Source organism: Eleutherodactylus coqui, chromosome 7 (genome assembly GCF_035609145.1).
Source record: "Eleutherodactylus coqui strain aEleCoq1 chromosome 7, aEleCoq1.hap1, whole genome shotgun sequence".
Lineage (NCBI taxonomy): Eukaryota > Metazoa > Chordata > Amphibia > Anura > Eleutherodactylidae > Eleutherodactylus > Eleutherodactylus coqui.
In genome coordinates this window covers 68,104,212-68,176,300 of record NC_089843.1, presented here as the reverse complement: position 1 = coordinate 68,176,300, position 72,089 = coordinate 68,104,212, and the positions used below count along the sequence as shown (strand labels likewise).

Sequence of the window (72,089 nt, the reverse complement as noted above, 5' to 3'; positions counted from 1 at the left end):
CCGCTGTCAGCCTATCTGACAGATAGGCTGAACGCAGAGAAACGCGGTAATTCGCAGCATGCGATTCAGATGGCGTGATTCGCCGGGATTTACCGCCAGCGGAATCACGCCCATGGACAGGAAGCCTCTAAATATACTGTATACAGAGACAACAACAACAAAAATATTACAGAATATCATAGTAGTTCCCAAACAGTTGAAATCAGAAGATCAAATAAGTCATCAATAGTTGATCAGCTGGAGTCTGCAGCTCTGAACCCCCAGCAAATCAGCTGATCGGGTGTCCACTGTCAGCACTGCAGTACATAGGGGGTGGAGCAGAAACTATTGTAGTGGCTGGCACTATAACTTCAGGCTGGGGTCTCTTTAAAATCAATGGGAACTGTGCCAGCACTTACAAGTGCTGGCCACTACACTGGGGTTATAGCAGCAGCTTCCACTTTGACCCCTTCCATATTGCAATGCTAAAAGCGCATACCCAATCAACTCATTGGCTGGGGTCCCGAGCAGCAGATCCTTGCGTTCAACTATTGATGAAAAATATTGTCCTGAAAAATCCCTTTTAGATTATTCTAATTAGCTCACCTTTACCTCCTCCCAGATGCATGCATAAATCTCTGCTTTTATTCTTCTTCTCTTTCTAGGCCAAGATCGCCATGAAGACTACATTCAGTGACAACTCATCTCTGTACACTCTTTCTATCATGCTGCTTCCTCTCAGTGTTCTTGCAAAGTATTAACACCCCTTCTGTGGGCCTGTAGCAAGAGTTAGGGACTCTCTAGTTCTATACTTGTCCACGACAAATGGATTTGTCCTTGTGCATTCGTGTGTTTGTGTCTACGTGGTTGTTGGTTTTTATGTCATTGGAGGTGACCTTTTGGGGTGTTAGTGTCATTAATTTTGATGGTATCCACGTGACTGTCTCCCTAACCTGCTGTGTGTGATGTCATTAGTAGAGCGGTTGGGGGCGGAGCTTAGTTGGTGAGATGAGAAGGAGAGATGTAGTAAGAGAAGGAGGATGTGTGAGCAGAAGGCTGAGGCTCTGATGCTTCCATCTGGGTTATGCCTGGACTCGCCTCATTTAGCTTTGAGATGCATCCCCTCAGGGGACCATAAGTGAGCATCAGTGGGACGGTACCGGCTCCGCTACTGCAAGTTGGAGGACAGGTCTGGCATGAGTGTTTTGCCCCATGAATGTCACTAGGTCAGTGAGGAAAGGGCGTGAAGAGTGAGAAAGTTTGAGTCTCCATGTCAGGAGCTCTCTCCCCAGAACCATCCATCAAATAACTGAGACTGATGACACTGGTATCTTAGGAAAAGAGTGTTTTTTCTAATGCAAGTGTGTCGGAAGATGGTGAAAGGAAAAAGTGCCAGTAATATTGTACTTAAGATGCTGCAGTAATGTACTTGGAAAATCAAACTTGGAAATATCCAGCAAAAACCATGTGCCTCCAGTTTAAAAACTACACTTTGATTCTTTATTTGGTTTCATCAACTGGTTACTGGAAAGAGGCACTGGCATCACGTGAACAGTTAAGCTATTATTTTTCTGCCAGGACAGACTGCGTTTTTGGGATGTGACGAGAGGAGACGGTAGAGCCATCATGACCCACCATTTTGTTCCCTGCCGTCTCCCCCACCAAAGGTTTGACCCTGGCCGCTGCAGGCCCACAATGCAATAGTGCCCTTTTTTTTTTTTACAAACAATGCCTCCTCTGTGGCTCAACTTACTAAAATTGGTTCCACTAATATTGCTCCCCTTTTTCACTGCTGGACTCCTGCTCTAGTGACTCTGTCCAGCAGCAGCAAAATTAAATCCATCTTTATCAGGAAGAAAGGGATTAATTGTTGTATGGGTGTTATTCACCAGTCTGAAGAAGTTGGACTTCTGTGAGATGTTTAAGGCATGTTTGAGAGGTGGGTCCTTCACTCTCTGGCCAATTGTTGAGTTTTTTTGCACGCTCCCTCCCTGTCCAGGATGCATTTTTTCTCATTCTTGTGTTTTTTGTGAGTCACAGTAATGAGGAGGATCTGGGCTGAAGTGCAACTGGTGGAGCCTGTGGATTTATTGGGTCCTGGGTTTTCAAAGGGAAGGGGGACTGTCAGCTGACTACAGCTGAGGTTCTTGAACTGGTGTTAATTGGTGTTTTGTATGGTGGCCGTGATGTGGTGTTAAAGCCCCGGGTTCCTCAGAGTTACCATGTCTGGAAATGTTATAACGTTATAATTCAATAAAGTGGCTGCTGTGGCCAATCAACCCAATAGCATGTAGTGTGTCTGTCTCTTATTTATTTCACTGTGGTCTCTGATAGTGTTCTTTTTTATCTGCAGTCCCTGGTCATGTGCAATGACTATACACTTCCTGCTGAAAAAAATATGGCAAGTGCTCCATATATTATTCTATTATGAAAGAAATATTGTGTAATGCACAGAACGAAGGGCCGCAGGTACCAGCACATGGCATGATCTGTCAAGCTCTCGAAGACTTTTTACATAGTGAGCTGAACTAGAGGAGAACTATGACACAGAAATGCAAATACCTTGCTTCCAAAGTAAATTTGCATTCACCCACAGGTATTCCAAGAAACAGCTGCAAATAATTCTCCAACATGCAGAGACTTGTAAAAAAGATTCATTGGTGGCAAAGAGAAGAAACCAAAATACAAGATCAGAACGGATAGGAAACAAGCATCATGTGAATTAAAGGTTAATGATCAGATACTTCCTAAACAAACAGATAAAAGGTCTGTGTCATGTTTGGGGGATAAGGATAATTATAAGCAGATGGCTTTGAGTGTTTTGCAGAAGGAGAATCATATCAACACCTCCCCACGGAGTCAATATGTAATTATAAAATAATGAAAATTACTTCATAGAGACTCGAGTTTGGGGATTTTGTACTTAAATATGTTGAAGAACAGCCACAAATCATTTTCTAAATTGCTGTTTTATGGATATATGTAATACCAGCAAATTACGATTTTACATACATTTGCTTTAAAGGGCATGTGCACCTTCAAACATCTCCTAACGTGTCACCAAGATCTTCATCAGTCATTGGAACAAAGGGTTAGGATTCTTCACAATGTGACACTCTTAGGCTGAGATCTTCATATTTCAATGACAGGATGGAATATATTTAAAGGTACACATACACCTCTAGCTGTGTGTTTACTAGCATGCAGAAGTTGTATTCTCCCATCCACCCTAAGGCTGCTTTCAGACAAGCATATTGTAACACATCCGTAATACAGATCTGTAATGCAGATGTGCAATGGATGACATTACAACTGTATGTCATCAGTATTTCTGCCTCTGTATATTTTATTCTCTACTGGAAAATACTGATGTGTATGTACCCAACAGAAAATAATAGCAATATGGAGGCAAAAGTAGAAAAAATAGGTCATGCTGTTTTTTTAAAAAAAAAAAAACAGACATGAAAAGTACAGCCATGTGAATAGATATATAGATTTACACTAGCTCCGTATTATGGTCCACAAAACACAGACCAAATGCGGAGCTAAAATGTGATAGTTTGAAACTAGCACATGAGCCAAAATGATATGTAACGTGGTGTCTATAGGGTATGCTTACCAGCTATTTATTTCCCCTACAGCTTGTTGTTTCACTGCTTTATAGCTCAGCTCCAATAGGACAGAACTCTGATTTGTGACTACAGTTTATCTACAGTGCCTACAAGGGTCTGATGTAGTCTGAGACACACCTCCTGTCTCATCATTGGTACAGGGAGACACACCCTTTGTTTCATCATTGGTTCAGGCTGCTGCTCTCTCTTCTCCCCACAGCTCTGTCTACTCAGATTGGCTACTGTGTAATAAGTCTATCACAGGCTCACCATGAAGTTAGTGCACAGAAAACTGATTTCTACTACAGCAGATTACTAAACTATGAGTGAGAAGAAAAATTATTAGGCAATTGGCACAGTGATCAGCCACAATAGAACCCACTTGCATGATATTGTATAGGTCTCCCGTAAGCCAACACAACAACAGCTCTGAACCACTTCCCAAGATCTCTATAGGTACCTTGTGATACCTTGCTTCAGAGTCTTTGTTGGGGCCTTCATGGATTGGGCTGGTTTTTCTAGTACATCCCACAGATGCTCCATTAGATGAGATCTGGGAATTTGTAGGCCCAGTTTTGATTTCTTTATCGTGTTCTTCCAACCATTCCTGAACAACTTTTGCAGTGTGGCAGAGCACATTATCCTGTGGAAAATGGGCACTAACATTGGGTAATACTACTGCCATGCCGGAGTGTACTGTTCTGTAATGTTTAGGTAGGTGGTGTGTGTCAAAGTAACATCCATATGAATGCCAAGTCACAAGGTTTCCTAGCCAAAACATTGCCCAGAACATCACACTGACTCCGCCAGCTTGTCTTCCTCCCATAGTTCTGGTTTTGCCTAACCCCCCGGCTAAGCGATGCATATGCCATGAGCCATCCACATGATGTAAAAGAAAACGGATTCATCAGAACAGGCCACTTTCTTCTATTGCTCCATGCTCCATTTCAGTTGCTTAGTGCCCATTGTTAGTGACTTTGGCGATGGGCAAGGGTCGGCATGGGCACTTTCACTGACCTCGGGGTTAGTTGATAATATACAGAAAAGATAATATATTCTACTAGACAAGCAGAGCCAGGAATATGAAGTAAGCGCTGATATATTCCAAAAAAAAATGTATACAACGGTGTGAAGAAGCATTGTACTATGCACTATGTTCTTTACTGGAGCGTACACGTGTTCAGAAATGTGTAATATGCTGCTAAATAATGTCAGATTATACCTGGCACAGTCTGACACCACTTTTTACTATGAACGAGTGATAGACAAATTGAATGAATCAATCACACTCTGTGGGAGGCCATGTCTCCTTTATCTGATGTAAGTAACACATTTGATAAAAGTGCTAGAAAAGTGTATGTACGGGGAAGCCTTTTATACTTGGCATTGAGGTTTTCAGTGCAATCATGCCAGAAAGCTGGCTTAAATACTGTGATCAATCTCCTGTGAAATACATATTTTGAATGCAGAGTATTTAAAATAAAAATAAAATGTATAACAGCATCGGCATTGATGACTAATAGTACAGTATTTTAAAGTGCTTCATCAAGACCCAAAATAGAGCAGCCAATAAAGGGTTTAAAACTTCATAAAAAAATGTATTTTTCTAAGCCTCATGTCCACGGCTGTCGCGGGATAGGCCTGCGGATTTACGCTGCAGGAGTACCGCGGTGGTAAACAAAAGATGCCTGCGTTTTTCCGCGGTCTCCATTAACCCTTTGCAATCCAATTTTGGATTCAGGGTTTCCTATGGGGCTTTCTCTTTCTGCCGTTATACAATGGCGCCATCTGCTGGCTAGAGCCAGTACCGCGGTATGGGACATGCCGGAGAGGCCCCCGACAACAGAGTGGTCAGTAATATACAGTAAGAATACCCTGCCGGACGTCTTCTGACATCGGAGCTGTACAGCCTTCAATCAGAATGTCTTCAGACGTCAGACAGTGGATTGGAAAAGGTTAATACTATATTAATGGAGACCTTCCTCAGTGTAAATCCGCAGGAAATAGAACATGCCACGATTTATTTTCCACAGCGGAAAACTGGTAAAAGTCCACAAGTTAGCATTGGCAGGCAGAAAAGCTATTAGGTTCAATAGAACCTAATAGCTGCAGAATTCTGCTGTGGATTTATGCCGCAGGAACTGTGGTACAAATCTGTTTGTGGGCATTTGGCCTTTGTGGGGTTTGTACTGCTGTTTTTAGTGACGTTTTTGAAGTATGTATATACTGATGTTTTTTAAGGCCATATTTTTTTTTAAAAAATGTACTTATTTAGGTACTGTATGCCAATCATACAAGGTTTTGAAAAAATAAAAAATGCCATAACCAAATGAAAATGGTAAGCACAATGTAATGTGTGTAGAAATATCATATGTTCCTATTAAATAGGAGGATATATTTGCCTGCAGTCCTTTTGACTGAAAAAAGTGGCTGAAAAAATGCTGCTAAAAATGCTAGGAAGAATGCACCTACTCTGTTTCCCCTACAATAAGACCTACCCTGAAAAACAGCCCTAGCGTGATTTTTCTAAGATTTTTGGGGTGGCTTAAAATATAAGCCCTACTCTGAAAATAAGCCCTAGTTACAGTTCATAAAAAAGTCAATGCTTTAGGTCAGTGAAAAGGGCCGAAAAAAGACAATTGCTGCTTTTTACAGCACTTTTTATGCAGATCAGACGAGTCATTTACTCAGCAGACTCGGTCCAGGTCTTTCCCGCTAATCTCCTGAGCCCCAGTGCGCGGCTCAGCCGTCCGCGGCTCAGCCAATCAATGCAGCTCTCAAAGAATCAATCACACCCATCGCTTTGTGGAGGTGGGATTTATGACTCCCGTAACCAGAAAGTGAGCCTGTGTTGGCGGCCAACAGCTTTGTCTGCGTTTTTACTGATCAGAATACGCAGTAAAAACGTTGATAACAACAAAGGTCTGAGCACTCATGTGAACGACTATAAGGGTTGGGAGGCCGGGCTTTCACACACAGATCGGGCAGTCTCGCTGTTGTCAAAATAAGACATCCCCTGAAAATAAGCCATAGGGCATCTTTTGGAGCAAAAATTAATATAAGACCCTGTCTTATTTTCAGGGAAACCGAGTAAATGTGATGTAATTTTGTAGTTCTCTTACGATTGTTTTTTTTTTGTTGCAAGAACCAGGAGAGAAATCTATCTGAAAGGCTAAAAGCTGGCCATGAACATTTGCTTGCTCAATCATTAGGCCATTCTGTTTGCTTATACTAAAAAAAAATTATCATTGTTGGCAGCCCATTTTCCTGTAGGAGTATTGGGGATGAATGATCGTATTAATGATCATTTGTCTCCCATATAGTGGTCATTTGCCAGTATAAAGGCTAGTTAAACAAGTTGCTGTCGGTCTCAGTAAAAGATTAGAAACAAATGTCCAGTTTCAGTTGCAATTCTTTGAGCCAGCACAATTATGGAATTAAAGAAGAGGAAAGCTATTGTCAGACACAGCGGACCTGGAACCATCAAACCACAGACTGGTTTGAATTTGGGCCAAATCCCGAGGGGACACCTGAAGTACCCTAGTCTTCACCCTTTAGGCCCACCAGTCAGGATTTTGCTGGTTCCCCACAAGTAGTCTTAGTACTGCAGTTGATGCTACCAGAGACCTAGGTGTGGTTCCTTATGGTATGAACAGGAGCGTAGTCAGACAGTCCTGGTTGAGGCAAGTGATAAACGTCAATGTGAGGAACAAGCCAGAGGTTAGGTCATGGAGAACAGGTTCAGCACAGTTAATAAGGTCAGAGGACAGGGCAAGCAACAATCAGAAGTGCGGTCAGTATAGCTAAGTAGGGTCAGGAGCGAAGACAGGAACATAGTCAAGATAAGCCAAAGATTGAGAACTTGAGAATTAGAACCAACTTGTAAGATCACCTAGAGAAGACCCTATAGACCACAATACTGAAGCACCCTCCATAGGAAGAAGTTGCCTGCTATAGTTGGATTGTCAAGGCAAAAAGATGTAAGGTGCGCACTAGGAATAGCCATTTGTGCCTTTCAAACTGCTGACAGAAGCATGCGAGCCACGGCCACTAGAAGGCATAAGTCAGCGGCCACTGGCCACAAACTGCATGTACATGTCTTTCCTGTATGCATTTTCCTTGGCATTGGATCTGCTACTAAGTTTGGCTCAAAAGACATTAAAAACTGTGTGTGTGACTCCATTCTTATACTTTTTTCATCCAATCTTTGTTCTGCATTGAATTCACACTTGGTTCTGGCTAAAAATAATGCACCATTTCAACACTGCACTCTATGCATAAGGATGGTCATACAAATTAGATAGCTGTCTGTCAAATGCCATTTGGCTTTGGCCAACAGCTATTTTGTCTGGCATCTCCAAACACATGCAAGCTCACATAGGACTCTGTTAATCATTTCTTATGATATGCTAGAGAAATTGATACATCAGTAATTGCATCACCTTTTTGACAAATCAGTAGGGCTCCATATTTTCCAATAGCTTAGCATATAGCGCATACCATATATGACCGCATCACATTCATCAAAAGTTATGCTTTTGTAGTGCCATAACTCTAAAGAGTCCCATGCATTTATGTAAGAGCAATTGTATCGTGATTAGAAGCTTAAAGGGGTTGTCCCGAGGCAGCAAGTGGGTCTGTACACTTCTGTATGGCCATAATAATGCACTTTGTAATATACATTGTGCATTAATTATGAGCCATACAGAAGTTATAAAAAGTTTTATACTTACCTGCTCCGTTGCTAGCGTCCTCGTCTCCATGGTGCCGACTAATTTTCGGCCTCCGATGGCCAAATTAGCCGCGCTTGCGCAGTCCGGGTCTTCTGTAGTCTTCTATGGAGCCGCTCGTGCCAGAGAGCGGCTCCGTGTAGCTCCGCCCCGTCACGTGCCGATTCCAGCCAATCAGGAGGCTGGAATCGGCAGTGGACCGCACAGAAGAGCTGCGGTCCACGAAGACAGAGGATCCCGGCGGCCATCTTCAGCGGTAAGTATTGAAGTCACCGGAGCGCGGGGATTAAGGTAAGCGCTCCGGTAAGCTTCCTTTACTTCCCTGCATCGGGGTTGTCTCGCGCCGAACGGGGGGGGGGGTTGAAAAAAAAAAAAACCCGTTTCGGCGCGGGACATCTCCTTTAACTTGAAGCTTGATTTCTCCTGATTCACGTCTAGCCTATTAACATAGAGTACAACTTTAAAAATGTATAGTAATAGAAAACTGTGCTATGTTAATTAGGGTCATCAGATGTCCCGATTTAAGCTAGACAGTGCTGCGGCTCCCCGCCGGTAATCACTGTGCAGCGCCGCGGGCCAGATGCACACACTGCAGGCAGTGTGTACATCCAGCATCTTCGTCCCCCAAACTCTGGGGCTACTTTGGGTGGCACTATTATTGTTGTAGCTGGTATAGGGGGCACTAATACTATGGGGCTACTTTGGGGGGCACTATTATTGTTGAGTTTGTATAGTGGGGCACTAATACTATGAGGCTACCGTGGGGGCAATATTATTGCTGGGGCTGGTAGAGGGGAGCACTAATACTACTGGGGCTATTGTGGAGGAGGTGCTATTATTGTTGGGCTGGTAGAGGGGAGCACTAATACTATGGGGCTACTGTGGGGGTAACTATTATTGCTGGGGCCAATATATGGGACACTATTACTACTAAGGCCACTCTGCACGTGGCAGCATACCTCAAACAGACTTAGGAGATGTTTACACATGGTGGAAATGCTGCGAAATGTCCACAGCAAATTCCACATCTAAAAAAATGTCAAAATCTGTGCAGATGCTGACTGGAAATCAACCACACTTTCACAACTGATTTCATACTATGCGGCGCTCCCCCTAACCTCCTCTATAGGCTTCCTTCTGTCAGCGCTCCCCGGCTTCCGGTTGCCAGCGGACGGATCATGTGGACGGAGGCAAAATCACATGTCGTGATAATCCCCGTCCCTGACCACACCCCTTTCTCCCGCTTTAACTGTGGAGAAATCTGGTCACCTTATGTTAATACCATAGCCATATGCTAGCTACATATGTACTTATGCTGCAGCTGTAATGATAACAATTGTGACAGCTGAACAATTGTCAGTACAACTATATGCAAAAAATAGGAGTCAGTGGCATATATATGTATTTATATGGTAGAACATGTCTGGGGCACACCTGTACGTTCGTCTGAGCCTTTCAATCTTCCAAGGTGAATGTACAGTAATGCTCAAACACAATGTGAACTTATCCTTACCGAGAGACATAGTATTCTTTCATGCTGAGCCAGCTTCTATTTTGCTAGAGTTGTTTGGGTCACAAGTTCCGCTTCTGCTAATAGCACTGAGTTTACTGTACTAGTAGAAATAATGTCTCTATGCATACCTGGTAACTGGAATGTATCTAGTAATAAACACCCTATAGTTAATGCTTTTGGCATAACATTACTATCATGCTATTACTGGGCACTGGGAAGAGTGCATGTAAACTAATATTTACTATTCAAAGTTAAAGGAGATGTCCCGAGGCAGCAAGTGGGGTTATACACTTCTGTATGGCCATAATAATGCACTTTGTAATATACATTGTGCATTAATTATGAGCCATACAGAAGTTATAAAAAGTTTTATACTTACCTGCTCCGTTGCTGGCGTCCTCGTCTCCATGGTGCCGACTAATTTTCGCCGTCCGATGGCCAAATTAGCCGCGCTTGCGCAGTCCGGGTCTTCTGTAGTCTTCTATGGAGCCGCTCGTGCCAGAGAGCGGCTCCGTGTAGCTCCGCCCCGTCACGTGCCGATTCCAGCCAATCAGGAGGCTGGAATCGGCAGTGGACCGCACAGAAGAGCTGCGGTCCACGAAGGCAGAGGATCCCGGCGGCCATCTTCAGCAGGTGAGTATGAAGACGCCGGACCGCCGGGATTCAGGTAAGCGCTGTGCGGGTGGTTTTTTTAACCCCTGCATCGGGGTTGTCTCGCGCCGAACGGGGGGGGGGGTTTAAAAAAAAAAAAAACCCGTTTCGGCGCGGGACATCTCCTTTAATTGTTTGCATTTGTTAACACAAGAACAGCTACTTAGAAAGTTGTGAACCTCTCCTGAGTGACCTTTGTTTTATGTAAGGATTTAAAGTGGCCTTTCACATTAGTGAAGAGCAAATAATGGAATAATCGGTTTGTGTCAGTATGGGGTCGATTTCATGAAAATCACAGTGAATCGGGACAGTCAATTCTGTATCCCATTAAAGTCAATGGGAGTAAAAATCAAGTTTACTAATTTGACCTCCAGAAGGTAAAATTAGTGAAGCCAAGGTCCCCTTGATTGCATGGGAATACAGCTACATATCTGGGAAACACAGTGCTTCTCCCAAAAATTGGTCAAAATAGTGTACAGTGGTGTAGGGGTCAATCGTAGCACAGCGGTGTCACTGAAAATAGAAGGCCCACATAGGGTCTCCTAGATCACAAAATGGCACCAACGAGGACAGTAGGGGGACTGCTTGTTTTTAAAGCAAATGTCATAAAGTTTACAAGGAGAAATTCTGCTAGGTGAAGACAACACTCAAGCATGGGCCTACTCCAAGGAACAACTATAGAGCTACCAAAGACTTTGCTGCACAAGACATTAAGTGCGCTGCTTGTTTTAAAAGCAATGTCATAAAGTTTGCATAGGACACATTCTATCAGGTGAACAGAACAGCCAAGCACAGACTTTCTCCAAAGAAAAGCTGTAGAGGTATAGATTTTTCTTGTGCTTTAGAAAAATTTCATTTTAGAAGGAGGAGAAAGAAACATGTAAGCAGGAGAAGGAGGGTAGCAGCAGCTCCACCACCATGCATCGGCCTGTCCTCAGACTATATGGATCGCTAAATGTTTTTAAAAAAGAACCATGCATGAATTTCACCTGACTTCTGCACCCCATAGCCGATTCCATTGATTAGGTAGCATGCTGGCAAATTTTATTCACATATGACTAAGCCTCGATTTATATCAAAGACCACAATGTGCCATCAAGGTAATGTCGCTGCTGGTGGAAGTACTGCTGCTCTCCTTCTCCTGCTTCCATAATGCTTCTTTCTCCTACTCCCACCCAAATGAAAAATATGTCATGTTTATATGAGGAGCACACTCTGCCCTTAAAACAGATTTTGCAAGCTCTGGCTACTTGTTCAGCTTCGATACCCAGAAGTCAAAGTGGCCAACACCATGTCTGCGTACATCCACACATGAGCTGATTTAGGCCTCCTGCACACGGGCGGAAATTCCGCGGCGGGATTTCCCACAGAATTTCCGCTTGTGGCCGCTGACATAGGATTGCATTAGAAAACGCAATCCTAGGCAGACAGCCATGATTTGTCTGCGTGAAATCACACGGCATGTTCTAATTCTGTGTGGGTCTCGCAGAGGCCCGCACAGAAATGTCAGTGGTGACGGGCCGGCTCCTCTCTGCGCATGCGCCAGCTGGCCAGGAGCGGGTAAGTTGCAGGCCTCTGCAGCTGCACGGATCCGCATCTTGCTGTGAGAATTCTCGCAGCGGGATCCAACCCGGCTGTCTGCAGGCAGCCTTAGAATCATAGAATGGTAGAGTTGGAAGGGACCTCCAGGGTCATCTGGTCCAACCCCCTGCTCAGTGGACCATCGTGAATAATGACTTTCTGTGACTGGGACTGTCAATTCTACCCTGTGCATTTGCGGCAGACTGAGAAAAGCTGAAAAAAACTATGCCACACGTATACGGTGCAGGGAAGCATACGGCATCAAAATTACTGCAACAGATGCTACGAACTGCCCCATAGAAAACTATGGGATCAGCTCTGGCATCAGTTTCTCTTCGATATTTCACTACAATGCCACAGGGAAAAAAGCCAGATGGCCAGATATATGGGAAACTGGCCAAAGTACAGTAAATGCTGAACGTAAACTCACATCCTTAATTGCCATATAGAAGAATTTAAACTGTCGGCCTAAGATTACAGGAAGCTAGGCACTTCTAGTAATACAACACGAAGATATCTCTATGTCTAATGTCAACAGCATTTATGTATTACATATCTATCTGCTTTAACAAATGATTGGGTCTCGGGATATAACATTTCAAATGTTCTGTTTATTCTAGAATAAGTATAGGCTGAAGCTTTGGACCAATTCACAGTGAATCCATATTAATCTGATGAATGTGGTGCTTACAGTGATGAGGATGATTCAAGCTAAAATACAGAAGTAACAAAGTTTTAACTTGCCTGTGATCATTTTCTGATTATCTTTAGCAATTCAAAAACTACTGTTATCTTACTGAATGTGAGGGAATTGGCTGGGGATCGCCCGGGATACAAACTGCAGGTCACACCTTCAATACAAACAGCCGGGACTCGGACTTTCCCAACTGAAGATGGCAATTATTTTCCTTAACTTGCAGCACAGCTATACAGACAACCGACTCTTCAGGTAATGATACAAGATAAACATCTGCCTGTCTGGTCCTAACTTTACAAAAACAGTTCTAACTGATAACTGGAGGGCTACTCCCTCCCAGCCTAACCACTTCAGCAAGTTTTTACAGTATAACAGCTGAACTCTGGGTATGGACTTGTGGAGCAGGCATGGTCCCTGAGCTGCACTGGGGAACCAAAAAAAAATAAATAAAAATGTAAGAAAAAAAATTAGGTAGTAATTATTGTATGTCGGTTAGCATTTGGTTGTTTATTTATGTTGATATTTATGTTATTGATTAAATTGGTTTGTGTGGTCTCAGGGAGAAGCGGCGTGACCTGAAGTTTTAGGTTCTATAGCTTTATGTTTTCCTTTATATATATATATATATATTAGGGTGGATTCAGATGACCGTATATCGACTCGGTTTTCACGCCGATATACGGTGTCCTCATCTGCAGGGGGGGAGGATGAAAGAGGCAGGAGCAGGAACTGAGCTCCCGCCCCCTCTCTGCCTCTTCTCCACCCCCTCTCCACCCCTCTGCACTATTTGCAATGGAAGGAGGCAGGACGGGGCGGGAATAAGTTTCAATAATTAGCTCCGCCCCTGTCCCACCTCTCCTCATTGCAAATAGTGCAGAGGGGCGGAGAGGAGGCAGAGAGGGGGCGGGAGCTCAGAGCACTGCTCCTGGCTCTTCCAGCCTCCCCCCCTGCAGAGAGAGACGACGTATATCGGCTGGGCGTGAAAACCCAGCCGATATATGTTCGTCTGAATCCAGCCTTAGTCATATGTTGTGTGTGTGTGTGTGTGTGTGAATGTACGGTGATGGGAGGAGGTCCTGATATGGACATGAACTTATTTTATAAAAATTGCTTTTTTGATGGATTATTGGGTGAAGGGCTTTTATGAGTTTGTTACCGTAATTGTTACAGTTTTGCTGATTTTATTATGTTTTCTAATTTTATAATAAAAGATCTACAGCACAACAACTCCCACAACTTGTGTGTGCATCCCCAACACAGAGCCACTGCACAATTCCTCTGGCTTTTTAACATGCACCCACTGGAGCTGGCCATTAATTAACTAGCAGGTGAGCTTGTTCCTTGCCTCATCACAGAATGATAGGAGTCTGGGAGAAATATACCTCCCATCCACTATAAGTTGTATAATCCTGTCGCGCACAACATAACCCATTGGAAAGTAATTAAAAGGGTAAGCAAACTTTGGCACTGAGAGTTATTTTAACACATTAAAAAGTCCTATTAAACTTTGCAGCATCTATATCCAGTGACACGTATTGTAGTTTTTTCACATTAATGGGGGTTTCCCCATGATGTGAAAAAAAATTGTCTTATATTTGGGCATTCTACTTCTGGCACCCCCATCTTTCAAAGAGATGATACGTCGCATATGCTTCCAGTATTGGACTCAGTTTCCGTGGGCCCACCAGTAAAATTAATTCAGGGGACCCACTGTACACTACAGGCTTCATTCACATGAGCATATATCGGGTGCGCTTTCACGTCCGGCCAATAAAAGCTGCCCATCTGATGCATTGGTTTACAATGCATCAGTTCAGATTGGCATATTTCCGCGGCATAAAAGTGCCCGGCCAGCCACGTTAGTGCATACACTCAGGCGTTTTTCCGCCGGCCAGAAAAAATATTTCAGGAACTATCTTCTGGCCAGAATACGGCGGCGGCTCCCATAGACTCTTATGGAAGCTGTTCTGCTAAACTCTCACCCCCTTTCCTCCTCACCACCACCCCTTGCTGGCTCTTTGTAATGTCAGGGGGCAGGATGCTAGTTGCTAAGCTCCCACCCCCTCCCATTGCTGGCAGCTGACAAGGGGCGGAAGCTTAGCACACTAGCTTCCGCCCCATCCCACCCCCTCCCATTGCCAAGAGCCGGCGAGGGGGCGGAGTGGGGGGGGGGCGGAAGCTTAGCTGAGCTAAACTGTCTTCACCCCCGCCCAACGGCATTCCGGTCTCGGCGTATACTTGTCGGACCTGTGCCATCTGAACAGGCACACAAACGGAACATTGGTGCACCCTTTCACCTGGTTTTCGGTCACGCTGTCGCCGCGACATGGCCAATCAAAAATCACCTACGATGACTCTCTAATGTGTATGGGGGTCTCAAATTTTCCATGGCAGATCATGTCAGGGAAAAGTAAGGTGCAGGCACAACGAATTTCAACACTCAGTTCCTCCTGGAGGTAAGCTGCTGCCAGAGCTATCTGGCTACGGCTTATCTCCTCTCTTCCCATGTAAAACACATAAACATTCGGCCAATCTGAGCATTCATGAAGTCAAGTGATATACCTGTCGGCCAAACAAGTGTGTATTTATATGGGGCAGCCAGAAAAAATATATGTTGAATGAATGAGTGTTTGATTGGCGGTGTTGATGATGTATGACCACCTAAAGTCCATGTTGTTCTAGTAAATATATTTTATATCCTCAAATCAAACAGAGACAAGAACGGGCAGCTGAGTGTTTACAGCAGAGAATCACATTAATAAGTACCTCAAACAAAGCCCATGTCATTGATTGAAGTGATTTACTTTAGTAGTGGTCAATCCACTTCCTTATCTGTAATCTCTGTGTACTGTGCTGCCTCCAGAACACTCCTTGCAGTGGCTATAGTAACTTGCTGCCTTTAGTGACTCGATGACTGGGAGCTGGGATAAAGCTGGTTTAGGTCACTTTAACAGGTAGCAGAGCAGAGAGAAGAAACACTATTTAATTTTCACTGCAACTTGATTATAACCAACCAAGAACGGAATAATAGAATTTCACAGTAAGGATGGAAATGCCATTAAGTGATAGAACAAATGCTGAGCATGATGATCTGACTCTGATTCTGACATGGATTAAACAATACAATGATAATGTCAAGGATGTACTGGAGGAATCGCATCCCAAAAATAATCAGGAGATAAAAGAACTCATATGTCCATTAGTTCCCTTAATCCGTGACCTTAGCAAAACTCTATGTGCGAAACTGAGCGGAACAACAGAGACATTGCGGACCACGCTTCATATGTTAAAGGAAGTACAGGAGAAATTTAGGGATCTCAATGCAACAAATGGTAAGATATTAAATAGACTATACATGTATGTATATACTTTATCTATCTATCTATCTATCTATCTATCTATCTATCTATCTATCTATCTATCTATCTGTCACATATCTATCTATCTCTCTAATATCTATCTATCTCTCTAATATCTATCTATCTCTCTAATATCTATCTATCTATCTCTCTAATATCTCTCTCTATCTATCTATCTATCCATCCATCCATCCATCCATCCATCCATCTATCTATCTATCTATCTATCTATCTATCTATCTATCTATCTATCTATCTATCTATCTATCTATCTATCTATCTATCTATCTATCTATTCCATACATATCTGTCACATATCTATCTCTCTCTCATATCTATCTCTCTCATATCTATCTCATATCTATCTCAAATCTATCTATTTCTCTCATATCTATCTATCTATCTATCTATCTATCTATCTATCTATCTATCTATCTATCTATCTATCTATCTATCCGGAATACAGACGGATAGATAGATAGACCTTAGCAAAACTCTCTGTGCGAAACTGAGTGGAACAACAGAGACATTGCGGACCACGCTTCATATGTTAAAGGAAGTACAGGAGAAATTTAGGGATCTCAATGCAACAAATGGTAAGATACTAAATAGACTATACATGTATGTATATACTTTATCTATCTATCTATCTATCTATCTATCTATCTATCTATCTATCTATCTATCTATCTATCTATCTATCTATCTATCTATCTCATATCTATCTATTTCTCTCATATCTATCAATCTATCTATCATCTATCTCATATCTATCTATCTATCTATCTTTATCTATCTCATATCTAACTATGTGTCCATCATATATTTCTTAGATCCTGTTCATTAAAAGATTAGAGGGACTGCTTTGCTCTGTTCATAAAATTCATCAAACTGTTGTGAAATCTCAATGTTTCCCTATGGGGGAAACAAGCAACCAATGTGATTATGCAGGTGGTATTAAAAAGAGCTCAGTGCCAGATAATAGTTCCCACCAAATATGATAGAAAATTATAAAACTGCATACCAGGCAATCAAATTTTTAATGGATCTGTTAGTAATCCAGTAACTGGATACCCTGTAAGAACTCCTGAGTGATTGGTTTATAACAAAAACTTTTTTAAAATCCTTTTATACTATGGTTGCAGCTATGACAAATATTGCTAAGTGTTGACACTGTAAGATACCACAGTTCAATTAAGATATGCAGCGGTTAATCAAATAATCAAATGGGAATGAAAAAACTAAAACGCCAAAATTGGCTCCAACAGCAAAAGATTAAGAAGCATAAGGGTCCCTGCTAGAAATGAGTGAGCACGCTCGGATAAGTCAGTTACTCGAGCGAGCCTCGCTCTCTTCGAGTAACTGCATTCTTTTCCGAGCGTGCTCGGGGGGGGGGGGGGGCGGCGTAGGTGAGCGGGGGGTGGCGAGGGGTAGCCAGGGGAGAGAGAGATCTCTCTCACTCTCTCCCCTGCTACTCCCCGCTATCCCCCGCCGACCCCCCCCCCCCCCGAGCACGCTCGGAAAAGAATGCAGTTACTCGAAGAGAGCGAGGCTCACTCGAGTAACTGACTTATCCAAGTGTGCTCGCTCATCTCTAGTCCCTGCTGATGATCACAGATATACTGCATTATCAGAATCGTGTGATACATAGTTTAGTGGCCATGAACATATGACTAGCTAGCTACTACTCCCATACTAGGGTGGCTGAAAGATATCCCCAACCAAAGCAATGGGTCAGGGTTTAAGGGAGCTCAATGAGAGCTGGTAATAGTACAGATTGCACAAAGAATGAACACTTGGCATGTTCTTTTCACGCCCTTTGGCTGATAGAAGTTTGGTTTGAGTCTAAGCATAGAAAAGTTTAGCATTGATGAGTAAAGTACCACATCATTTTGTTTATCTCATAATTTTTTGTAGATTACATCAATTACCTGATTGTGGTCAACCAAATACTTGGGGATACAGAAAGGAACCTGAAGCAAAGTGAGGAACATTTGAAAAACATTCATGTGCAATCGAAATACCTTGTCGATGAAAATCACAAGAGTGGTGCTGGTGTAAAAATTGCTTATGAAGGTATTGACAGAATTGGTAACAATGAAGAAATCACAGGTACAATAGAATCTGCTGAAACAAGAGGAAATACGAGTCACGAAGAAGAATTAGCAACAAATGAGCAAGGAGACAAACCTGACAATTCTATAATAAGCAATAGCAATAACAATGAGGATGAAACAAATGAGCCAGAAATGGACAAAGACTCAATGACTGAGGAACACGGTCATCTTAAAAACAGAAATACGTCCTGTGAGCAAGAAATAAATCCACAACCAGAACAAAAGGAGAATGTACTGGAGCTGTCTGGCTCAGTGGACACAATTAATGGGACCAGCCATTCAGATGAGCGTTTATTGGATTTGGAAGCCTGGACCTATAAAGAGTGAGGATCATGTTATAGTTTCTCAATATTGTAATGTAGATGCATTCATTTTCTAAACTTAAGTAGTATAACTAATTATTAAGTATTTTAGTTACAGACAGAAATTTGAAAGAGGACAAGTAGAGCAAGGCTACTATAATTCTGTATGTCACTTGTAAAATGGGACTGTCGGGTGAGAAACTCTTAGTTGTTGAAAATTAGAAAATTTGGAACCCCTTCTTCCCAGAAAATATACCACTCTTAGGGCTCTTTCACATAAGCGCAGGCTTTTTTACGTGAGTGCGCCGGCGCTGAAAAATGCGTAAATGAGTGCACTAAGCTAAAGTTTGCGTGCCCGTTCAGATGGCACGGCACATGCACGGCGAGCCCGCAATGCCGTCGGACGGGGGCAGACAGTTTAGCTCTGCTAAGTTGTCTCCCCCTTCCCTTTCCCTCTCTCAGCAATGGGAGGATTCGGGACGGGGCAGGAGTTAGTGTGCTAAGCTCCCGTCTCCTCTCAGTCCCTTTTCAGCAGCCAGCAATGGGAGGGAGCCGTATGGGGCTGTAGCTTAGCAGCTAGCTCTGCCCCCACCCCGGCCCTCCCATTGCAAACTGCCGGCAAGGGGCAGAGAGTAGGAGAAAAGGGGGTGGGAGTTTAGCAGTCATGCTGCTAAACTCCCTCCCACCTCCCTTCTCCAGCAGCTGTAGGAGTCTATACAGCGGCCAACATATTCTGTCCAGAGAGATAGTTCCAGGACAGATAGTCCTGGCCACTGTAAAAGAGCCCGGAGCTATATTGGCCGGCCGGACACTTTTACGCCGCGGGAATACGGCCCTGTGATCTGATGCAATGGAATCCAATGCATCGGATGATAGCATATATCGGCCGACCGTGAAAACGGCGGCTGATATACGCTCGTGTGAATAAGCCCTTATACAAGGGCAGAGATGTAACTTGAAGCTCTGAGATCCCAGTACAAGATTAAAATCTGTGGAGGCCCCTAGTCAGTCAAAATCGCAGGGCTCCCCTCGAAAACTATCTCCTAATACATTTTTAATTTTACCAACCAACAATTATAATAAACCAATTTTATTACACAAAACAAACATTAACAATTATTACTGTTATTATACAAATTAGTATTTTACATTATTAAGCAAAAAATATTAAATATTATAAACAATATTACACAATATTATGAACATTGAAACATAATACTTCTACCCACGAATATTCTATTAGGATATGTAGTTGGTGGGAATGCATGACACACTAAGGGCGCCCACCCACTGGCGTTTGCGATTTTCGTGCGTTTTTTGCCGCGTTTTCGCGGCGTTTTTGCGGCTTTTCCATTAATTTCCATTGACTTTCATGGGTGCATTAGGAGAAAAATAAGGACACATATGCAACTGACAGTTCCTATGTTAAAAAACGCAACGCAACGCAACGCAAAACACCAGTGGACAGGAGTACATTCAATTCTAATTGCTCTGCAGAAAAAACGCAAAACGCAAAGAAAAAAAAATCGCCAGTGGGTGGGCGCCCTAAAGGTACCTATAAACGGTGCAACTGTCAGGAGCATTAGTGCTCTACACAGGAGCGATAGTTGTTGAAGTGAATGGAGACAGAGCGCACTGGAGATCTTGTCTGTCTGCCTGCCCACCCGCTTCCACTGACAGTAAACAGGCAGTCAAGCAAAAATAGAACTCCTGTTTACACGGCCCAACAGTCCATTCACTCTAATAAGTGAGCAATTTGTTGCTCAGCGCACTGTCGATGGCTTATATACATGGGATGACTATCACCCTAATTTGCTGCTTCCAGCAATAATTCGGGCAGTAATCGCCCCATGTAAAGATACCTTAACTCACAGAAAGCTTTGTTTCTCAAGCTTTCTCGTGCATGTGCTCTAGTGGGATAACATTGAACTACCGTGTTTCCCCAATAATACGCTCTACCCCGATTTTCGGGAGGCTTAAAATAATAAGCCCTCCCAGGAAAATAAGCCCTAGCTAGGCAACATGTAAAAAGAACAAAACAATACTCACCTCACAGCTGGCGTTCGGGTCCCTTGCGATGGCCTGTGGCACTGCTGCAGGCTGCAGTGTCCTCCTTCACGCCAAAAGAGCAGTTCTTCCTCGTAGCAGGGCTTGAATACCCTGCTTCCAGCAAGATACTGCTCTAATTGGTTAACCAAGCTGTGCATCAGCCAATGAAAGCTGGCGCTGGATTAACCAATCGCAGCCATTCAATGATATCGTTTAATGAATAGCTGTGATTGGTTAATCGAGCACCAGCTCTCATTGGCTGATGTGGCACTCGATTAACCAATCAGAGCATTAGCTTGCTGGGGGCGGGAGATTAAAGTCCCGCTCTTAGGAAGAACTGCTCTGTCGGCGTGAAGAAGAACGCGGCAGCCTGCAGCAGTGCCGCAGGCCATTGCGAGGGACGTAAATGCCGTTTGCTAGGTAAGTATTATTAGACACCCCACCTCCCCGAAAATAAGACACTATGTCTCTCTTGAGGTCAAAATTAATATAAGACAGTGTCTTATTTTTGGAGAAACACGGTAATTAGTGTAGTGTGCACGTGGGCCTCTAGATGGAGATGACAATCACTACTGTACAAACTGTAATGTGAACAAGATGTTTATGTACTTCGAGCTGCTCATAGGTACATTTCATTAGTACAGTATTTTCTCTATAAAGTCTTTAATGTAAACATTTCATTTCCTTTTTTTTAGTTGATTCATTTTTTTCTATGTTTTGAAAACAAATTAAGAAAATGTGTAATTTTCTTACATGATCAAATCAATATTATTTTGACCCATTGTCACGAGGCCCCTAAAAAGCGTGGGTCACATAGGCCGATGCCCAGTCTGGCTATTTGTGAATATAGCATTGGAGACCCCAATGCAAAACTGTATCAAAAAACTCCACCTACATGTACCATTTATAATACTGCTGTCTTTGTATGTGACAGAGAGGCCTTTGGGCCACTTAAGACAGCGGGCCCAGGTGTGACTGCCACTTTTGCACCCCCTATAGTGAAGCCCCTATCCACAGATTGTGTACAGTATTGTAGATCATTACTATTTATTCGAATGATCTTTAGATACAATACCAGCCAGACACAACAAATGGACACGTGTGGCATTTCTGAAAATAAGTGGAAAAATTGCAGACAACCTCTTTAACGGTGAAACTTGTTATCATTGCTATCCCATATATGTATTTTAGTAGATCATTACCCTAAGGTTGTTGATATCAGTGGCTCAGTCTCTTGATGAAGTTATCTAGCAGCTATTGTTACATTTCTGTTTTGGTGTTTATTAGAGATGAGCGAGCGTACTCGTCCGAGATTGATGCTCGTTCGAGTATTAGGGTATTCGAGATGCTCGTTACTCAAGACGAGCACCACGCGATGTTCGAGTTACTTTCACTTTCATCTCTGAGACGTTAGCGCGCTTTTCTGGCCAATAGAAAGACAGGGAAGGCATTACAACTTCCCCCTGCGACGTTCAAGCCCTATACCACCCCCCTGCAGTGAGTGGCTGGGGAGATCAGATGACACCCGAGTATTAAAATCTGCCCCTCCCGCAGCTCGCCACAGATGCATTCTGACAGAGATCAGGGAAAGTGCTGTCTTGCTGTAGCTGCTATAGGGAGAATGTTAGGTGTTATATTCGTCTTCAAGAACCCCAACGGTCCTTCTTAGAGCCACATCTGACCGTGTGCAGTACTGTTGAGGCTGCTTTTAGCAGTGTTGCACAATTTTTTTTTTTTTGTATATCGGGCGTGCAGACCATTGCGTCCTCAGTCAGCAGTCATTTTACAGAGTATAGGGGCAGTACTGGTGAGGCAGGGACAGTGGGAAAGGTGAAAGAGATATACTATCTATATAGGCAGTGGGCTTTTTCAAAAAAAATTTGGGAAAAATACTATATTTGGGCTGCCTGTGACCGTCTTCAGTGTACTGCGTGTCTGCTGGGGGTAGTAGTTGCTTATAATTACCAAGCTAAGCGTTACAGCAGGCTTGCGCATAATTGTTTCCTGGCTCTGCTGTGCCCGTTACATCACCGCCGTCATACCGCTAGAGGGAAACAGTATACATTATATACGCTGCATACAGGGTCTGTCTGGTGTTTCAGCTCACCATTTAAAAAAATAGAAGCAAAATACTTAAGGCCTACCACTGCCCTTTGGCCACTTGACTGCTTCTGCGCTGTGAATTCCAGTAGCTCAGTCATACGCACCTGCGTCTCACTACAGGCTTGCGCATAATTGGTTCCTGGCTCTGCTGTGCCCGTTACATCACCGCCGCCATACCGCCAGAGGGAAACAGTATACATAATATACGCTGCATACAGGCTCTGTCTGGTGTTTCAGCTCACCATTTAAAAAAATAGAAGCAAAATACTTAAGGCCTACCACTGGAATTTGGCCACTTGACTGCTTCTGCGCTGTGAATTCCAGTAGCTCAGTCATACGCACCTACGTCTCACTACAGGCTTGCGCATAATTGTTTCCTGGCTCTGCTATGCGTTCCGTAAGGGAAGTCAGCCTCCAACCACAGGCCAATAAGCGGCACATTTAATTACAGCGTTCTGCTTCTGCTCTACTCGTAATACACCATGCTGAGGAGTAGGGGTAGGCCTAGAGGACGTAGACGCAGGCGAGGATGCGGAGGCCCAAGTCAGGGTGTGGGCACAGGCCGAGCTCCTGGTCCAGGTGTATCGCAGCCGACTGCTGCGGGATTAGGAGAGAGGCAAGTTTCAGGGGTCCCCAGCTTCATCTCACAATTAATGGGTCCACGCGGTAGACCTTTATTAGAAAATGAGCAGTGTGAGCAGGTCCTGTCGTGGATAAGAGAAAGTGCATCCAGCAATCAATCGACCACCCAGTCTTCCACGCCGTCCACAGCTGCAACTCTGAATCCTCTGGCTGCTGCTCCTCCTTCCTCCCAGCCTCCTCACTCCATGAAAATGACACATTCTGAGGAGCAGGCAGACTCCCAGGAACTGTTCTCAGGCCCCTGCCCAGATTGGGCAGCAATGGTTCCTCTCCCACCACAGGAGTTTATCGTGACCGATGCCCAACCTTTGGAAAGTTCCCGGGGTCTGGGGGATGAGGCTGGGGACCTCCGGCAACTGTCTCAAGAGCTTTCAGTGGGTGAGGAGGACGATGACGATGAGACACAGTTGTCTATCAGTGAGGTAGTAGTAAGGGCAGTAAGTCCGAGGGAGGAGTGCACAGAGGATTCGGAGGAAGAGCAGCTGGAGGATGAGGTGACTGACCCACCTGGTTTGCTACGTCTACTGAGGACAGGTCTTCAGAGGGGGAGGCAAGTGCAGCAGCAGGGCAGGTTGGAAGAGGCAGTCTGGTGGCCAGGGGTAGAGGCAGGGCCAGACCGAATAATCCACCAACTGTTTCCCAAAGCGCCCCCTCGCGCCATGCCACCCTGCAGAGGCCGAGGTGCTCAAAGGTCTGGCAGTTTTTCACTGAGAGTGCAGACGACCGACGAACTGTGGTCTGCAAAGTTTGTCGCGCCAAGATCAGCCGGGGAGCCACCACCAGCCTCACCACCACCAGCATGCGCAGACATATGATTGCCAAGCACCCCACAAGGTGGGACGAAGGCCGTTCACCGCCTCCGGTTTGCACCACTGCCTCTCCCCCTGTGCCCCAACCTGCCACTGAGATCCAACCCCCCTCTCAGGACACAGACATGACCGTTTCCCGGCCTGCACCCACACCCTCACCTCCGCTGTCCTCGGCCCCATCCACCAATGTCTCTCAGCGCAGCATCCAGCCGTCGCTAGCGCAACTGTTTGAGCGCAAGCGCAAGTACACCGCTACGCACCCGCACGCTCAAGCGTTAAACATGCACATAGCCAAACTGATCAGCCTGGAGATGCTGCCATATAGGCTTGTGGAAACGGAGGCTTTCAAAAACATGATGGCGGCGGCGGCGGCCCCGCGCTACTCGGTTCCCAGTCGCCACTACTTTTCCCGATGTGACATCCCAGCCCTGCACGACCACGTCTCCCGCAACATTGTACGCGCCCTCACCAACGCGGTTACTGCCAAGGTCCACTTAACAACGGACACGTGGACAAGCACAGACGGGCAGGGCCACTATATCTCCCTGACGGCACATTGGGTGAATTTAGTGGAGGCTGGGACCGAGTCAGAGCCTGGGACCGCTCACGTCCTACCCACCCCCAGAATTGCGGGCCCCAGCTCGGTGCTGGTATCTGCGGCGGTGTATGCTTCCTCCACTAAACCACCCTCCTCCTCCTACGCAACCTCTGTCTCACAATCAAGATGTGTCAGCAGCAGCACGTCGCCGGCAGTCGGTGTCGTGCGGCGTGGCAGCACAGCGGTGGGTAAGCGTCAGCAGGCCGTGCTGAAACTACTTAGCTTAGGAGAGAAGAGGCACACGGCCCACGAACTGCTGCAGGGTCTGACAGAGCAGACCGACCGCTGCCTTGCGCCGCTGAGCCTCCAACCGGGCATGGTCGTGTGTGACAACGGCCGTAACCTGGTGGCGGCTCTGCAGCTCGGCAGCCTAACGCACGTGCCATGCCTGGCCCACGTTTTTAATTTTGTGGTTCAGCGCTTTCTGAAAAGCTACCCACGCTTGTCAGACCTGCGCGGAAAGGTGCGCCGGCTCAGTGCACATTTCCGCAAGTCCAAGACGGACGCTGCCACCCTGCGGACCCTGCAACATCGGTTTAATCTGCCAGTGCACCGACTGCTGTGCAACGTGCCCACACGGTGGAACTCTACGCTCCACATGTTGGCCAGGCTCTATGAGCAGCGTAGAGCTATAGTGGAATACCAACTCCAACATGGGCGGTGTAGTGGGAGTCAGCCTCCTCAATTCTTTACAGAAGAGTGGGCCTGGTTGGCAGCCATCTGCCAGGTCCTTGGAAACTTTGAGGAGTCTACCCAGATGGTGAGCGGTGATGCTGCAATCATTAGCGTCACCATTCCTCTGCTATGCCTCTTGAGAAGTTCCCTGCAAAGCATAAAGGCAGACGCTTTGCGCTCGGAAACGGAGACGGGGGAAGACAGTATGTCACTGGATAGTCAGAGCACCCTCATGTCTGTATCTCAACGCATTGAGGAGGAGGGGGAGGAGCATGAGGAGGAGGTGGAAGAGACAGCTTGGCCCTCTGCTGAGGGTACCCATGCTGCTTGCCTGTCATCCTTTCAGCATGTATGGCCTAAGGAGGAGGGGGAGGAGGAGGAGGAGGATCCTGAAAGTGATCTTCCTAGTGAGGACAGCCATGTGTTGCGTACAGGTACCCTGGCACACATGGCTGACTTCATGCTAGGATGCCTTTCTCGTGACCCTCGCGTTACACGCATTCTGGCCACTACGGATTACTGGGTGTACACACTTCTCGACCCACGGTATAAGGAGAACCTTTCCACTCTCATACCCGAAGAGGAAAGGGGTTCGAGAGTGATGCTATACCACAGGACCCTGGCGGACAAACTGATGGTAAAATTCCCATCCGACAGCGCTAGTGGCAGAAGGCGCAGTTCCGAGGGTCAGGTAGCAGGTGAGGCGCGGAGATCAGGCAGCATGTACAGCGCAGGCAGGGGAACACTCTCCAAGGCCTTTGCCAGCTTTATGGCTCCCCAGCAAGACTGTGTCACCGCTCCCCAGTCAAGGCTGAGTCGGCGGGAGCTCTGTAAAAGGATGGTGAGGGAGTACGTAGCCGATCGCACGACCGTCCTCCGTGATGCCTCTGGCTCCCTACAACTACTGGGTGGCGAAGCTGGACACGTGGCCTGAACTCGTGCTGTATGCTCTGGAGGTGCTTGCTTGTCCTGCGGCTAGCGTCTTGTCAGAGAGGGTGTTTAGTGCGGCTGGGGGAATCATCACGGATAAGCGTACCCGCCTGTCAACCGACAGTGCGGACAGGCTTACACTCATAAAGATGAACAAAGCCTGGATTTCCCCAGACTTCTCTTCTCCACCAGCGGAAAGCAGCGGTACCAAAACAATACGTAGGCTGCACCCGCGGATGGAAGCATCGTTCTCTATCACCATAAAACACGGGGACCTTTTAGCTTCATCAATCTGTGTATTATATTCATCCTCCTCCTCCTGCTCCTCCTCCTGAAACCTCACGTAATCACGCCGAACGGGCTATTTTTGTTAGGCCCACAAGGCTCAGTCATATGACTTTTGTAAACAATGTTTATACGTTTCAATTCTCATTAAAGTGTTGAAACTTGCACCTGAACCAATTTTTATTTTAACTGGGCTGCCTCCAGGCCTAGTTACAAATTAAGCCACAGTAACCAAAGCGATTAATGGGTTTCACCTGCCCTCTTGGTTGGGCATGGGCAATTTTTCTGAGGTACATTTGTACTGTTGGTACACCAATTTTTTTGGGCCCTCACCTACAGTGTAATCCTTGTAATTTTTATGGGCTTCGCCTGCACTCATGGTACAGCAAGGTGTGTGGGGTTGGCCTACACTTTTGCTACATAAATGTAACTGGGGCCTTGTCTATACTGCAACTACTGAAATGTGAAAGAGACTGTTATCTCCCTAAACTGCTGCAACGGGAATGTTACTGGGGCCTGTCTTGAGTGCTACTATTACTGAAATGGAACTAAGACTGCGCTCCCCCTATACTGCTGCTTCGGAATTGTTACTGGGGTCTGTCTTGAGTGCTACTATTACTAAAATGGAACTAAGACTGCGCTCCCCCTATACTGCTGCTTTGGAATTGTTACTGGGGCCTGTCTTGAGTGCTACTATTACTGAAATGGAACTAAGACTGCGCTCCCCCTATACTGCTGCTTCGGAATTGTTACTGGGGCCTGTCTTGAGTGCTACTATTACTGAAATGGAACTAAGACTGTGCTCTCCCTATACTGCTGCTTCGGAATTGTTACTGGGGCCTGTCTGGACTGCTACTACTACTGAAATGGAACTAATACTGTGCTCCCCCTATAATGCTGCTAGTGATATGTTACTGGTGCCTGTCCCTAACGCTACCGCTGAAATGTTACTAATTATGGGCTCTGCCTATACCGCTGCTAATGCTATGTCACTGGGGTGTGGAAACGGAGGCTTCCCAAAGACATGATGGCGGCGAGGCCATTTCCCACCAACGCGGTTACTGTTAAGGTGCATATAACCACGGACACGTGGACAGGACACGTAGTGCCTCAAAAACATCCCCCTCCTCCTCCAACAATGAAAACATTCTTGGCAAATACCTTTGCATTGGTCTGTCTGGTGGCAGTCCAAGAATTTCACCTTTAACGATACAACAAGAGAGCCCCCCCACCACGGCCCACTTAATCCTGGCCACATTCTGAAAACCAACTAAATAAAACCGCGCTACTAGGTCCGCAGTCGCCACCACATTCCCACCAACGCGGTTACTGTTAAGGTACATATTACCAGTCTGACTGAGGCATGCACTGTGGGCCGAAGCCCACCTGTATTGTATGTGACGTTAGCTCTGCTGAGCAGGGCACTGCAATGGGATACATTTATATACCGCTGATGGGTTCCAGGGAGCCACCCATGCTGTCGCTCCACAGGGACTTCACATTAGGGATTTGTACCTGCCAGTGTCTATGTATTAAAAACCCCGGTTAGACTGGGGCATGCAGTGTGGGCCGAAGCCCACCTGCATTTAATTGGACGTTACCTCAGCTGTGCTGGGCAATGCAATGGGATTTATTTATGTACCGCCGGTGGCTTCCTGGGACCCAACTATGCTGTCGGTCCACACGGAGTTGTAACTGCATGTGTCTACTTATAAAGAACCCCAATCTGACTGGGGCATGCAGTGTAGGCCGAAGCCCACCTGCATTAAATCTGACGTTACCTCAGCTGTGCTGGGCACTGCGATGGGATATATTTATGTACCGCCGGTGGGTTCCAGGGAGCCACCCATGCTGTGGGTCCACAGGGACTTCACATAGGGGATTTGTACCTGCCTGTGTCTATGAATTAAAAACCCCGGTCAGGTTGGGGCATGCAGTGTGGGCCGAAGCCCACCTGCATTTAATCTGACGTTAGCTCTACTATCCGGGGCACTGCATTGGGACAAACTACAGGAGCAATACAGCGCTAATGAGACGTGCACAGCTACGCTAGCATTGGAGTCCGCTGTAGGCCCGCGATTGCTGAGGGTCTGTGCAGAGGCCTATGTCCTGGGTGCAGTGAAAATCCGCTTCCTGTCTAGGATTGCTGAAGCTGTGGGCCGAGGCCTATGTCGTGGCCGCGGTGCAAGTCTGCCATGTTTGGCCGGTCAGATCAATTTTTGGTTCATGTCTTGGGTTTCCTAGGACCCACCTATGCTGTTGGTGCAAACTTAGCTCCCATCGTGGTGTTTGACCTGTCTGGCACAAAGACACTGACTGACTTGGGTAGGGGGCAGAGCGCAGACGGCTTTCCCCTTGCAGTGTTGATTGAGCTATGCGACACCTTGACAGAATGAATAGTGTGTGGCACATGGGTTCCCCATTGCTATGCCCACGTGTGCAGCTCCTGATGGAGGTGGCACAGGATTGGATTTCTCATTGCTTCTGTACAGCATTGTGGGCTATCGCCCCGCCCCTTTTAAAGATGGTCGCTGCCTGGCCCTGCCAACCCTCTGCAGTGTGTGCCTGCGGTTCCTCCTCATGGCAGACGCACTTATAAATAGACATGAGGGTGGTGTGGCTATGAGGCCAGCGTGTGGCATGAGGGCAGCTGAAGGCTGCGCAGGGACACATTGGTGTGCGCTGTGGACACTGGGTCATGCGGGGGGATTGGGCAGCATGTAACCCAGGAGAAGTGGCAGCGGAGTTTCATGCAGGCAGTGATTGTGCTTTGTTGGAGGTAGTGTGGTGCTTAGCTAAGGTATGCATTGCTAATGAGGGTTTTTCAGAAGTAAAAATTGTTGGGAGGGGGGCCACTCTTGCCGCTATTGTGGCTTAATATTTGGACCTGGGAACTTGAGATGCAGCCCAACATGTAGCCCCTCGCCTGCCCTATCCGTTTCTGTGTCCTTCCCATCACTTTCCTGAATTTCCCAGATTTTCACAAATGAAAACCTTAGTGAGCATCAGCGATATACAAAAATGCTTGAGTCGCCCATTGACTTCAATGGGGTTCGTTACTCGAAACGAACCCCCGAGCATCGCGGAAAGTTCGACTCGAGTAACGAGCACCCGAGCATTTTGGTGCTCGCTCATCTCTAGTGTTTATGTATTTATTTTATATTATCTGTGGTCCTTTTCCTTTCTACATCTGGATCTTAGTAGCAATTCCTTTTGCCTGTTCTGTGTTAAATTATTTTTTAGTATTACATTATATACTGTATGATTAATCACAGATCAGGGGATAATCATAGGATAGGGGATAACTTGCTAATTGGTGGGGGTTTCACCACTGAGACCCTCATGGATCTTGAGAATGGGACATCCATGCCCTGCTTTGTCTGTCACTGTAGGGGTTGCTTCTCCCCCCGCAGTGACATTACTGTGAGTGCAATATTGATCAGGCATGCATGGTCGGCACTTTATTAATTTTAATGGAGTTTACCTAAATAGCCAAGCAGGTGTTGCTTGGCTATTTCCACAATTCAACTGAAAGTATATGGAGTGCTAGCGTGCTTGCGAAACCAGTACTCCATTCAGTCTCCTCACTGCTGGGGAATCTGTGTCCGCCATCCTCCTCACTGCAAGGTTACTATTTAGCAATTTATATCAAGTACATCGAAAGAAAGAGTATTCAAAAAAATCTAGAAAACCTTGAACAGTGAGCGGTGACTAACAGAATGGTATTTAACACGAAGAAATGCAAAGTCCTACATCTGGGCAAAAAAAATGAAAAAACACATACAGAATGGAAGGAATTGGGCTAAGCAGCACCACGTGTGAAAAAGACTTGGGTATACTAATAGATCACACACTGAACATGAGTCAACAATGTGATGCAGCAGTCAAAAAGGCAAACACAATTCTGGGATGTATTAAGAGAAGCATAGAGTCTAGATCACGTGAGGTAATTATCCCACTCTACTCTTCCTTAAAGCCCATTTACACATAAAGATAATCGCTCAAAAGATGTTGCTCAAGGGACTTTTGAGCGATCATCGTTGTGTCATTTACAGCGCAAGATGATCGCTCAAGATGAGCGATCACCTTGCGCTGCCAGCGGAGGATGCAGAAGACAAGTGGGGTGTCCCCACTTGTCTTCTGCATCCAGCTGTTTCCTTGCTCTGAGCGCCTGGCAGTTATACAGCCGAGCGCTCGGAGCGGAGGATGCAAAAGATAAGCGGGGTGTCACCGCTTGTCTTCTGCATCCAGCTGTTCCCTGCTGGGAGCGCCCGGCTGTCATACAGCTGAGCACTCCCAGCGGAGGATGCAGAATACAAGCAGGGTGTTCCCGCTTGTCTTCTGCATCCAGATGTTTTCTGCACAGAGAGCTCGGTTGTTATACAGCCGAGAGCTCCATGCTGGGTATGGAGAACAGAGCTGGACCGCTCTGTTTCTCATACTCAGTCCGTTATCAGGGAGCGGGATACAGCAGAAACAACAGTATCAGCTGTATTCTGCTGTGAATCCCTGATAAGGCTGATCGTCGTCTTTCAGCACGCTGAAAGACGACGATGAGCGACAGGAGAATGAAAACTGCGCGATGTCAGTGCAGTTACACACAACGATTATCGCTCAAAATACGGCTTTTGAGCGAATTTTGAGCGATAATCGTTGTGTCTAAATGGGCCCTTAGTTAGACCTCATCTAGAATACTGTGTCCAGGTCTGGGCACCACACTTTAAAAAAGACATAGACAAACTGGAGCAAATTCAAAGAAGAGTTACCAAGATGGTGAGCGGTCTGCAAATCATGTCCTATGAGGAACAGCTAAAGGATCTGGGAATGTTTAGCTTGCAAAAAAGAAGGTTGAGTGGAGACTTAATAGCGGTCTACAAATATCTGAAGGATTGTCACAGTGCAGAGTGATCAGTCCTATTCTCATTTGCACAAGGAAAGACTAGAAGCAACAGGATGAAACTTCAAGGGAGGAGACACAAATTAGATATTAGAAAAAACTTTCTGACATAGAGGGTGATTAATGAGTGGAACAGGTTACCACAGGAGGTGGTGAGTTCTCCTTCAATGGAACTGTTCAAACAGAGGCTGGACAAATGTCTGTCTGGGATGATTTAGTGAATCTTGCAGTGAGCAGGGGGTTGGACCAGAGGACCCTGGAGGTCCCTTCCAACTCTACCATTCTATAATTCTATGAAATAAATGGCGCACCGACTATGCATACTTAACCAGTGCTCTATTCACAATTATGTCATTACAGGGGAATAAGCGACCCCCGCATTGACAGGCAGAGTGGGTCACAGGAGTCCCATTCTCAAGAAAGTGGGGGTCTCAGAGGTGAAACCCTCACCGATCAGCAAGTTATCCCATATCCTAGTAATAGGGGATAACTTGTAATTTTTGCACAACCACTTGAAAGTAAGAACCAAAGACTTTGTCTGGATCAGCAGATGAGGAATCACTGTGACAAACACTGTTTTAATTTTGTGCCAAATCTAAAGGCTACTCCTGAGGAATCCCAGTTTTCACACTTTTACCCCACCAGTTGGTATCTGGACTTCACTGCATGGTCCCCAAGCTGTTACACTAGAAGTGGTCCCAGTAATGTGGTAGCTGATGTTACAGCACACCAGGTTGTGGTACCTGAGTGTGTGAACAGAGATGTAGTCAGGTTACCGGGATCAAGGCAAGCAGCATTTAATTCAAAACACGGGACAGTCCAAAGGTCAGAGCACAGAGCAGGTTAAACATGGTAGAAATAGGCAGCAGATGGGAGAATGGTCAATACAATAAGTTGAGGTCAAGAGTGAAGAATGCAGAGTAGTCAGATATAGCCAGAGTCAGAAATCAGAAAGTCAACACAAACAAATAGCACCTCCAGCTGTACCAAAAAGAACAAAAGCTTAGGCAACTTTCTTAGGGGAAAAGTGCTAGATATTACTAGACATGTTCCCTTATGGTCGTAGAGCAAAATAGTATGGGTTTGCGCAGGCCCTTTAGGACATCAGACATTTGCGCGTGTCCTTTGGGCAGCAGAGAGGGACAGACAGGAGACCAGAGCTTAGACGACTGCCATAGACATGGGAAGAACATGCACCATGGCTACCAGTGGAAAGAGGTGAGGCAAGATGGAAGCCTCAGTCACAAGTTGTAACAGAGTACATGCTTCTATATAAGAAATTAACGTAGCCACAGAACGGCCTGTGTAACATATGAACTCTTTTGATAAAATGGTTTCCCAAGCTGCACCTCACCAACTGGAGAGTATCTCACCAGTGAGGTCTGTCTCACAATTTGAAAAGTATTTCACTATTATAGCCCTTAATGAAAAATAAGTTGTTGAAAGAGTTTAGAACCACGAAATTGAGGTGGCCATACACAGCAGATGTCCTGTACATTAGCTGAACACATAATATTTGTGTGCTTAACTTTGATATTAACAGTATTTTTCCTGCAAAAAGATTGCCTATCGACAGCTTTGTACAGTAATTATGGTAGTGTTTTTGTTCCAGATACACTCTACAAGATGAAGAGATGGGTGAAGAAAGGCTGGCCTGCTTCATTAAAGCACCTTCTTCCATCCTGCAGAAACTGCAGTGCAGATTCATGGATGACATTAGCTCCTTAGTAGTATCAGATTCGGAAGAACTGGTCAGCAATGTATTGAATATATCTAGTCTTGATGATCACCTTAAAATCCCATTTCCAATCAGTATTTCGATTCCATTCAATAGTCATTACAGAGGAAGCTATAAGGATGTGATGGTAAAAATCATTGATGAAAAGGTCCAGTCAAGTTATTTAACACCTAACTCTTTAGAAGGACATCATGGAGAATACAAAGTAAGTGACTTGGGATATGACTCCTATAATGCTATATATTTTGCTGAAGGAGACAGGTTTCACAAGGCCATAATGCTGTCTCATTCTAGCTTCAGATTTCTGGCTGCAACATCTGGATCTCAAGGGTGCCACTGAAACAAAGTTCAATTCCCTGGAGGGTTCTATTGTGATCTTAGTTCAATACCAAAGAACAGCGGACAGTCCATTATTTTACTGTCTCTCTATATCTACCTATAGGTAGATGCCTATCCACCCAAAGAACCTTGAACCATGAGTTATGTTATCAGTCCAAGCAGAGAAATTCAATTATAGATAGCATTGAGTCTTCTCATAAGTATAAAGTAGTGTTATGTTTAATTATATAAGATGCCATTTGAACAATTTTACAAAAAGTTTTGATTTGCAACTAGAGATGAGTGAGTATACTCGCTAAAGGCAATTGCTCGAGCGAGCATTGCCTTTATCGAGTATCTCCCCCGCTCGAAACAGAAGGTTCGGGTGCCGGCGCGGGGGAGCGGTGAGTAGCGGCTGTCAGTAGGAGGGAGTGGGGGGGGGGGAGAGGGAGAGAGAGATCTCCCCTCCGTTCCTCCCCGCTCTCCCCTGCAGCTCCGTGCCCGCTGCCCGCACCCGAACCTTCCCTCTCGAGCGGGGAAGATACTCGCTAAAGGCAATGCTCGCTCGAGCAATTGCCTTTAGTGAGTATACTCGCTCATCTATATTTACAACACAATTTGGAGCTTTAATATACTGGAGAGACTATTTTTTTTTGCTGAACATCTATTTTGCGAACTTTTTATAGGGAGCATTGCCTATCATCACCAAACAGTAGCTGGGCTTGTGCCAGGTGGACCACATTATGAGCCTGCTGGCGCAGGTGCTTTGTCATTTAGCTCTGGACACCAAGGAATTAACCTCTCCCTATAGGTCTAGTCCTGATACAGTAGGTTGGCAGAAGTGAAGGATGGCCTGACCAGCTTATTAGTATTGGCTTTAGAGTATTTTTACTGTTGTTTCAGGATGCTGGTTATACTCACTTGTAATCTGTTCCTTGCTAGGTGGCAGGTTATTGTAGGCTATTTCTTGGGAGTTGTATGCTCCAGACCCCTTTTTTCTTGTTCTGTGCGCCATCTTGGGACTAGTAGGGTATTCCCCAAAATTGCTGACGTGGGATCCCCCTTATTTGAGCTGACGCTCTGCTTCAAGCAGGTCTTGACACAGTCGTATTAGGGTCAGATCCCTCTTTACTGAATGTTGTCTCTGTTGTTTAATTTCACTAATCTGTAGTTTCGTGTTTAGCCTGACCTGTTTCTTCGCTTCTGTCTTCCTATCCGACTTGCACAGACTTTTGTTCACCAGTATGGTCTCTTATTAAATCTAGCTCCCGAAACAGTTAATGTGCGAAGTGGGTGGTCTCCTACATTCACTGTTCATGGGTGACATCTGGTTTCCTCCACCTACTAACATTCCTCCACCTACTAACATTAACCATTGCTAGTGAGCAGAGGAAACCACCCATTTGACAGATTGACAGCATTGGGAGCTGGATCTTTGCAGAGCCCGTACAGACGGACAAAGGTAAGTATAAAAAAAAGAACACAAGAGCAATAGAGCCAGGGGGACTACGGCTCCAGAGCTATGCAGCCAGCCTTGTTGACATAGTCACATGACAAGTCCTCTTTAAGTGATACACTGAAGTGTGCCAAAAGATAAGCTCAGCTTTGGTACTGCTGTAGTTCACTTAGCATTTTTTGTCTGTATACCAGTGGCAGGGAATATAGACTGCCTCTTTAATATGCATGTCCTTAGTTACTCATTAGGTTATTTTAGTATACATTGTTTTCTTCCCAGCTAATTTTCACATTTCTACTAGAACAAACATGCAATTGTATATTCCGAAGGTGTTGTTCTCAGGTCAGCTCATACTCGTTATCTTGAGCGCTTTTTAATTAGATTTTTTTCAGTTAAATATTATGCGCAGCAGCTTGATATTTACATCACATTTAAGCTTCTTTTTATGTTTTATGTTTGCCATTTGTTTTATGCAGGGGAGTTTTGCAGAGGTTAAAGTGTACAAACTTGGCACATTTTCTGTGGTTTCATGTTTGAAGAAGGAGAATGTTACTGTTCTTAAAAAAGGATTATCTTTAAAGCTGAGCGTGGATTCACGGATTTCCTTAAATTACCCCCCAGGCTGCTTCAGCTCTTCAGTAATTGTGCAGTTTAAGGTAAGTCGGAATTTGTATCTTTTCTTTAAAATGTGTTGCATCTGGAACATAAATCGTAAGAGTTATTTCCCAAAGCAGCAGTCCTTGAGACGAAAGTGGGAAAGGCATTATTACAACTTAGAATGATTGTAATGTGCTGGCAATGATAAGTACTCCTTAGGGGGTAAGTATTTCAAGATACTGACTTTTATGTACGCACCTCAGATTTCACCATCTGCAGGTATAAAGACTCCTCTAGGTAATTGGTCTCCTAGATGAACTGAATTCGGTTTTACAAAATCATAGTTAATGTTCATGGAAATTTCATATTTAGTAAATGAGCCCCTTGGGTTGAGCAGACAACAGCTGAATTAGCTACCTACCATTAATATCCTGGTAGGAAATTCTGTTTTGTGAGGCTAGTTTACAAAGTAACTTCTCAATAAAAGTAATATTACCGCTTTAAAATGGGTTATATAAACTTTTCACGGTTCTGTTGTAACTTGATTACAATGATTAGAAAGGAAAGTATTATGCTGGTAACATGGTAACAACACGATCTTACGGGCCTTACCACAAACATAGGGCTGTGTATTGTATAAGGCTTTAAAATGGTATTATGGTATTAGCAATAAAGCTTATTCTTTGTTTAAAATGGTTCTGTCATCACGTTCATGAAGCTGGGATCCGAGTTATGGTGACGGGCCATATCGGCCTTTCCCCCCCAACAGCATGTAGGGTGATAGCTCTCTACCTATACACAAAAGGGGAGAGAGTGCTTTGTCTGCATGATGTGGGCATGGAGAAGCCAACATGGCCCTCCTCCGTGACTTGGAAACTTTCTGAGCTTGGTGACAAAATCCCTTTAACGGCAAGTTATGCAATTTTCTAATAATCAACAATTCACAGAAGTCAAGTTCTCTACTGGATGTAATTCAATATGAACCTTCATTGTTCCCTTCCAGTGAATAAAAACCTGTGCTGGTCATGGGATGAACACGCATGCAAATCTCTTGTTGTATTTTTTTCCCACCTCATCATATCTTTAAGCTGAAGCTATCTAGGGATAATTATGATAGAAAACTTGGCTTATTTGTTTAGCCCCTTGGTGCTAAAGGGCATACATGTACGCCTACCGGCGGTGGGATTTGTATGGAGCTGGCCCAATAGCTGATCTCGCTCCATACAGAGCAGGTGTCAGCTGCTTTGACAGTGGAAATGAAGGGAAGTGACATACCCTTTTCTCAGGACTAGTGCTACTCACAGATGCCAGCTTCTTCGCTACCTGACCGCTATATGCCTCTTTCTATACCAAGAACAGCCACTACTCCGGTAAGCATTGCAATACGTTTTTCCTTGCATTTCTCCCTGTATTTCTCATAGGACTTATTATGCTGAGTTTATACTTCTTTCATTCTAATTTCTTAGTTTCTCACATTATTCTTTTCTAAAACAGCATCTCCGTTGGCATGCATCCTTTTTTTTAACTCTGTTACTCCATTAGCGATATCTGGACACTATTACCACAATGCTCATTAACTTGTTGCAGTGTATGCTAGTAATTATTAGGAAATTATAGTACCAGTGTCTCTGGTGGCGCAATGCGCCACAAAGCTGTGCTACATAGTACATCCATTATGATCCCCACACATTACACCTACAGCTCTACTACATCTATCCTGATTCCCAAACATTAAAAACAACACATTACTCACACAGCTTTACAAAATGCCACACACAGCTCTACTACATCCATCTTGATTCTCACACATTACACACACAGCTCTGCTACATTGTACATCCACTAAGATTCCCACACATCACACACACAGCTGTACTACATGCATGCTGACCCCATACAGTATACACACAGTACATCACACACACAGCTGTACTACATCCATCTTGATTCCCACACATTACACACACAGCACATTACACACACAGCTCTATTACATCCATCCTGACTTTCTAAATGACACACACACACAGCACATTCCACACACAGCTCTACTGCATCCATCTTGTCCCCACACATCACACACAGCACTTTTACACACACAGCTCTGTTACATCCTAATTCACACATACACAGCTATGCTACATGGTACATCCATTATTATCCCCACACATCACACACACAGCTCTACTGCATCTATCTTGATTCCCACACATTACACACACAGCTCTGCTACATTGTACATCCATTATGATTCCCACACATCACACATACAGCTTTACTACATGCACCTTGACGCCACACATTACACACAGCACATTACACACACAGCTCTACTGCATCCATCGTGATTCCCACACATTACACACACAGTTATACTACATGCATGCTGACCCCACACATTACACACACAGCTCTACTACATTCATCTTGACTCCACACATTACACACACAGCTCTACTACATCCATCTTGATTTCCACACATTACAAACACAGCACATTACACACAGCTCTGCTACATGGTACATCCATTATGATTCCCACACATCACACACACAGCTTTACTACATGCACCTTGACGCCACACATTACAAGCACAGCACGTTACACACACAGCTCTACTGCATCCATCTTGATTCCCACTCATTACACACACAGCTCTACTACATCCATCTTGATTCCCACACATTTCACACACAGCACACTACACACAGCTCTGCTACATGGTACATCCATTATGATCCCCACACAGCTTTACTACATCCATCCCGATCCCACACATTACACACACAGCACATGACACACAGCTCTGCTACATCCTGATTCACACACATCACATTACACACACAACTCTACTACATCCATCCTGAGTCACACACATTACACACACAGTACATTACACACACAGCTCTCCTACATCCATCCTGTCTTCATAAATGACACACACATACACATAGCTCTGCTACATCCACATTCATCCTAATTTCCACACAGGTGTCTGTATATGGAGTGTGCTCAGTTAAGCGTTTTTCTTCCATCTTAACATTTCCCAGAATTTCTTCAAGCTTTATTTGTGGGGCCTCTATTCTTTCTACTTGATGCCTGGTTGTCTCTCAGACCCCTATATGACTTCTTGCCTTTGACCATGATACTTATATCTGTTAAAAGACTAGACTTCATGGCCATTGAGATAGGAACTGATGTCATTAGATTGACAAATACTGACAGGAGAGCACTGTTAAAAGCAGAAGGGGAAGTACACATGTCAGTTGCTCAGAAGTCACATGGTGTGTTTTATTGGGAGGATAGATAACAGTAGAGTAGTACATTTTCAAGAAGTAACTATTCCATTAATGAATAAATCTATCAATATTACCATACTTTATTGCCTATTTAGATTCTTCTTGTATACGTTCATATCTTCTGATAAATCACCCAAACGCGGCTTCCATCAACTCCTGACAATCTCTTTTTGCCACTGGAAATCCCTAAATCAATATTCGCTTTGTTCTTCATTACACAGCGGCGGCGGTCAGATTCCTACAGCATATTTTTATTCTATTTCAAAACCATTTGTAACTTTTATAATATTCTTGTAGGTTCAACCAATAGATACATCGTTGATCTCTGTACTGAAAGCGAAACATGATATATATCATCCAGTAGTATCAAGCAGCCCAATCATTCAAGTGAAACAGCCATCAGTTCAGGCTTTCCACAAGCCTGTCACAGTTTTCCTTCCATGCCCTCCGAACCCAGAGAAAAAGAAGGCAGGAGATGATGCGGAAAATAAGAGGGCAGCGAGCGCTGCAGCTTCAAGAACTACAGGAACTCATCAGATTCGGTGCGGTTTTTTTCTTCTTGTAGTACATTGAATTCTTTGTCCCTGTTGTTAGAAGTCTTATTATCTCTAACGTGCACTGAATTCTTTACCATGTTTTAGTCACCGTTTTAAACTTATTTGCAAAAGCACATGTACTTATTGGAATATATTATGCATCTTTGGCGTTCTTTGAAAAAAAAAAAAAAAAAAAAACAAACAGAAATTTTAACTATAGTTTCACCTTTGGTGAACTGAAAATGGTCTCTGTGCTTTCACACAACCTGTGTTAACATGACAGCCAATGTGATAACTAACAAAAGGGCAAATGACTTTATTTACCTATAATGATGTTTTTGTGCTGAAAAGTCCCTCTAAAGTGTTGGCCACAAGGCGTCTCCCTTTCTTCTAATTTGCTGTCCACTGCCTGTTGTCAAGTGCAATCCATCTCTAGTAACAGATATAGCAAAACAGAACTTATTAGTGCAGAATCAACCCCAGGTTATGAGTGCTAGTCCGTTTCTGCACAGCAATAGAGCAAACAGCGGTTCAGCAGTCATGGTCAGGATACCAGGCTGGGATGCAGGCCGTGACCAGAGGGCTTGATGCATGCCCTTATCAGGAATGCAGAACTTCAGTCGACTTCAGAATGCTCCTTTTTATGTTGTCCGCAAGTACCAGCATCTGAATGCCCTTACGTGACCAGACGCAGCTTATTCGAAATAAAACATAAGTGAAAGTCGGAATTAAAACAGAATAACCCAACTTACAGTTTGCTATCTACCAAACAGTCAATATTAAGACGGTGCATGGGTCTCCCTCTCTGCGCTCCCATAGGAAACCACAACTTATTCTCAGTGTCAGAGTTTGATTGGTTCATGTAGTGAGGCCTGGTGCAGCAGTCCTGTTTAATGTTTGTATAATCCATCCTTAAAGGGGAAAATAAAAATAATGCCTCATAATAAAGGCTACAATGTTTTAAACATAATGCCGGGGATATAATTAATATTGTGAGCAAGTGGGTGTTCACTTGCCTGTGGATCACCCATCTTTGATACCGAAATGGCCACCACATGTGCAGAAACACTCAGGAGACGTGTATTTTTGTTAAGACTGGCGCCCACCAGCCAGCCTTTATTCAGTATCACAGAAAATCATAAACACAGTCCATATTAGAACCCCCACCTGGGAGTGAGTCCAGGGTTGTCGTCCCTGTTAGACTCGGAGCCTTTGCTGGTCCACCTTGAACCGTCAGCCTGCAGCACCTCTTTTCCGCTGCGCTGTCACTTCCCTCTGATCCTGGCAGGAACTGCCTGTTTTGTATCCAATTCCTGCTATTCCTTTTTCCAAGTATCAGACTGCCTATATAGCACCCTCTGTAGGCCAGTCTGATACTGCCCTGCTACAATATCCAAAGAGCTCACATAACGAAGTAAAATAAACTGCAGTAATTCTAAAAGCATTAAAATATTTGTACTTGAGCAATCAAAGGATGGCTAAGGCTTCGCTTACATGTAGTAGAAAATGGTGTGGATTTTCCACAGTGGAAAAATTGCACCAAAATATGTAGAGATGAGCGAGCACCAAAATGCTCGGGTGCTCGTTACTCGGGACGAAATTATCGCGATGCTCGAGGGTTCGTTTCGAGTAACGAACCCCATTGAAGTCAATGGGCGACCCGTGCATTTTTGTATATCGCCGATGCTCGCTAAGGTTTCCATTTGTGAAAATCGGGGCAATTCAAGAAAGTGATGGGAACGACACAGCAACGGATAGGGCAGGCGAGGAGCTACATGTTGGGCCGCATCTCAAGTTCCCAGGTCCCACTATTAAGCCACAACAACTTTTACTTCTGAAAAGCCCTCATTAGCAATGCATACCTTAGCTAAGCACCCCACTACCTCCAACAAAGCAGAATCACTGCCTGCATGACACTCCGCTGCCACTTCTCCTGGGTTACATGCTGCCCAACCCCCCACACACACACACGACCCAGTGTCCACAGCGCACACCAAACTGTCCCTGCCCAGCCTTCAGCTGCCCTCATGCCACGCCACCCTCATGTCTATTTATAAGTGCGTCTGCCACAGGAAAAGCAGGCACACACTGCAGAGGGTTGGCACGGCTAGGCAGCGACCCTCTTTAAAAGGGGCGGGGCGATAGTCCACAATGCTGTACAGAAGCAATGAGAAATCCAATCCTGTGCCACCTCCATCTGGAGCTGCACACGTGGGCATAGCAATGGGGAACCTATGTGCCACACACTATTCATTCTGTCAAGGTGTCTGCATGCCCCAGTCAGACCGCGGTTTTTTATAAATAGTCACAGGCAGGTACAACTCCGCAATGGGAATTCCGTGTGCACCCACAGCATGGGTGGCTCCCTGGAACCCACCGGCGGTACATAAATATATCCCATTGCAGTGCCCAACACAGCTGATGTAACGTCAGCTGTAATGCAGGTGGGCTAAAAATTAATTTGATTACACTGTAGGCGAGGGCCCCCAAAAATTGGTGTACCAACAGTACTAATGTACCTGAGAAAAATTGCCCATGCCCAACCAAGAGGGCAGGTGAAATCCATTAATCGCTTTGGTTAATGTGGCTTAATTGGTAACTAGGCCTGGAGGCAGCCCAGTTAAAATAAAAATTGGTTGAGGTGAAAGTTTCAACGCTTTAATGAGCATTGAAACGTATAAAAATTGTTTACAAAAATTATATGACTGAACCTTGTGGGCCTAAGAAAAATTGCCCGTTCAGCGTGATTATGTGAGGTTTCAGGAGGAGGAGCAGGAGGAGGAGGAGGAATATTATACACAGATTGATGAAGCAAAAAGGTCCCCGTTTTTGATGGGGATAGAGAACGATGCTTCCATCCACGGGTGCAGCCTACGTATTGCTTAGGTATCGCTGCTGTCCGCTGGTGGAGAAGAGAAGTCTGGGGAAATCCAGGCTTTGTTCATCTTGATGAGTGTTAGCCTGTCGGCACTGTCGGTTGACAGGCGGGTACGCTTATCCGTGATGATTCCTCCAGCCGCACTAAACACCCTCTCTGACAAGACGCTAGCCGCAGGACAAACAAGCACCTCCAGGGCATACAGTGCGAGTTCAGGCCACGTGTCCAGCTTTGACACCCAGTAGTTGTAGGGGGCAGAGGCGTCACCAAGGATGGTCGTGCGATCGGCTATGTACTCCCTCACCATCCTTTTACAGTGCTCCCGCCGACTCAGCCTTGACTGGGGAGCGGTGACACAGTCTTGCTGGGGAGCCATAAAGCTGTCAAGGGCCTTAGAGAGTGTTCCACTGCCTGTGCTGTACATGCTGCCTGATCTCCGCGCCTCCCCTGCTACCTTGCCCTCGGAACTGCGCCTTCGGCCACTAGCGCTGTCGGATGGGAATTTTACCATCAGTTTGTCCGCCAGGGTCCTGTGGCATAGCATCACTCTCGAACCCCTTTCCTCTTTGGGAATGAGAGTGGGCAGGTTCTCCTTATACCGTGGGTCAAGCAGTGTGTACACCCAGTAATCCGTAGTGGCCAGAATGCGTGTAACGCGAGGGTCACGAGAAAGGCATCCTAACATGAAGTCAGCCATGTGTGCCAGGGTACCTGTACGCAACACATGGCTGTCCTCACTAGGAAGATCACTTTCAGGATCCTCCTCCTCCTCCTCCTCAGGCCGTACACGCTGAAAGGATGACAGGAAAGCAGCATGTGTACCGTCAGCAGTGGGCCAAGCTGTCTCTTCCCCCTCCTCCTCATCCTCCTCATGCTCCTCCTCCTCCTCCTCCTCAACGCGCTGAGATATAGACAGGAGGGTGCTCTGACTATCCAGTGACATACTGTCTTCCCCCGGCTCTGTTTCCGAGCGCAAAGCGTCTGCCTTTATGCATTGCAGGGAACTTCTCAAGAGGCATAGCAGAGGAATGGTGATGCTAATGATTGCAGCATCGCTGCTCACCATCTGGGTAGACTCCTCAAAGTTTCTAAGCACCTTGCAGATGTCTGCCAACCAGGCCCACTCTTCTGTAAAGAATTGAGGAGGCTGACTTCCACTGCGCCGCCCATGTTGGAGTTGGTATTCCACTATAGCTCTACGCTGCTCATAGAGCCTGGCCAACATGTGGAGCGTAGAGTTCCACCGTGTGGGCACGTCGCACAGCAGTCGGTGCACTGGCAGATTAAACCGATGTTGTAGGGTGCGCAGGGTGGCAGCGTCCGTGTGGGACTTGCGGAAATGTGCGCAGAGCCGGCGCACCTTTCCAAGCAGGTCTGACAAGCGTGGTTAGCTTTTCAGAAAGCGCTGAACCACCAAATTAAAGACGTGGGCCAGGCATGGCACGTGCGTGAGGCTGCCGAGCTGCAGAGCCGCCATCAGGTTACGGCCGTTGTCACACACGACCATGCCCGGTTGGAGGCTAGCGGCGCAAGCCAGCGGTCGGTCTGCTCTGTCAGACCCTGCAGCAGTTCGTGGGCCGTGTGCCTCTTCTCTCCTAAGCTGAGTAGTTTCAGCACGGCCTGCTGACGCTTGCCCACCGCTGTGCTGCCACGCCGCGCGACACCGACTGCTGGCGACGTGCTGCTGCTGCTGCTAACACATCTTGATTGCGAGACAGAGGTTGCGTTGGAGGAGGAGGAGGAGGAGGAGGGTGGTTTAGTGGAGGAAGCATAGACCGCCGCAGATACCACCACCGAGCTGGGGCCCGCAATTCTGGGGGTGGGTAGGACGTGAGCGGTCCCAGCTCTGACTCTGTCCCAGCCTCCACTAAATTCACCCAATGTGCCATCAGGGAGATATAGTGGCCCTGCCCGCCTGTGCTTGTCCACGTGTCCGTTGTTAAGTGGACCTTGGCAGTAACCGCGTTGGTGAGGGCGCGTACAATGTTGCGGGAGACATGGTCGTGCAGGGCTGGGACAGCACATCGGGAAAAGTAGTGGCGACTGGGAACTGAGTAGCGCGGGGCCGCCGCCGCCATCATACTTTTGAAAGACTCCGTTTCCACAACCCTATACGGCAGCATCTCCAGGCTGATAAATTTGGCTATGTGCACGTTTAACGCTTGAGCGTGCGGGTGCGTGGCGGCGTACTTGTGCTTGCGCTCAAACACTTGCGCTAGCGACGGCTGGACGGTGCGCTGACAGACATTGGTGGATGGGGCCGAGGACAGCGGAGGTGAGGGTGTGGGTGCAGGCCAGGAGACGGTAGTGCCTGTGCCCTGAGAGGGGGGTTGGATCTCACTGGCAGGTTGGGGCACAGGGGGAGAGGCAGCGGTGCAAACCAGAGGCGGTGAACGGCTTTCGTCCCACCTTGTGGGGTGCTTGGCCATCATATGTCTGCGCATGCTGGTGGTGGTGAGGCTGGTGGTGGTGGCTCCCCGGCTGATCTTGGCGCGACAAAGGTTGCACACCACTGTTCGTCGGTCGTCTGCACTCTCAGTGAAAAACTCCCAGACCTTTGAGCACCCCTCGGCCTCTGCAGGGTGGCATGGAGCGAGGGGGCGCTTTGGGAAACAGTTGGTGGATTATTCGGTCTGGCCCTGCCTCTACCCCTGGACATCGCACTACCTCTTCCAACCTGCCCTGCTGCTGCCCTTGCCTCCCCCTCTGAAGACCTGTCCTCAGTAGGCGTAGCAAACCAGGTGGGCTCAGTCACCTCATTGTCCTGCTGCTCTTCCTCCGAATCCTCTGTGCGCTCCTCCCTCGGACTTACGGCCCTTATTACTACCTCACTGATAGACAACTGTGTCTCATCGTCATCGTCCTCCTCACCCACTGAAAGGTCTTGAGACAGTTGCCGGAAGTCCCCAGCCTCATCCCCCGGACCCCGGGAACTTTCCAAAGGTTGGGCATCAGTCACGATAAACTCCTCTGGTGGGAGAGGAACCACTGCTGCCCAATCTGAGCAGGGGCCCGAGAACAGTTCCTGGGAGTCTGCCCGCTCCTCAGAATGTGTCATTGTAATGGAGTGAGGAGGCTGGGAGGAAGGAGGAGCAGCAACCAGAGGATTCTGAGTTGCAGCAGTGGACGGCGCAGAACTGTGGGTGGACGATAGATTGCTGGATGCACTTTCTGCCATCCACGACAGGACCTGCTCACACTGCTCATTTTCTAATAAAGGTCTACCGCGTGGACCCATTAATTGTGCGATGAATGTGGGGACACCAGAAACGTGCCTCTCTCCTAATCCCGCAGCAGTCGGCTGCGATACACCTGGATCAGGAGCTCGGCCTGTGCCCACACCCTGACTTGGGCCTCCGCGTCCTCGGCCACGTCCACGTCCTCTAGGCCTACCCCTACCCCTCAGCATGCTGTATTACCAGTAATGCAGAAACAGAACTCTGTAATTAAATGTGCCGCTTATTGGCCTGTGGTTGGAGGCTGACTTCGCTTACGGAACGCCAGGAAATAATTTTGCGCAAGCCTGCTGTAACACTTAGCTGGCTGCGTATGAATTTGGAGAACTACTACACCCAGCAGAGACCCAGAACACTGAGGACAGTCACAGGCAGCCCAAATAGATTTTTTTCCCCAAATGTTTTTGCAAAGGCCCACTGCCTATATTCAATCAATATGTCTTCTGTCCCTGCCTAACCGCTTCTGGCCCTGGAGTATGTCAAAGAACTGCAGAGTGTTGCACTGTGGACTGCAATACATCGGTTATTTAACAGCCCAGACAGAGCTAGGAAATAATTTTGCGCAAGCCTGCTGTAACACTTAGCTGGCTGTGTATGAATTTGGAGGACTACTACACCCAGCAGAGACCCAGAACACTGAGGACAGTCACAGGCAGCCCAAATAGATTTTTTTCCCCAAATGTTTTTGCAAAGGCCCACTGCCTATATTCAATCAATATGTCTTCTGTCCCTGCCTAATCACCACTTCTGGCCCTGGAGTATTACTGCAGGGCGCAATGCTCTGCACGGCCGATATACCAAAAAAAAAAAAAAGTGCAACACTGCAAAAAGCAGCCTCCACAGTACTGCACACGGTTAGATGTGGCCCTAACAAGGACCGTTGGGGTTCTTGAAGCCTAAAATACTCCTAACACTCTCCCTATAGCAGCTCCACCAAGATACCACTTTCCCTCCTCTATGTCAGAACGCATCTGTGGCGAGCCGCGGGAGGGGCCGATTTTTATACTCGGGTGACACCTGATCTCGCCAGCCACTCACTGCAGGGGGGTGGTATAGGGCTTGAACGTCGCAGGGGGAAGTTGTAATGCCTTCCGTGTCTTTCTATTGGCCACAAAAGCGCGCTAACGTCTCAGAGATGAAAGTGAAAGTAACCCGAACATCGCGTGGTACTCGTCACGAGTAACGAGCATCTTGAACACGCTAATACTCGAACGAGTATCAAGCTCGGACGAGTACGTTCGCTCATCTCTAAAAATATGCTTCAAAGTTTACTCCTTCAATTAAAATCTACTGCATATCTGCATGAAAGTCCACCCTACTGCAGGTTTCTGACGCTTTTTTTCCGTGGTTTGGATGTGGATTTTGATGCGAATTTTCCACTGCAGAAAAGATCCCAATGCAAGTTATTCTCATAGATGCTGCACTCCTAAGTATCTCAGTGTAAGATGATGTTGGGGTTCTTTAGATCGACTAACCACCACCTCCTCCATTACCCATCAGTATACCACAGAGTTTTTTAGGCAGAGCCTGATAAGCATACAACACCAGACCATCCCAGGTGTACCAGGGGCTGGATCCTGCAATGAGCAATGCAGAGTGTCGGAGCTACATTTTTCAATGCTTTATTGAATATAACGTGAACAGTTCCAGTAACTGGCTCTCACTAATGGGTAACTACAGCCATCGGACGACACCTTCTCACTGGTCTCAGAGTTGTGAGGGATACAAGTCATCAGCAGAGTAGAGCCAGCAAAGTACAGTAAAGATAGCACACTCACTGACGTCAACCTTCACAACTTTGCCTCTTTGAGTACCTCTTTCTGTTTTGAATGGACCAGAGCTACGAGTCTCAGCTCTCATAGCCTTACTTCACATACACAACTCTCTATTTCTTACTCTTCACTTTTGGTTTCCGGACTATTACAGAATTGTACAACTGCCTTGCTGCTTTTCTCTTCTATCACAACTTTTACAACAACATAGAACAATATTAAAGTGCTGTATTTCACACTCATATAACCAGTGTTAATAAGACCAAACAATTAGCATACCTTTCGGTATCTTACATCAGCCCAATGGCCCGTTTCCAGAAAGATATTAATTATTAAAGGGGTTGTCCCGCGCCGAAACGGGTTTTTTTTTTTTTCAACAGCCCCCCCGTTCGGCGCGAGACAACCCCGATGCAGGGGTTAAACAAGAACACCGGACAGCGCTTACCTGAATCCCCGCGCTCCGGTGACTTCTTACTTACCTGCTGAAGATGGCCGCCGGGATCTTCTCCCTCGGTGGACCGCAGGGCTTCTGTGCAGTCCATTGCCGATTCCAGCCTCCTGATTGGCTGGAATCGGCACGTGACGGGGCGGAGCTACACGGAGCCCCATTGAGAAAAGAAGAAGACCGGACTGCGCAAGCGCGTCTAATCTGGCGATTAGACGCTGAAAATTAGACGGCTCCATGGAAACGAGGACGCCAGCAACGGAACAGGTAAGTGAAAAATTTCTGATAACTTCTGTATGGCTCATAATTAATGCTCAATGTACATTACAAAGTGCATTAATATGGCCATACAGAAGTGTATAGACCCACTTTGTTTCGCGGGACAACCCCTTTAACTAACACAACCTAAAAACCATAATAATAATTTCCGTATATGTGGCAAATGATAGAATATTGTATCTATAATCATTTGGCTTGACCCATAAATGTTGTTTTCTTATATTGCAGAGCAGTCAGCGCCTCAGTGAGGAAGCACAGTGATAATCCCAGTGAATTCATGAAATTACTGGCGTTAAAAGAAGATCAGTGGATTGTTTTGGATGACATTGTGGTAAAAAATGTTCAAAATGGCATAGTCTCATTTGATGTGACTGAACATATACGCAGGTAACATACTAAATGCAATTAACAATTTACATAAGGCCCATTTACATGGAGCGATGATCACTCAAAGATCGCTCAAACGACAGTTTGAGTGACAGCTTTGAGCGATCATTTTGCATAAACCTTTAGGTAGCTACTCAGCTACTTAATAGGAGTCCCAGGGGAACATCACATTGTGATGTTTTTTCGACAGACTGTTTTTGCAGGGTGGTTTGGCATTGCCTTCCCCAGTCATCTTTTACCCCTCACCCCCCACCCCCCCAACTCATTTTACCAATCTCAGAAGATGGAAGGCTGAGTCAACCTTGAGCCGGCTACCTGAACCCACAACCTTCAGGTCGTGAGTGAGAGCTTAGGACTGCATTTCTGCTGCCTTAGGCCTCATGTCCATGGGCAAAGTAATAATTAAAATCCGCAGCGGATCACCCGCACGCGGATCCGTATTCCAGAGGGATGCATTGACCACCCGCGGGTAGATAAATACCCACGGATGGTCAATAAAAGTGAATTAGAAAAAAAAATGGAGCATTAAAAAATCCGGACCATGCTCCATTTAGGTGCGGGTCTCCCGCGAGTACGGCTCCCGCAGGCTTCTATTGAAGCCTATGGAAGCCGTCCGGATCCGCGGGAGACCTAAAATCAGAATCCGGATCTTCCCTTCTTCACGGCTTGATCTTCTCTCCGTCGCGGCCGGATCTTTTTTCTTCTGGCCGGCGCATGCGCGCAGCACACAGCCGGCGTGCCGTCCACATCCGCCGGGCCGAAGAAAGAAGATCCGGCTGCGACTGAGAGAAGATCAAGCCGTGAAGAAGGGAAGATCCGGAGCGTGCGGAGAGGTTGAGTAATTGCTATTTTCAGCCCTCATGTCCGCGGGGCAGGGAGGACCCGCTACGGATTCTCCATGGAGAATCCGTAGCGGGCCTGATTTTCCCCGTGGACATGAGGCCTTAACACTTGGCATCACATAAGGCTCCTATATTTGCACTGCATATATTTAACCCTCTACTTTTATAAGTTTTCCAGGAACTTTTTTCAGAGAAGTATACACATAGTATGTAGCTTTTTCCACCTTGTTTACCATGGAAATGTTAAGTTTTTAAAGATGTGCAGTAATTGGCCTACACAAGTCATTGAATTCAATCATTGCTCACAATCTTGTTCTCAAGTTACAGAAAAACTGCCCTGACAAGTGACAACCGTTACTGCTGGAGCAGTAATGGGTTACAGGAGTAGACATTACTGACAGGACTAGACATTACTGTGCCGCTTCCTCCATTATATATACATCCTATATGCACATTTGAAACGGTAAAATGTATGCGGTCATTGTTCCACAGTTATATAAGAATACAGCACTGTGTAACAAAGCTCCTTGATGATCTCATAGATATGCAAAAATCCCAACTATTCTCAGGAAACATCTGGCCATCTTTAAATCTACAAAGCGACATCTAATTACCTATTGAAATGCTAAGCCATGCTCCTGAATAGACAGAAACACCTAGACAACTGTTGACTAAAACTGCAATATACAATAGTGTCAGTACAAAGGAAATGCCAAAAGCCAGGGGTCTACCTATTGCACCTGGTAAATGCAGATAAATTAGTTGTATCTGAATAAGCATAGTTGCAATCAAAATGATTCAATCCCCACTACAAATTAGGTTTGTTTGCCACATTTACAGACATTCAGCTGTTTGCACAAAGAAAAAAAAAATAGTCAAAAGAGCAATTTAAATAGCTCAACACAACTAATGAAGCAAATGGTTTCTCCAAATTTAACACAAAATAACACTTTTAAGGCCCATTTACACGGAGCGATGATTGCTCAAAGTTCTCTCAAACGACAGTTTGAGTGACAGTTTTGAGCGATCATCTTTGTATAACTATAAGTAGCTAATTAGCTACATAAGAGTTATTCCGGCGGAGCTGGATACCACTGCGATAGCTCAGAGAACAATGCAGCTTTTTGTATATGCAAACAGCTGCATTGTTCTCGGCGCTTTCAGCTGATGTCCCACTGAGAACTACCAGAACAATACCAACTTAAAGAATACTATCAGTGCCGCTCGCTGAGATATCAGTGTGCTGTGTTGATGAAGCTCGTCGTTAATTTCTAGCTGGCTAGAAATGAGCGATGATCAAACAGTGCACGATGGTCGTGCATTTAGACGCAACGATTATCGCTCAAAAGACGGCTTTTGAGCAAATTTTGAGCGATAATCGTTGTGTCTGTGCGCTTTTAGTGACTACTACAATCTCACAATTATTCAACACCCAAACAGAATCCCTTGTAAGAGCACAAATTTGATAATCATGTGTTGTCTCAAGCACACCTGATGCAACTAATCAAGGGCTTCATTAAGGCCAGTTTCACACGAGCGACAAAATCGCACAAACTTTTCTCACAATGCAACAATGCTACAAATCGTATGTACATTAAGCCCATGCTTTCCAGTGGGTTTCTTCACATTAGCGATGTTTTTTAGGCTGCTACATTGCGAGAAAAAAAATTGCAGGTTGCTAAATATTGCAGCGATTTGCGAGGTTTTCTAGCCCATGTTTCCCTATGGATCCTTCCTTTCTGTTGCAATACCTGAGAGGCACAATCACCAAACGTGTTTTCGTTTGGTGCGATGCAACTTTTACAGTAGGAAGTCCTACTGTAAAAGCTCTAAAATAAGTCCAGCTGCATTTAAAAAAATACATCAACTAACAGCCGCTGCTTGAAGTCTTTTGTCAGCTCCTCCTAGATTGGGAGTTCAAAATCCCCTCCTCTAGGAAGCGCTGTGATTGGTTTTCGAGCTACACTGCTCAGTCAATCAGAGTTAATTTAATGGCTGTGATTGGTTTATCAAGCACTGGCTTTGATTGGCCGAGCCGTGGCACTCGAGAACCAATCAGAGGCAGCGTTTCCTGGAGGCAGGGTTTTTCAAAGCCCTGACCAGGAAGCCTTGCCTGAAGACTGAAGACAAGTCCCAGAAAAGTGTGCAACTGAGCCGGACAGTGGCTGTTAGGTGATGTATTTTTTTTTATGCAGCTAGGGTTTGTTTTCGGGGTAGGGCTTATATATCAAGCTCACTGCCGAAAATCCCGTCAAAAGTGCGCTGCAAAGTTGGGCAACTTTATACCACCACGCGTGACTTTGAGGTGACACAAAGCGACCATTGCACACTGTATAAGGCACAAGTTTGTTGCTGGTCAGTCTCATGTACCACAGGTGATTAAAACGTCTACTTATTCAAGTACAATTATTTAATCTACATTTACCAGGTGCAGCAGGTAGACCACTGGCTTTTGGCATTTTTGTGTACTCTACCTAGTGGTATATTATTTTAGCCAGCAGTGTCTAGTCGGTTCTGACTAGTGGCTGTTCACTGCAATATCAGTATATACTTTTTGGGTGATTATCCTGTAGAGGCTTTAACAGAAGTCACTGACAGCGAGCAGCCCATTAGAAAGACTCTGCAAGGAGGCACTGGTGTCTCTTGTATATGTTTGAGCCTTATATCTCATTATCTCATTTAATGCATATTTTATCCTATTACTACATATTGTACATTTCCATGACTTCACATTATCTTATGTTACAGATTTATTGTAGTCCGTCTTTCTTCAGCTATGGACAACACTCACCTGATTAGCTTTATTCAGAGCCTGGAATACGCTATCTACAGCTCAATGGTCAATGTTGTGTTGTACAGAAAGAATGATAACTTTAACAAGGTCATTGTTAAGCTGGTTCCATCCAAGGAGTTAAACTGGGAAATCTCTGCCCTAATTGAGGCGGGATATAATGGCCCCCCTGAACCCTCCGAAGCAATTGCTCTTCAAGAAGGAGACCAAATGCATTTTAGATTTTGTGGAAACATAGCAGCATCAGATAACGGTAAGTTCTATAATGTTTTAATATACAGAAATACTGTAAGGTCATAATACCTTTAAATGGAAATTGTCATCATCACCTATGAGCACCAAAACTAAGTTAGAATGGGGGACATGGAGTCCAGGAGTGTGCTTTCTATACTTACTTGACTCCTTGATCTCTTGTCAGCCTGGAAGTCAGCAGGCGGTCGATGCATTGGACTCATCTCTGCAGTCAGTGCGCCTACAGAGAACAGTGTATGTGTGCATACATCAAGTGCAGAGATTATTCCAATGCAGTGGAGGATTGTCAGTTTCCCAGGCTGAAAGCGAGGGATCAGGGAGTCATGTAAGTATAAAAAGCACACCCGCGGACTCCCTGTCCTATAAGTCCATGAACCTCAATTATAGTGTTATAGGTGCTGATAGGTTTATTTCCCTTTAACGCATTGACATAGCCATATGAGGGCTTGGTTTTTGTGTGTTGTGTTGTATTTTTTAATAGCTCCACTCTGGGGTACTTATAATTGTGTTGTATACCTTTTATTAAATGCTTTTGGTTGGAAATTGTTTAAAAAAAAAGCTGAAATTCTGTCATTGTATTTTGGTTTTGTTTTCACTATATTCACTATTTGGTAAAAATAACATTATATTTTTCTTATCTAGATCAGCACAATTACTGCAATACCAAGGTTATATCATTTTTTAAATATTTTTTACTTCAGGAAAAAAAAAGTTTTAAAAGAAAAACAATTGAACCGGCATCCCTGCATTCTGAGGCCTCAGTCACACGGGCATTTTGATGCACAAATTTTTCAATGTATCAGTTATGCGTTCAAAAATTTGCGTGACCGAAGCGGGCGTCACGGCGAATAAACGCTGCTGCGGTTGTGGTTAATTGACATACACCTGTGGTCAATTGACATACAGAGAACATCGCAATCCTCTGCTACAGCTATGACAACTGTGGCAGAGGATTTCTTGATCTCCACGGGGAGTCCCATTGTCACTGGACATTGTGACAGAATTGTCACAGTGTCTAGTGAAAATGGGAGCATATTCTAAAGGAGTTTATGAAGACATTAATCCCCTCCTTGAGGGGGTGGTCTGGAACTTTACTACTGATAACCTATACTCAGGATAGGTCATCAAAAGTGGATTGGCAGGGGTCGGTCACTTGTTATCCCCATTGATCAGCTGATATTGTGTCATCTGTCATTGCAGACAGAGCCAAAAGCAGACAGTCCTGCCCATAGTGCAGCGGCCCAGTTGGTATTGCAGGCATGCCCATTGAATGGGAGCTTCACCTGTAATACCAGCCCAGTCTGGTTCAGTACAGACAAAGCTCTGTCCATAATGACAGTGTTGCCAGGGAACAGCTGATCGATGGGGATCCCAAGTAGCAAACTTCCGTCAACCAGCTATTAATGACCTATCCTGGCGATATATCACCAACAGTAAAGTCACGGGCAACCCCTTTAAACTAGCCATATTTGTAAAAAAAGCTGTTGATTCAAAAAGTGGCTGATCTTCCATGGGAGCAAAGGCTTGGGCATGTTAAAATACTTTGGGAGTATTCTGCACCATATACCTCTGATGGAAGGCTGTATAGTATATGACTATACAGCGGCATACATTGTTCATTAGTCACAATATTTAAATAAAGGTACTATATATCACTCTGTATAAGAAGTAAGTTTGCTGAGCATTCCTATATAGTAAAAAAAAAAGGTCTGACAAAGTATAGCAGTCCAGCAGAAGCCAAAGGGCCATTTTTTTGGAGTCCATCAGGTAAGCGGAGGCCTATGCTCACATTTGGGGTATGCACCAGGATCCCTCCCAGCACATCTGCCAAACATATATTTACAAAATAAAATGTCAACAAAATCTTAGAAAATCGGCCAATCCCACCATAATCTGTGTTTTGTGCAACTTTTAATTAAAATTGTGTAGCCAACTTTAGGTAGGCCATAAATGTATGATCAGTAGAGTCAGACTTATAGGACGCCTACTGATCAATGCACTGATGATCTTGTGAATGCTCTTTTGGCCTGTATTGGGTAAAGGGGGGCCAATGAATATGTTAGACTTTTCCCAGCACATACACCAGAGTACACTGCACAAAGCACATGCAATGTGAATGTACCCTAAAAGGCTTAACTCTAATACACTCTTTACATTACACAATGACATCAATGTAAACATCTTCTAATGTGATGCTTTTATTAATTACCCAACTTTAGATGGGAAAGAGTCTGGAAAGACATTTAAACTGACATTTCATTCGCAAAGAATGCAAAAAAAGTACTTGGATCTTCGTGTTGTGGACGAGTTTGGAAACTACAGTTCCCCACATTATAAGGGGACCGTTGTCTTTTATAAAATATCCAGAGAGGAAGTTATAGGAAGCTACAATACGGGACTGTCCACAGATAACTATATACAGCAGAGAACTCCAGAATGCAAGCTATCAGTTACTCTTCCAAAGGTATTGCTTTTAACATTAACTATATTGTACTTTTTAGGAATTCATTTTATTTAGAGGGATTCTGTACTTATATGAAAATTCTATTTTTTTTCATCCATGAAGACATAACCTTAAAATCAAAAAGGGTATGGTGTCCTGGTGTAGTGCAGCGTTGCCCCCCCCCCCCCCCCCCCCCCCGAGAAGAGAGTCCAATGAGGCAGGAGGGAGTTAACAGAAAACTCACTTATTGTAGATTGGGAAATTAAAGAGTTAATTTCCAAATATACATATGTATAGTCAATCTCTTGATACCCAAGTTTAAGATGGTGGCTGGAAGTTTTGCTGCCTAAAGTCCCGAAATGTTTGGGACAAGTCTTACAACCTGTACTTGTTGCAGCACCCTTTGTCCTTCCTTAGGGTGCCTACCCACTGGCGATTTTTTTTCCTGCGATGTTTTGCGTTTTTTCTCAAGCGCAATTAGTATAGAATGTGTTCTTGTCCATCTGGGGTTTTTTTCCGTTTCGTGGGGTTTTTTCACATAGGAACTGTCAGTTGCATATGTGTCCTTATTTTTCTCTTAATGCACCCATGATTGTCAATGGAGGGCTGCAAAAAATGCGCAAAAACCGCCGCGAAAAACGCGCGAAAACGCCGCGTTCTTCACGCGCGAAAATCGGCAACGCAAGTGGGTAGGCGCTCTTAGGATGCCTACCCACTGGAATTTTTTTTTCCCTGCAAAATTCACAGCATTTTTTTTCTGCAGGGGTCTATGGGACTTGTAATGTTAAAGGGGTTGTCCCGCGAAACAAAGTGGGGGTATACACTTCTGTATGGCCATATTAATGCACTTTGTAATGTACATTGTGCATTAATTATGAGCCATACAGAAGTTATTCACTTACCTGTTCCGTTGCTAGCGTCCTCGTTTCCATGGAGCCGTCTAATTTTTAGCGTCTAATCGCCAGATTAGACGCGCTTGCGCAGTCCGGGTCTTCTTCTTTTCTGAATGGGGCCGCTAGTGCCGGAGAGCGACTCCTTGTAGCTCCACCCCGTCACGTGTGCCGATTCCAGCCAATCAGGAGGCTGGAATCGGCAATGGATCGCACAGAAGCCCTGCGGTCCACCGAGGGAGAAGATCCCGGCGGCCATCTTCAGCAGGTAAGTAAGAAGTCACCGGAGCGCGGAGATTCAGGTAAGCGCTGTCCGGTGTTCTTGTTTAACCCCTGCATCGGGGTTGTCTCGCGCCGAACGGGGGGACTGTTGAAAAAAAAAAAAACCGTTTCGGCGCGGGACAACCCCTTTAAAATCACGATCGCGCAGAATCGCAACTTACCGCGATTTCACGGTAAATTGCGATTTTGCGCGATCGCGATTTTAACATTACAAGTCCCATAGACCTCTTCAGAAAAAAAAATGCTACGAATTTCGCAGGGAAAAAAAAACTCCAGTGGGTAGGCACCCTTACATCCAAGAAAATTAACTGAAAAACGATGATGTTTATCCCCTAACTAGCTATCCGCATGATGCACGCTAAACCTATTCTTTCTCTCTTCTGAAACTTCTGGAACTTTGCAGGGACTCTTAACTTTTACCCCTGTGCCTTCTGTGTTTTGTCCAGTATACTCAGATGGTGCACATTGACCTGCATTGGCACATCCTATTTCTCATCTGTGAACCAGGCAGGAATAGGGCATGCCATGGTCTTTTTCCATGCGAACCCTTGGTTCATGTGAAAAGGCATCCATGTAAACAGTGATGTGTGCTGTCCATGGATTGATACGGACAGCACACAGCTGCAAATAAGCACGTGTGCCAGAAGCCTTTTGTGTGTGATTATTCTATCTAAATATAAGATGGGCAAAATATTTACGGCCTTCATATGCTCTGGTCTAGTAACCCCCAATGACTCGTGAGCTACAGGTTGGAGATCCCTGCTCCAGGCTTTACTGTCTAATAGCTTAAAATATCCACTAATCAGCCCTAATATTAAACCTAATATTGTGTACGTCCTCCTTGTGCTGCCAAAACAGCTCTGACCGATCCAGGCATGGTAGAGTTGGACCAGATGACCCCGGAGGTGCCTTCCAACTCTACCATTCTATGATTCTAAGGTGTCCTGTGGTAGCTGGCACCGAATAGTTAGTAGCAGATCTTTTAGGTCCTATAAGTATGAGATGCGGCCTTCATACTGTAGATCAGACTTGTTTTTCCAGCACATTCCAAAGCTGCTCGATCGGATTCAGATCTAGGGAGGCCAAATAATCACCTTGAGCTCTTTGTCATGTTCCTCAGACCATTCCTGAACAAGTCGTACAGTATGGTAGTGCGAATAATCCTGCTGAAACAGGGCTCTGCCATTAGGGCTATGCACAATGATGGAATGTGCTAAAACACGCTGTGAGTCTCAGGGAGCTGTGGCCAAAAGCAAAAGTAAAATCACGGCAAAGCGCCGCGCTTGAAATCACAGTACTTTGCCGCATTCATGTGTGAGAGTGGCCTTATACTTGCCCATTTTTCCTGCTTCCAAAACATCAACTTCTAGAACTGACTGTTCATTTACTGCTTCAAATATCCCACCTTTTGACAGGTTTCATTGTCATGAGTTAGTCAATGTTATTCACTTCACTGGTCAGTGGCTTTGATGTTTTTCGCTGATCGGTGTATAAAAAAGTTTTATCTTCACTTATCGTAAGATAGAGGCTTCCAAATTTTATGTTTAAAATTATTTCTAAATTCACATCATTCATAATACTTACTTTTTTTAAATAGGTAAATTAGTTATGAATTAACCCCTTCCCATCTTACCACATCACCATGTATGTGATAGCGGCCTTGTGAGTACAGCCGGTATGCCCCGAAGCTGAATTTCCATCAGCAATAATAGAGCTTGGAGATAACCTAGATCCTGTCAATCTAACCGCTTCAGCTTTTCCTCAATAATATATATCAATTTTGCTTGTCTCTTCCTGATCTATAATACGCTGCCAACAGATAGGATTGCGTGTGCAACATGACAAGTTCACTTTAAGTCATATACAGTGCAGGATAATGCAAAAAATAAGAATTCTGAGCTACTACTGAATGTAATTACATTTGTACGAGTACCACATGTCAAATGCTTTTACTTCTGGCACCGAATTTCGCTGTGTTGGCATCTTCTAATAGTACTGTATGTGAAAAGAAGATTTGAAATAGAATCAGATTTCTGGTATCATTCTACAATGACTGTTATTACAAATGTATTCCCTGTTTTGTGGTGCCAGGTGGAAAAACATGTCAGTCGCCCATCAAGTACAAAACTATTGACATTGGCTCCTGGAGGTAAGAATTGTATAGCAGTTTTCTTCTAGATATGAAATGAAGTTTTTGATTGTATTTTTTTTTTCTTTAAACCATAAAATGTGTTTGCTATCTACAAGGTGCTTCACTCAAAGCACAATCTGTATTTTGGCTCGTAATTTGTGTAGAACTGTACACAGGAGTCTAGTGTTTTTTGATGACTCACGTCCTAGGTCCCGCCACAGGTATATTGTTCACCAGGGGGCAGTACCTGCTGGTATACAGTTCGCATTTCCAGAAAATATGGGGCTCATTTATTAAAACTGTCTAACATTAAGACTGTCCTTGTTGACCATAGAAACCAATCAGAGCTCAAGGACAGTCTTCATTTTAGACAGTTTTGATAAATGAGGCACTAAGATTTTATCACTACTAAGAGTATGGAGTACTTGGAGTATTCTATGGAAGAACATGTTTTTCTGGTACGCACGTACTGGGTGACCAGTTCATTCATGGAATGTCAGCAGCAATTTTGGGCAAAGTTTTAAGGTTGTACCATTTGGCGACTAGCCAACAAACTGGTAATGACAGGAATTTTTTGGGATGCACATGAGGAAGGGCAACTGCAGATGTCAGCAGCCACAGTCAAGGATGTTAGGGTACTCTATGCTTGCTCCAAGAAACTGGTAAGTCCATGCCAACATGTCAGAGAGCTGCTAAGCAAGTGAAGTTGAAACCATACCACGTCATGATTGTTCAGGAACTAAAGCTGCCTAATATGGTAAAGCGCGTGGAGTACAGGAAGTTTCCAGCAAAGTTTAGTCGAACATCAGGAACTACTGAACATCACATGGTTCAGAAACTGTCAAGGGACAAGGGTCAGGGTCCTGGGAGTCCTGAAAGCTACCCGCAACCCCTGTTCCTACCTACTTGCCCCCCTGCGCTAGGCCCCAGGGTGACAACTGGGTGACAGTGCCTAGGCTCACTAGGGAAACGGAGCCGGGAGTCAGACTACAGACAAACATGGAAACAAACAAACACAGAGACAGGTCAGGCAATCTGGGTCGGCAACTGGAGAAAACACAGTACAAGGGGTTAGGCGAAGTTAAAGTCAGGGTCCAAGCAAGCGGGTCACAACAAGGCATCAGATGAGAAAACCGCTAGTGTAGTGGAAGACCAGACAAACACTGGCAGTGCAGGACAGGAACCGAAAGGTTTAAATGCTGCCAGAACTCCCGCCCCAGCTGCTGATTGGAGAACAGACCCCAGTACCTGCTAAAGACAGGCCGAGGCCCAGACATCCAGCAGAAAGTCCAGAGCCGAGATCCAGACATAGAGCAGTGAGTGCAGAGCAGAGACCCAGACAACAAGCAGTAAATTCAGAGCAAGCACGCCAGGGTGTCATGGTAACGGGGACGCTGCACATGGCGGTAACCTGCCACGACTCCAGAAGCTGGCTAACTAGGCACACAGGAGCATGGCAGCCAGGGGAGGTCGCTAGAACCAAGGCACCCCTGCGCCGCACCCCCTGCAGCTCGGGTACTAGGACCGGTAGTGCGGGCACGGAGACCCCGAGAGCTGCCGGACCTGACAGTAACAAAGCATGGTTCCATCAGTGTGTCCACATGAATAGCCACAACACATGCTTATTGTCCCACCAGCACAGCATCTGCTGTATCTTCTTTAATGACACCATCAACCTCACGATACTCAGAGAATTCGTAAACCAACTGGAAGATGAGGAGCTGTAGAATGGCTGGTCACACATCCAACCAGACCATGTAAAAAATATGTTCTTTCTTCAGGGACAGGATCATCTGAAATGGTCTGTAGTTACTGGTGTTATTGGACCCCATACCGGCAGACCTTTTCCTGTGGAGTTACAAAAAAATTTAAGTGTTCATCAAAGAACCCTGTACTACTGCCACACTGAAGGATAATATTAGATGTGAAATTGCCACAAGCGATGCGAGCAGATTGCAGGGTACTTTTGACATCATGGAGTCAGGCTCAGAAGTGCTTGTAGGTCAGTGGTGGCTATTTTCAACATCTTCTGTGATGACTAAAGGCCCATTTAGATACAAAAATGATCGCTCAAAAGATGGCTTTTGAGCAATCATTTTGCGTAAACAACAAATTGGTACTAATGCCTATTAGTAGTACCAATTGGTAGCATGTGAGCCGCCAAGAGCTGTATTCAGGGAATAGACCACCCGCTATTCGCTGAATACTGTTGCTTTGTTCTGCCGGCGGGGCTGACAGCTGAGACAACGCAATCAGTTGTTATCAGCTCTCCCTCAGCAGAACACAGCGTGCAGTCCTGCTTATCAGCTGTTCTGCTGAACAACGGATTTACGGCGGAACTGAATTCCATCGTTCGTCAGAAAACTGAAAGATGGGCACATTTAAACACAACAATTAACGCTCAGAAGATGGCTTTTAAGTGATAATTGTTGTGTCTAGATGGGCCTTTAGAATTCACCAAGAACCAAATTAGGCATCGGTGTCCACTCTTGGAAGACCATTGTTCCAATGACAAATAATGTAAAACTACTGGGTTGCACTTAAAATGAAACACCCTGAATAATAGAATCCATCTATCTGCTCATTCCTGAATATGGGTGGCATTTTTGGGGAATTTCTAATGTCTCTTTATCCAACTTTGTGGAAGAAGATCTATCTCCTCTCTGAACTTGGCTATTTAAATAAATACTTGTATTCTGCATGAAATACAAAAGCAGAAGCATCTTTTTATAGAGCTCTGCATTGTATCGTTCACCTATTATTCCTCCTGAAAATATATGAATAAGCGTCCTTTTACCCAGGTGGTTTACTGCTCACAACAAGCGCTGAACGATGATACAGCATGATGATCAACACGCATCGCTTTTACATTGACCTACCACAATTATCGTGAGGTTGTACAGCGAACCTGCTTACATTGTACTTGGCAACACACTCCCAGTTTACATGAGTGAATGTGCCACCCACAAACTGTCATCCCCCCTTCCCTCCTAAAATTTAAGACAAATGACAAATTATCATTTTATTATTTAGTTGCTGGGAATATTGTTTGCTGCATCATCAGCCTATGTAAAAGGCCCTTAAACTGACAACTAGGTTTCACCATTTCCTGAGATGTGTCCCTGCAATCTCTAATACTATCAGCTCTGATTACATAGACTATGATCACACTATGTAGAGAAGTTCCCTATTGGAAAGGAGAATGGCGACACCCAGTTGTGAATTTATTCACATATTTCTAGGAGAAATAACCAAGGAATGGCGCAACATAGAGTTCCAAGAGAAGATGCTCCAGGATTTATTCTTTAAGGAATATAGATATTAATTTAAATGATTCTCTTATCATCAATCAATAATCCTTCTATACACACCATGAGACCCTACATACATTAAGAACAGATCATATATGGGCATCATTGTTGCTTGGCAAGATCTTTTATCCTTCCATTTGTACTCCCAGGAAAGTGTTGAGATCTGGAAGTGTGTTGAAAGATATTCTATGATTATGTAACATATATATTTTTTATTAATCTCTGTAATCCAATAACAGATATGTTGTGGGACAGTGTCCTCAAATGGGTGTCTCAAGAACTTTCAGAAGAAGACACCTCCGAGCTCTTACTTTCTCTACCCATTCATCGCAGTACCATCCAGATAGTGAGACTTAAAAGCCCAGATAACTTGACTGCTCAGATCTATGAATTACTGAGTCTTTGGAAGAAAAGGCTCCCCACATCTACAGATAAGTTCCGCCTTTTAGCGCGACATCTGCATAAGAGCGGGAGAAGCGATCTAGTGGATGAGATGAAAGTGAAATGGGAACCCAACATGCGTGGCCTACCAGCCATGTAAACGTTCAATGATATTCTCATGTTGTGTTTTCAAGAAAATGTTCCAAAAGTAAATGATAGTTATGTACAGACGTTATCACCAACAGTTATACTTCTGTATCATTTTTCTTCTTAAATGTGTTAATGGTAAAATGATAAAAATCTAACAAAAATTAATTCAAAAGAACTACCGTATAGCATAGTAAGGATCTGATACTATAGTGGTCCCTCAACATACTATACTAATTGGTTTCAAAACGTTGTATGTTGGAAATATTGTATATTGAAACCATAACTCTATTGAAATCTAGGAATTGGTTCCGAAGCTCCAAAATGTCAGCTGGAAATAATGCAGAATGATGATGATGAAAGAAAAACTAATCAGATAACTAATACAGAAAAGTCTTAGATATAAAAGACAGAAATAGCTGCTGGAAGCTGTAAATCACTTACTATGCAGAGGACAGGAGCTTCTTCAGGATCCTATATAGCACACAGCGTAGCAAAAAAACAACAAAGAACAGCCCTCACCTGGTGCCAAATGAGCCGCTCATCCTGGTCTAGGTAAAGGGTAGTACACAGGATATATAGTACCGCACCCCACTGTATTGTAGGGCAGGGGTCCCCAATTCCAGTCCTCAGGGACCACCAACAGGTCATGTTTTCAGGATTTCCTATGGTAAGAACACCTGTGGGAATGTCTGAGGCACTGATGATAATTACATCACCTGTGCAACACTGAGGAAATCCTGAAAACATGACCTGTTGGTGGTCCCTGAGGACTGGAGTTGGGGAACACTGCTGTAGAGGACCTACAAGACACAAATTAGTGCATATACTTCAGTAATATAGATTTTGTATCTATGAAATACCCATGCTGATTGGCTGGTCTTTCCTGCAAAGTGCACATGTAGATCTGGACTGAGGGACCATTGTATGTTGCATTTGGTTTCAAGTTACAATGGTCTGGCAAAGAGCATTGTATGTTGAAAATATTGTATCCTTAGGCCATTGCAAGTTGAAGGATTAGTGTGCAGGAGTTACAATACATCACATTAATTATATGCATGTTAGATCTGCAGTACTTATAAACTAGTGAATGTCATTTTAATATAATTTCACTATGGAAATTGTATGGGATCAATACTTGTCACATATATTTGTACCACTTTTCATATGATGAATACATTTTTTCTATTATTGTGCCAAAATATTTAGCAACTCAATAAAGTATAAATTATTTATAATGATGATCTGCTTTATCTAGAGTCTCAGCACAAATCCTAAGAATAAACTTCGGTCTATTTTGGAGGCTTTCATTTTTTTTATTGACTGACTCTGGTTTTATTTAAAATGTGACCATTAAAATGTTTTCTGATCATTTCTTTGATCCTGGATTAATCACAGTAGCTCTAGAAATAAAATACTATGCTGGTCATTACTGCGTTGGATGTAATATTTTTATTGCAATGTCCTGAATATGAGTACAACTGCTGAACTGCAAAATATAGATCTGGTCTAATGTTGTTGTGCCTAATCCTGTGCCAGGAGGAGACTGAAGACAGTGCTGTTAGCATCAATATGAGCATTGGACCTACATATAAAAGATGCTATTTTAGCATCATCCCAATATACTCGCGGATATTCTATCTATCTATCTATCTATCTATCTATCTATCTATCTATCTATCTATCTATCTATCTATCTATCTATCTATCTATTGTAGGAGTGCAATACACAGAATGGCCTGCAGAGGGGGATATACAGGCATTCTGGAACCTGAGAAGTAAGAAAACACCTGTGGGTGTGGTAGGAACTAGATAAAAAGATCAGTTCCTTCCACTCAGGGGAAGAAAGCTGGCTGCTAGCTAGAGAGGCTGTAGGAGCAGCCATTAGGACTTGGAACCTGAGGTCCAGCATGGACCAGTTTGGGCCTGTCACCTGTCTGATAGAGGAGGACACCCTCTAGATGCCCTGGGTGGGGTTAGTGACAAAGATCCTGTGAGTTGGGAACGTTGGACATTGTGTGCTGTATACGTTTACTGTGCTGTGACATGAAATAAATGCGGGGAGGTGCCAGATTTAAAGAAATTCCTGTCTCTGGAATCTTAATGCATGGAGTGTCCATTCCTGCGAAAGGCAAAAACAACGGCCCTGCAGGCCTCTGACCCCAACTTGCCACTCTATCTATCTATCTATCTATACACTCAGGAGACCGGATTTCTTCTTTCTGATGCTTCTGCCAGATTTTTTTGCACACAATACAGGTTTATAGGTTTGAACTCCTCCAGAAACACCCATACAGCTGTCCCTGATGATTAGCATACAGAATACCTGCTTTCACACCCTCTGCAGGCCATCCTGTGAACTACCTTGTCTGTCTGTCTATCTATCTATCTATCTATCTATCTATCTATCTATCTATCTATCTATCTATCTATCTATCTATCTATCTATCTATCCTGTTTAGACTATTCTGATTGCAAAAAAACTGCTTAGTCTAAAAACACAAAAATACCTACTATTATGAAATAATAATGCAGCACATCTTACGGATACACATGGTGGCCAGGGTTGGGCATGAGTAGCAGAAAGCGCCTGTGCAAGGACAGTATGCGAACTTCTTGTTAGAGTAGAGCACCTACTTCAGGTGTATATGGCAATTTCTTCACATAAAGGACGTTTTTGTGAGACACTGACCTTGAATTCCCTGGATGGGTAGGTGCCGAGCACAAATCATTACCAGGTAGAACGTTTTTATTTTACATTTTGCTAAGGCGCCAGCTCTATCATATATAGAACTACAGCTGCAATCAAAGTTATTCAACCTCCATTGCAAATCAAGTTTATTTGCCAAATTTGAAAACTTTCAGCAGTTGGCATAAAACAATTAAACAAGAACATGTTAAATAGCTCAACACAACTAACATACCATATTTTCCGGCGTATAAGACAACCCCCAACTGTCGACTTATACGCCGGGAATACACTGTAGAAAAAAAGAATCAATACTCACCTCCCACGACACTGCTGCAGGCTGTCGCTCCCTCCTCCATGCCAACAAAGCATTGCTTTCTGGATGTGGGGCTTGAATGCCCGGCCTCCAGAAAGCTAATGCTCTGATTGGCCAACTTAGCGCGGCGTCAGATATTGAAAGTCGGCACTGCATTAACCAATCCCAGCCATTTAATTATGTAATTGATGTCATTGAATGGCTGTGATTGGTCAACCCAGCGCCGGCTTTCATTGGCTGACGCCGCGCTGAGTTAGCCAATCAAAGCATTAGCTTTCTGGAGGCTGGACATTCAAGCCCCACCTCCAGAAAGCAATGCTCTGTTGGCATGGAGGAGGGAGCGACAGCCTGCAGCAGCGTCGCGGGAGGTGAGTATTGATTTTTTTCTTAACAGCGTATTTCCGGCGTATAAGACAACCCCTGACTTGGGAGAAGATTTTCCTGGGTTAAAAATTCATCTTATACACCGGAAAATACGGTTAGTGGTTTCTCTGAAATTCATCACCAAATGTTACTTTGAGGGCTCCCACACACTTGTGTTTTTTTTCAACGCTGCGTTTTTTTAAAGCGAATGTCAATGAGACTTTCTAATGGTAAAAACGCATTGCAAGGTTGTGCTTTACGATTCTTGTGCAATGTGTTTTTAACATTAGAAAGCCCTATTGACATTTGCGTTAAAAAAACACAGCGTTAACGAAGCGTTAAAAAAACGCAAGTGTGTGGGAGCCCTTAATGACTACTGCAGTCTCAGAATTATTCAACCCCCAGCATAGAATCCCTCATAAGATTTGCAAATAAGGTGTTGCCTCAAGCACACCTAATACAACTAATCAAGGAATTAATTACTTCCATCAGATGCGCTTGAGATAAAACACATGAAGTATCTGGACTGACTAGGCCTTTGCAGACTTATGATTACATGATATGATTACATGTTAGAAATATGGCTAAGTCAAGAGAGTGGTCCAAATAATTAACAGAAGAGATCCCTGCCTTGCACAAACAAGGAACAGAATCTAAAAAGTTATCACAGGTACTGAATGTTCCTAGAGATACACTTGGATAATTTGCATGTTCAAAGTTAAAGTTACACTGGCTACACTACCTAGATCAGGGGTCCCCAACTCCAGTCCTCAGGGACCACCAACAGGTCATGTTTTCAGGATATCCTATGGTAAGATCACCTGTGGCAATGTCTGAGGCACTGATGATAATTACATCACCTGTGTAACAATGAGGAAATCCTGAAAACATGACCTGTTGGCGGTCCCTGAGGACTGGAGTTGGGGAACACTGACCTAGATGCAGCAGAAAGAGGAAGCTATCACTAGCTGTTACCAGATTCCTGAGGAAGCAAGTGGTCAGAAATCCTTGAGTGGCTGAAACATTTCTGCAACAAAATTTGGTGAGAGCAGGTACTTAGGTTTCCGATTGCTCAATAAAGTGTATACTAAAGGCTGAAGGTCTTCATGCCTAAATTCCAAAACATACAGCTCTACTGACCCAAAAGCACAAGTAAGTTGGCTCTAATATGCTCAAGCCCATACAAATAAGCCAGATATATTTTGAGAAACTCATTTGTGGAGCGATTAAAGAAAACTTGAACTTGAACTTGAAGGGCTCAAAAACAAACACATAAAACGTATCACCACGCTGCAACAGAATTGTGTAGGTGAAGGTGTGGCAATAGCTGGGAAAATTGGGAGTCACAAAAATTTGTAGTCACCCATTCGTATGGGGAATGATGCACCCCTAGACCCAATTTCCCCAAAATAATGATAAAATGATGCCTTTGTGAAGAGTGCTGTAATTGCAGGTGCATCTCCCATTGATTTTAATGGGAGCTGTGCCTGCAATTACCAGCATCAGCCACTGCACTAGGATCGGAGCAGTCTACTTCCACTATGTATCCTGAGTATTTCGCCAGTTACAGCAGGCACCCTAATAGCTAGTCAGTCAAGGTCCCGAGCGGCAGATCCCTAGCTTAAAGATAGCTCTTCAACAAAAGATGCCTGTAAACCCCCTATAAAAGTGGCATTATCTAGTGAATTTGGAGAAACTACTTGTTATATTAGTTGTGTTGAACTATTTAAATTGTCATTGTTTGATTGCTCTTTGCAAACAGCTGAAAGTTTGTAAATTTGGCAAATAAACCTGATTTACAATGGGCGTTGAATATATATATATACTAGCTGACATATCCGGCTTCGCCCGAGTTAATTTGGTACTGGTGTTTATCTGGTGTTCACAAGGAAAATCTTATGAAGTCGTGGTTACTTTAGAGATACCAAGGAAAAAAATATGTTCACCATTTTGCATGGTTCTTTGCGTTACCCAGGAAACACCACGGGAGGTAACCATGCAACGCTTCCTTTATATAAAACGACATCAGGAAGTGAGAGAATTAGATTCTGTACGTAAAATTTAGACAGTAATTCTTTTACACTTAGAATTTAATAATCGAGTTTGAACCCATTAACTTTTCCTATTTATGACAAAATCAATGCTCGTGCCAAATTTCAAGTTTCTGTGACACCGGGAAGTGAGAGAATTAAATTACGTATGTAATATTTGGACACTAATTATTTTGCGCTTAGAATTAAATAATCGAGTTGGGACCCAATAACTTTTCCTATTTATGACATAATCAATGCTCGTGCCAAAATTCAAGTTTTTATGACATCAGGAAGTGAGAGAATTAGATTCCGTATGTAAAATTTGGACGCTAGTTCTTTTGCACTAGAATTGAATAATCGAGTTGGGACCCCTTTACTTTTCCTATTTTGGACATAATCTATGCTTGTGCAAAATTTCATGTTTCTACGACATCGGGAAGTTGGAGAATTAGTGGTGAGTCAGTGAGTGCTTTCGTCTTTATATATATATATATATATATATATATATACAGATATATATATTTTTTATTTGTTTTATTGAAGGTTGAACAACATACAGGAATATAAAAGCACTACAGCATACGGTACATGACAAATCAGCATACAAAATGTTACGGCACTCTGCCCCCCAGAGCGCCAGGTGGGGTGCCCTGATCTTCCCGCACCCCACTGTCCCTGCCTACTTGCCTCGGCCCTGGCTAACCCCAGGCGGACAACTGGGCGGCGGTCCCTGCGCTGGCTAGGGACCTGGCGACTACCTAGATGGAACTACTAACAGGGGACAGAGTGCCGACAGAAGAGGCAGGTGGAACAAACCAACAAAACTTACAAGCAGAGTAAGTCTGGAGATGGACTCACAGGTAAACAGACAGGCTACTGACGAGCAACTAGCACAGACTGGAACAGACCTGACTAGAGGCTAGCAGAACCAATAACTGGCAGTGAGCTCAGGTCACTGCCAGCCTTTTAACTAAAAGCCTCCGCCCAGGGGCGGAGAGTGGGAGGAGCCGACTCTCCCACTGTTGCATAAGGAAGGTGGAGGAGAGCGGGCGGCACCCTACGGGCGGACACGCCCACGCCGCTGCACGCTGGCTGCTCCACGCCGCCGGGAGAGCCCCGACAGCAGAGCTCTGGGACGCCGGAGCCGACATCGGAGCGCCGCGCACTGGCCGTGGGGACCAGCGCCGCCCTGCATGGTAACATTACCCCCCCTCTGACGGGGGACCTCCGGGCCCCCGGAAACTCGACCAGGCTTATCCAGAAAACGACGGTGGAACCGCCGTACCAACACGGGAGCGTGAACATCACGTGCGACCACCCAGGAGTGATCTTCTGGTCGAAACCCCTTCCAGGCCACCAAATATTGTAGGGTTCCTCGACACCGACGAGAATCCAGTATCTCCTGGACCTCGTATTCAACTTCATCCCGGACCAGGGTGGGTGGAGGGGGACTGGAGGTGGGCATCACCGAAGGGACAAAAGGTTTCAATAGCGACTTATGGAATACCCTGTGAACCCTCCATGTGGGTGGCAGCCCCAGCTCGTAGGCGAGAGGGTTCACCACACGTGTGATGGCAAACGGCCCTACATAACGTGGCGCCAGCTTCAAGGACGGAACCCGCAATTTGAGATTTTTAGAAGACAGGTATACCTTCTGTCCCACCCTGTAAGGTTCAGACACAGACAGACTCTTCCCACTACGCAACTGCATACGGGCCCCCGCTGCCTCCAAGTTCCTCTGTACCTCTTTCCATACCCCCTGAAGCGTATCTGTGGCGACATCCGCTGCAGGACAGACCGACGGGGTAGGGACTGCTGTAAGGAATCGAGGATGCTGACCGTATACACAAAAAAATGGAGACACCCCAGTGGAAGAACAAAGGCGGTTGTTTAGTGCAAACTCTGCCAAGGGCAGGAACTCTGCCCACTGATGAGCCTTTTCGCTAGCAAACAACCGTAAATATTGCACTAAATCTTGGTTCTTCCGCTCAGTCTGACCATTAGTCTGCGGGTGGAACGCTGAAGAGAAGGAAAGCGACGTTCCCAGGTTTCTGCAGAAGGCACGCCAAAACTGCGACACAAACTGAACCCCGCGATCAGATACAATATTTTGGGGAACCCCATGTAGGCGAATTATTTCCTTTACGAAAATCGTGGCGAATTCTTTTGCCGAGGGTAGCTTTTTTAACGCCACAAAATGTGCCATCTTGGAGAACCGGTCGACCACCACTAAGATAGTGGTGCACTTCTGGGATTCTGGAAGGTCAGTGATGAAATCTACTGATAGGTGCGACCATGGGCTGGAAGGAACCGGTAGCGGTCTCAGAGGACCCTCCGGAGGACGCCGCCGACTCTTATTGCGAGCACAGACCGAGCAACCCCTCACAAAGTTGCGGATCTCCTGAGACATGCTTGGCCACCAAAAGTGTCTGGAACAAAGCTCCAGGGTCCCCTGGAACCCTGAATGCCCAGCGAGAACCGACGAGTGAGACTCATCCATGACTCTAGGGCGTAGGGTCTCAGGCACAAACCATCTGCCCTCCGGCACCCCCAAAGGAGCGTCCTGCTGAGCATCCTGTAGTTGAGGGACGAAGTTAGACTCCACAACTGCCACCACCACGCCGTGGGCTAAGATATTCTCGGGAGTCATGGTCTCACTATCCGGTACCCCGAAACTCCGTGACAGGGCATCCGCCTTCACGTTCTTCTCTCCTGGGATATATGTCACGACGAAATTAAACCTGGCGAAGAACAGCGCCCACCTGGCTTGACGAGCTGTGAGTCTTTTAGCATTGGCGAGATATACCAGATTCTTGTGATCAGTATATACGGTAATTGGGTGTCTAGCACCCTCAAGATGGTGTCGCCACTCTTCCAGGGCCCATTTGATAGCCAATAGTTCGCGGTTACCCACGTCGTAGTTGCGCTCTGCTGAATTGAACTTCCGCGAAAAGAACGCACATGGGCTATACCCAGACCTCCCACTGACTTCCTGCGACAATACTGCTCCTGTCCCCACTTCAGACGCATCTACCTCAATAAAAAAGGGTAGTTGTGCGTCCGGCTGTATTAGCACCGGGGCAGTCGTGAATGCCTTTTTTAGACGGCTAAAGGCCTCAAGGGCTGCAGGCGACCACTTACCCAAGTTGGCCCCCTTCTTAGTCAGGTCGGTCAGAGGTTGAGCAATAACTGAGTAATTCCTAATGAATTTGCGGTAAAAATTTGCAAAACCTAAGAACCGCTGAAGAGCCTTGAGGTTGTCTGGTCTGACCCATTGGGAGATTGCTGCTACTTTATCAGACTCCATCTGAATCTCTATGGGTGAGATTACATAACCAAGGAAGGATACTTGTTTAGAACCAAACGTACATTTCTCTAACTTGACGAAAAGTTGATACTCGCGCAAACGGGTCAGGACCAACCTCAGGTGCTGCACATGTGAGTCCCAGTCAGGCGAGTACACCAGAATGTCGTCAAGATAGATGACCAGAAATACCCCCAGGAAGTCGTGGAAGACCGCGTTCATAAAACCCTGAAACACAGCGGGGGCATTACAAAGTCCAAAAGGCATGACCAGACATTCAAAATGTCCTAACGGGGTGTTGAACGCCGTCTTCCATTCATCTCCCTCTCTAATGCGAATTAAATTGTAAGCCCCCCGCAAGTCCAGTTTGGAGAACCAGTGGGCCCCTACCAGCTGATTCAACAAGTCAGGAATTAGGGGCAAGGAGCACTGGTTCTTCACAGTGATTTTATTCAGGGCCCGATAATCCACACAAGGCCTTAGTGTCCCGTCCTTCTTCTCTACAAAGAAGAGACCCGCCCCGGCAGGGGACCTGGACGGCCGGATATGCCGGTTGGCCAGAGCCTCCGAGACATAGGACTTGAGGGCTTCATGCTCACGGCCTGACAAATTGAAAATGGCTCCCTTAGGGATGGGGCTGTCGGGAATCAGATCAATACCACAGTCCCACTCCCTATGAGGAGGCAGAGCCTTAGACAGTTTTTTGGAGAATACATCCTGAAAGTCTGACAAATACTCCGGAATGAGCACCGTATCAGCGGAGCACACAGCAATGGTAGACAGGTGGTCATGACAGGATGATCCCCAATGAGTCAATTCCCGGGTGGACCAATCAAATTGGGGATTGTGCAGTGCCAACCAGGGCATACCAAGCACCACATCAACCGACATTTTCTCCATAACCAGGAAGGACAGTTCTTCCGAGTGGAGGATCCCCACCGTGAACTGTAATCTTGGGGTCCTCCATCGTACCAGGCCGGTAGAGAGGGGGGTAGCATCAATACTGGTAAAATGAATTGGCGTCTTCAGCGCCACAAATTCCGCCATCAGAGTACGGACAAAACACAGACTTATCAAGTTGGCGGCTGCTCCAGAATCAATAAACGCCCGCCCTGATCGGGAAAAATCCCGGAATTTAACATGACACGGTACCAAAAGTTTAGGAAGTACCTGAAGTCCTAGGCGATCCTCCCTGCAATCGCCTAGGACTCGGAGTTTTCCGCCGGTTCCGGCTGCGAGCGTTGAGCCCTCAGTGGGCAGGTTATCACCCGGTGTCCAGCTTTCCCGCAGTAGAGGCAGAGACGGTGCAACAAACGGATCCGGCGTCGCTCTTTGGGATCCAGCAGATCCACCTCCATCGGCTCGGACACAGGGACTGGTAAGGAGGAAGAGGGACCAGGACAACCGACCTCCCTGACTCTACGGGTTTGCCTGTCCTGCTTCC

The 72,089-nt window shown here is 45.2% G+C and overlaps 1 protein-coding gene across 1 annotated transcript; it reads left to right on the top strand.

Moving 5' to 3' along the window:
- Positions 1-15,808: 15,808 nt before the first annotated feature.
- On the top strand, positions 15,809-62,569 carry DTHD1 (death domain containing 1). Its single transcript, XM_066574789.1, has 10 exons — positions 15,809-16,094; positions 18,039-18,561; positions 33,141-33,471; positions 35,517-35,696; positions 39,235-39,479; positions 48,312-48,470; positions 52,061-52,356; positions 54,575-54,819; positions 58,062-58,119; positions 61,652-62,569. The coding sequence occupies exons 1-10, from the start codon at positions 15,809-15,811 to the stop codon at positions 61,951-61,953; spliced, it is 2,625 nt and encodes an 874-aa protein (XP_066430886.1). The 3' UTR covers positions 61,954-62,569.
- The last annotated feature ends 9,520 nt before the right edge of the window (positions 62,570-72,089 follow it).

Coding starts and splice junctions, on each gene's coding strand:
- DTHD1 (XM_066574789.1), top strand. CDS start 15,809: ATGGAAATGCCATTAAGTGATAGAACAAATGCTGAGCATGATGATCTG. Junction 48,471..52,060: donor GTGACTGAACATATACGCAG/GTAACATACTAA, acceptor CTTATGTTACAG/ATTTATTGTAGTCCGTCTTT. Junction 52,357..54,574: donor CATAGCAGCATCAGATAACG/GTAAGTTCTATA, acceptor ACCCAACTTTAG/ATGGGAAAGAGTCTGGAAAG.